The sequence below is a fragment of the Marmota flaviventris genome, chromosome 9 (genome assembly GCF_047511675.1).
Source record: "Marmota flaviventris isolate mMarFla1 chromosome 9, mMarFla1.hap1, whole genome shotgun sequence".
Taxonomy (NCBI): domain Eukaryota; kingdom Metazoa; phylum Chordata; class Mammalia; order Rodentia; family Sciuridae; genus Marmota; species Marmota flaviventris.
In genome coordinates, this window is record NC_092506.1 from 15470089 (window position 1) to 15542177 (window position 72089).

Genomic DNA, 72089 nt, shown 5'->3' on the forward strand with positions numbered 1-72089 from the left:
TTTTTTTTTTTTTTTTTTTTTTTTTGGAGACTGTGCTTATGCTGTGTTATGTGTCGTGGGATCTACCACTATCCAACCATCAACCCCAACGCCCATCTTCCTCATTCTAGGATTTCAGGAACCATCATTGTACTCAGGCATTAAGAAATGCATTGTTAAGAACATCATCTGGGGGCTGGGGCTCAGTGGTAATGCACTTGCCTGGCATGTGTAAGGCACTGGGTTCGATTCTCAGCACCATATATAATTAAGTAAAATAAAGGTCTATCAACTATATATAGAACATCCTCAGCATCCTTGTAAAGCTCTGCAGAGGCTGCTATCAATGGGCTAGGGAGGGAGGTGAAAGAAACAGCAAAGCAATCAGATTCCCAGAACTACAGAATCCAAGTTGTCTTTACATAACTGTATGCATATATATAGTATATATATATATATATATATATATATATATATATATATATATATATATATATATATATATAAACTAGGTGTCAATAAATACTTTGTTGGGCAAACATCTGTGGCAATATTTATAGAATCTTATGGAATGAAGAAGATGGGAAGCAGCCAAAGCTCTGCTTTTCTCAAAAAGAAGACACATTTATTTGTGCTTGAAGGAAAATCGACTGAAATTGTCCCAGTATAGAAATATAATCTCACACAATTCTTTAATCTAAGCTGGTTTAGGGTGAAGCTGGTCTCCCTTTAATCTTGAAGACAAAGACACTTCATCTAATGAAGTCTTTACCTGTTTAATTCTACCTGGGTGTCTTCTTGGAGGAGCCAGAGTAACACAACATCCTTTACGTGATAGGCCAGTAGAATTTAACTCACCTACCTGTGAAATGCAGAAGGTAATCCACTTGGTCTCAGCAATCCCTAAGTCTTCCTTTTAGTCAGATATTCATGATCCATGATGCTTATGATTTTTGCTCTTGACCCACAAGGTTTTAGATCATGGTTAGGAGTTTGGAAGTCTCTCATGATTTTAATTCATAAGTCAGATCAAGTACAAAATATGACTTATGACTTAAAATCATAAGAGACTGGCTCTCATGAGGAAAGTATATTTTAGGGAACAAAAACAAATAAACAAACAACAACAACAACAACAACAAAACCAGGGCACTATACCAGTTAGGTGAGAAGAGTCATGGTAGTGGCTCTGTTTGAAATTGTTTGGATGCTTACAAGTGGAGGAAAAAAAAGAGAGACACTGTTTTTTTTTTTTTTCACCCATATATGGTTTCCATTCTTGCTGCCATGGCTCATTGTAATGGGCACACTATTGAAGCTCAGCAATTTAGGTAAGCAAAGAGTGAGTCTCATTTTGTACACTTCATTACTAATTAGAAAAGATTAATGTTTATGAAAGATTACGGAACTAGCTATTTTGAATCTTGGAGTACTAGAATGAAGTGTTTCCTGCAACTTTGGTAAGTCATGTGATGCAGATATTATTAGTGGCATAGAATTTTTATTTTTTTGGCCCATGAATGTCTTCTCTGTAATTGATGCTCACTAGTGGACATTAGTGATGGAGCCTAAGTGTCTTCACACTATCCTTTCCTAAAGATCCATCAATGTACCTCTCCAAGATTAATTTTCCAATGTTCTGCTAACTTCTTGATCCATCAGTTTCTGCTCATGAAACTGTGTAGACTTGCATTTGAGATCACCAGCCATCTAAGCCCAAGGAACATATCAGCATTCCCCTTGATAGTCTTCATCTGCACACTTTGGTCCTAAATATGTATCTCTAATCCTACTACCCAGCCCAAACTTCAGGAATTATCTTAAGATAGCTGTGGCCATATTTTAGTATGATATGGCTTGGATCTGAAGTGTCTCCCCAAAGTCCATGTGTTGAAGGCTTAGTTCCAGTGCAGCTGTGTTCATAGGTGATGACTTTGGAAGGTGATTGGGTTATGAGGGCTCTAACCCCATCATTGGAGTAGTCCTGAACAACTGTAGGAGATCAGAAACTCTTTTGAAGGTGTACTTGGGTTTTTCTAAATGCTCTTTCATGTAAGATGTTCATAGATTTCAGAACAAAGTGCCCCGCTTTTTTTCTCTCGTTCTAGAGATGGATCCCAGGAGTGCTCAAACAGTGAGCCACATTTTAGCCATTTAAAAAAAGTATTTTTGAGACAGGGTCTCAGTAAGTCTTTAGGCCCTCACTAAGTTGTTGGGGCTGGCTTTGAACTTGCAATCCTCCTGCCTCAGCCTCTCAAGCTGAGGGATTATAGGTATGCACCACTGTGACTGGTTTCATGTTTTTTTTTTCTTTAAATAATCATTATTATCATGGTTTGTATCAATGCTTCAACCAACTTATCTTTCAGTGCCTTTATCTCCACTTGCACTCCATGCCATGACATCACTGGTGACAATTCAAGTAACCATGTTACCACATTCCCTAGTTACCAGTGTCCCATTTCCCTAGCAACAGGCATAACTGAATATGCTTGACCTATGTGAGCCAACTAACCATTTTCTTTTTTGTTGTTGTTGTTTACTCTTAAATTCTATAATGGAGATACGTGGATCTGAATAAATGAAGAGACCCTAATACTCCCATATTTTTATGGCACCACATAGAGGGCCTGGGGTTTAGCTTCACACAACCCTGAGTGCAAAGCCCATTTCTGTTCTTCACTATCGGTTTAAGTTGTTTGAGTCTCTGTTTTTATAATTGTCATCTATAATCAAATTGTGTTGTCTGGATGTTCTAGGGCTACCATAATAAAATGCCATGTACTGGTCTCTCCATCCACATAAATTTATTTTCTCATACTTCTGCAGTCTGGAAGTCCAAGATCAGGTACCAGAATGGTTAGGTTTTTATGGGGACTGTCTTCCTTGATTGCAAACAGCCATTCTTCCATTGTTTGTGTGTGTCTGTGTGTAATAGGTAGATTTCTCTTCCTCTTCATAAAAAAAAGCATTCCTATCAGATTATGAACTAATTCTTATTTTCTTCAAAAAGCCCTATCTACAAATAATCTCATTGGTTCAGAGATTCTTGGTATGAATTGGTAGGATCACAGTTCAATCCATATAATGTATCTATCTGATAATTGTTATGATGTGTGGAAATAATGCCTCCTCACTATTTAGTAGTGTACATGGTTTAGGACACATATTTCTCCTCCTTCTGCCTCTTTTTCTACTTTCAATTCATTATTAGCAATTTTACAATTATGAATTAAGCCTAACCAGATCCAATTGATCTCTTCCAGGAATAATTTCACTTCCCAGAATGGTCCAGGCCATGAAAACCCTCATTTATTACAGAAATGTGATCTAGAGGATGAGCTTAGTGATGACATCAAAGCTCCCAAGATCTGCAGTGTAGAATTCCTCTGTAAAATACAAACGTTAGAGGCAAGTGTTCTGATCCTAGAGAAGGGGTGAAGTGAAGCTCTTGTGGGTTCTTTATTGGGGCTTTCATTTGGGCTGTTCTGTTGTCTCCTTAGTCACACTACACTTTTTGCCACATTACCTGAAGCATTAAACATTAAAATATTAGTTAATAGCAAGTCATTATCTCTGATATGATATATACTGATATTTATTTTAGCATAATTTGGTTAGGTGACAGATATTGAAGTACTGTCTTTAAAATAAGTATTAATTACATTTCCATCCAAAAGGGGGCTATAAAACCAGTTTTGGTGAGAAGGCAGATGAATAAAAGAGCCCAGTGTCTGATTGTGCCTTTTGTGTGAAAAAATGAACTAGGCAGCATAGGTAAGATCCAGCAAGTTTTAATGAATTGGATAGCATAGATTCTTTTTATAGACTCTGGGCTCAGGAGGAAGCCTTGGGTATCTATCCCTATAGTGATTAGTGAGATATATATATATATATATATATATATATATATATATATATATATATATATATATAAACCTACTGCTAGCAAAATAACTTCTAATGAATTATACAACAACTCTATTAAGTTTATATTGCAGTTCTAGGTAGAGTGTAGAAAATAGACCCAGAGCAATTGATTAATTTTGATTAATTTTCCCAAAGTAAATTCAGAAGTAAGTACAGGTAAGAACTGAATGTGCAGCAATTGGATAAAAAAGTTTGGGGTTTTCCTCTATACTGTGGTACCTCATGGTCTTTGAGTGTCTATTCTACATCACTTCAGAGGTTGCCTATCTTTAGTTCTGGAAATATAACATTTTACAGCAAGAAAATATTCACATTTCTCATTGATTCGTTAACCAATTTTGAAGTAATAAGAAATGTATCGTGTTGACAGTTTTATCTAATAAGACAATTTAAACAAGATATCATACTGGTTAAAAGTAACTTGTCAACTTTCTCTACTGTATATTATAAAATATTTAATGAGCAATTAGTTTGTTAGGCAATCTACTTGGTGTGTTAAACTCTCCAAGTACAGCTGTAAAGGACTCTTCTCTTTGAGTCTTCAAAACAATCTTGTTGAAGTATCTATGATGATTCCAATTTTACAAATGAATTTTCTGAGACACAGCAATGGTTGTGCATAGCCTGTTCAAGTTTCCAGAGTTGGAGCCTGGCAGACACACAGTTCAAAGCCAGTTCTCCCAATGGTTCTCATCTGTCCCCAGACCTGCATATCTATCTGGAATTACCATTTCCTCAATACTCTTATAGGACCTGATGTAAAGAAGAGTATATTGGGGCTGGGATTGTGGCTTCGCTGTAGAGTGCTTACCTTTCATACATGAAGCACTGGGTTTGATCTTCAGCATCACATAGAAATAAATAAAAGTATTGTGTCTATCTCAACTAAAATTATATTTTAAAAAAGAAGAAGCAATATATACCTAGGTACTGTGGCTTTAGCTATCCTAGGTGCATGCTAATTTTATGTATAGGAGAGTTAAGTCAAGATTGGGGTTTAAATAATATCACCAAGACCCTAGTGAAAATGTGAGTGTAGCTAGTGACAAACATTGGAAGACAAATACAAATAAGAATATAATACAAAATAAATGAAGCATGTGGTGTTTTACAACATGTTTATATATTGAGCAGCAAATTTTCCACTAAAGGCTATAATTTTTCACTTAAAAACTATAATCTTTCAATAACAAAGTTCTTATCTCAGAGCAATAATAAGCTTCTCATTTTTAAGTATCATTTATAATCCTTAAATTACATTTTTTGAAAAGTATTAATAAAATATCATCTAAACTCCTGCCATGAGAGCTGTTAGTTTCAGCATAAAACCTTCTGTTGGAAGAAAATGATCACTGGGTCTTGAATTTTGTTCCACTTGAGGCAGTTACTTTCCCCCAGTGGGGTTGACATTGTGTGGCCACAGGAGAGCATCATGGAGTCCTTGCTCCATGAGATACACTCTAGTATATGATCCCCTGAATACATCTTTCACTGTGGATTTACCAAGTGTTTTTTCATTAAATCTAAACACTCTGACAGCTATTACATTAACGTAGGAGGTAAAAGGTTTATTTATACAAATATGTTCTATATGTCCAATGAGAGATTTTGGAAGAAATGTTGAGAGAACAACTGAATAAATATAAATATTTGTAAAGTCTTCAGCAAATTTCTAGCAATCCAACCATTTCACATCATTTGCTAATCCAGTGATATTTCCTCACCAAACTTCAAACTCAGACTATATGCAAGAAAAACATTTGATTCCTTTTCCCACTTTCCAAAATGTCCCAAAGGAAACCAAGAGAATTTTATGAAAAATGTGATATGCAAAGAGGCAAAGCATTCTATTACAGGACTCTACCCAATAATACAGACTTTAGAATGCATGTCACAAAAAATGTCACTAAAGAGTGACATTATTATATTATTTCATTATTATAACTTCTCTGTTTAAATTAAATACAGAAATTCATACAAGCGTATTTATAAGTCTATGATATGTGGTGGCACATATCTTCATCTTAGCTATTCAGGAAACTGACACAGGAGCATGATGCCAAGTTCCAGGCTATCCAGGGCAACTTTGTATAACCTTGTTAAAAAAAAAATGTTGGTGGAGGATGGTAGTAGAGCAATTGCCCATCATGTGTGAGGCCTTGGATTCAATACCTGTTACCAAAGAACAAGACATAACAAAATAAATCAAATAAACAAACCATCTCTATAAGTCAACAACTTGTCAACTGAAATAAACGCATAAAAGATGACCTTCAAGCTTGTGGTTGTGTTGTCAGTATTGCTTTCCTGAAGGCCTCTTTGACATCTTTGTTTCTGAAGCTATAGATGATAGGGTTGAGCAATGGGTTGATGATGGTGTAGAAGAGGGCAGCCACTTTGTCGCTCTCCAGGGAGTAGCTGGCACTGGTTCTTGTGTATACGAAGAGCAGAGATCCATAGAAGAGCATGACGGAGACCAGGTGGGAAGCACAGGTGGAGAATGCCTTGTGCCTACCTGAGGCTGAGTGCATCTTCAGGATGGCCAGGAGGATGTGGGCATAGGAGATGAGGATGGCCAGAAGGCAGGAGAGAAACGCAAAGCCAACCATACTGGAAAGGATTATGACATAGATCCGAGTGTCTGTGCAGGACATTTTTACCAATGGTAGAACATCACATAAAAAGTGGTCGATGACATTGTTACCACAGAAACTCAGGCGGAAGGTGTTAGCAGTGTGGGCTATGGCATTCAGAAAGCCTCCTATGTAGGATCCAGCAACAAGCCGATTACAAACAGAAGAAGACATGGTGCCTGAATAAAGCAATGGGTGACAGATTGCCACATAGCGGTCATATGCCATAGATGCGAGGAGATAGCTCTCGGTATAGACTGCTACACAAGAAAAGAAAAACTGAGCCCCACATCCAGCCAAGGAAATTCGTCTATCTTCTGAGAAACAGTTGGCCAAGATTTTAGGGGTATATACAGAGGTGTACCAGAAATCCAAAAAAGACAGATTGCCAAGCAAATGGTACATATCAGCTGGGCATCAATCTTGATTAAGATGACCAGGGTCATATTCCCTGCCATGGTTAGCAAATAGAGCATCAGAAATGTTACAAACAGAATCAGCTGCCACCGGGGATCTGCTGAGATGCCCACCAAGATGAATTCAGTCAGGATGGTGCGATTTCCCACTTCCATGTCCACAAAGGGAAAAGCCTGAATATCATACTGAAGTGAAATGTAACTTAGTGATAATTTGAGATAGTTAGAGAAATAAACAGAATATCAACTAAGTCAATAACTCTTAAGGGGATTGAGAAAATTGATTTCTCTCTCTATAGAATCATAAGACTTCAGACTGCGTCTTTGGAAAACTACTGGTGTTGGAGTCAAAAATACTGTTTTAAAATTAGAGCTTCTATTTATTACCTGTTTAATGCAGGGCCATTCCCTTATCAAACAATGGAGAAGAAATCAGCTCATGAAGATGACTAATAGCTTCTTGGCAGGCTGTCTGATGATGTGAAGATTCGCATGAGAACACTCAGCTGAATGTTTGGTACATAGGCTGCAATTGAAAAAAAATTAGCTTTTGTCCATAACTTAAGAAAACATCTTATGTATCAAGTATTGTGATGGTATTTACAGGAATACTGATATACTGCACTCTTCCTGCTGCTATCAAGTGCAATTGGAAGTCTCATATTAGGAACTCTCTGCCAGTTACCTCTCAGGTCCTATACTTAACTGATTGAATTCTCACCTGTTTTATAAAGCAGGTGGTTTTATTATGATATTGTTTTAGTTGAAGAAACTGAAGCATAGAGTTTTAAGTAGCAAGTCCAAAGTCACAAAGCAAAACAATAAAAAAATAAGGGATAAAGAAAAATATACCATAGCTCTCTATTGATTACAGGGCGAAATCTGTTATTTAACTCTTGAGTTTTACATGTCCTGGTAAATCATTTGCTTATAACCCCAGATATCAATAGGCTTTCTGTGATTCTTTTTTAGTTGTGGAAACTTGTCAATACCAGGTAAATAAGCCTTAGCTAACTTGCTGGATATTGAGGCATGTGGTCAAATTCTGTTATTCAACTTGATGTGAAGTTGGGTCACCAGCATGGGCATGAGGCCATTCTATATGATATAGTGACCAACTGAGTAAAGAGCTAACTAAAAACTTATGAAGAAGTCCAGTTGCAGGCAGACAGGTCTGGGACAGGCAGAATTGAATAAATGTAGTTCTATCTGTGTACCTCTTTTAGTCAGCTTTTTTACTGCTATGACTAAAGGACCTGACCAGAAAAATTGTAGAGGAGGAAAAATTTATTTGAGGGCTCAAGGATTTTGAGATCTTAGTCCATAGAAGGCCGGCTGAAGATGAGGCAGAACATCATGGTGGAAGAATGTGGCAGAGGGAAGAAGCTCCCATGGTGGTCAGGAAGCAGAGAGAGCTCTCCACTTACCAGATACAAATATATACCCCCAAAGCCATGCCCTGAATTCCCATGTCCTGTAGCCATACCCTCCCACCTCAGTTACCACTCAGTTAATCACTATTAGGGGATTAATTCACTGATTGGGTGAAGTCTCTCACAACCCAATCATTTCTTCTATGAACCTTCTTGCATTGTGTCACACATGAGCTTCTGGGGGACACCTCACATCCAAACCCTAACCGTATCAATTCAAATTCCAGTACTTAGCAGCTTTAATCTCAGGAAAGTCTTTTAACAAGCCCTCAACCCACAATATTCACCTCGGAACATGCCAAGAATTTTCAATGCTATATAGATCAGATGCATAGTGCAGAGCTGGAAAGAAAAAAACAATACTTATCAAAATAATGGCTGCTATCTTCAAAGGGAAAGGAGTAATGATTGATTGATTTATGAGAACTGAGATCCCAGGGGGCAAAACAATAAAAAAACAAAAAACAAACAAACAAACAAAAAAACAATCAAGTTTTTACAAAGAAGCAAAAAATTAAGCCAGGTGGTGGTGTCACTCAGAATTTTGCTACATTCTAGAAATTTATTATTTTTGTTATGTAATCTTATGTAATTTTTTAAGGTTCACATATTTTTGCTAACTTTTTCTGTAATGAGAACAAGTAAAATCAAATGTTAATACACTTCAATTATGCAATTTGGTATTGTCAACTGTAAGCATCATGTTGTCTATTGGAGCCCTAAACTTACTCTGCTTCAACAGAGAGGCTATGCCCTCTGTCTCCTCAATTCCCTATTCCCCAGCTTCTGGCAGCAACCACCCTGGTCTCCTTTCTATGATTTCACAGTTAGGTAATAATGGCTGTGTTTGTCTTCTTCAGTCTGCTCAGCTTCACTAAAATGATGTTCTACATGTTCACCCATGTTGCAATAAGATTTTTAACAGAAATGGGAAAAAATAACCTTAGAGTTCACTTGGAGCTACAAAAGCTCCAGTGTATCTAGGGTCATCACAACAACAACAACAAAAAGCTAATATAGAGGCTTCACACTTCCTGATATTAAATTATTTTCCAAAGCCATAGTAATTAAAAGAGCATATGACTGGCATAGAATCCCACATGTAGACTTATGGAACATGATGGAGAGCCCAGAAATCAATCTGTGCAACTGATCCTTGAAAATCTCACCAAAAAATACACAATGGGGGAAGGAGAATTTCTTTGTTGTTGGGCATTGGAAAAACTAAGTATCCACTTGCAAAAGAATGACATTGGTCCCATGTTTCACACCACTCATAAAAATTAACCTGAAATGGATTAATGACATAAATAAAAGATATTAAACTATGCACATCTAGAAGAAAACACAGGTCAAATGCTTGATATTTGTCTTAGCAGTGACTCTTTTGGATATGATAGAAACACAGACAAGAGCTACAAAAATAGAAAGAGAGGTGATTACATCCAACCTTAATATAATTTGACAAAGGAGTGATATTATTGGAAGTACAAAGTTTATTGGCCTTGGACTGAGGAATCCTAATAGGGATATAGCTCTAATACTGATTATGTGGGTGATTTTAGGAGAGTACAGTCATCTCCTTCCAGCAACATATTTTATGCATCTAAATATTTTTTGATACTTTTGCAAGCATCAACATTCTATTATTCAGATTTCTTAACATCTCTTATAGAATCCATTATAAAAAAGTAGCCTCCCATTGCAATACTATGTAGAGGAACAGATTAGGAATCTTCATATACATATTTATCCTTGCATACATAGGACAGTACAATCATTTTGGTTCAACTTGTTTATCTTATTAAAAAATGACTAAAATTTTTGGAGTGATGTCCTTCTTTGAGGGCATGACAAACATAATTGTAATATTATAAGTAGATATACAGATATGTATGTATATGCACATATATACAGATAATACTACAGTGTCCACAAACTTTCTAATACATGTATCTGAATTTTCTGCACTTGATTCTCGGGTTAAGATTTCTAGCAATTGAAAATGCCTAGGTTTCTGTCCAGTGCTGATGTTTCCATAAGAAGAGTTAATTAGTTGAGCATGTTGAATTCTGAATTCCCAATCTGTTTCTAAAAAGTGGCGCGTCTATTCATTTTCTGAATTAATATTTTGATATTTTAATTTTTCGGATTGTCAAGCCAAAAATTAGGAATCAACCACAGCTTTAGTCTTCTCTGTGCTCTTTAATAATACAGAAAATCCTTGCATCCTTATCTATCTTGAGTTGTGTCTTTCTAGCCACTTGTGCTGCTACCAGTCTGGTGTAAATGACCATCATTTTTTTTCAGAGTATTGAAGTAGCTTCTCACTGGTCTGATCACCTGTTCCTGCCATATTCTATTTCAACATAGCATCCAGTATGATACTTGAAACTCAAGAAAGGGAGTAAGTGGAATTTAAAATACCATAATCTCTCAATTTATACCAAGTTAAAATTAAATTTCTTACAATGGCTAGGAATTGATTCATGGCTTAGTGTTCAAATTCTAATATCCTAACATTCATTTCTCCTTAATTCTGTTGCAGCCTTGCTGACTTTACCATAGTTCTACCAACATGACATCTCTGCCTCAATCTCAATGATTATTGACTATTTTTTTCTGCCTGAAAAATTATTCTTCGTGTATTTGCAGGATTTATCTCCTTGTTTACAATGCTTCAAATGGCATTTTATGACCACACCCCTTCCTATTAACTATTTTTCCCCCATAATCTCTTTCAACCATCAAATCTCCATCCTTTTGGTTTTTGTCTGTTCATGGTGTTTTGCTTCCCTCAAGTCTTGTTTATTGAATTCACTGTTTCTTTTGAACACAGGCAACATCCCTAAGTCCAAAAGATTGCTCCATTAACTTCTCTGCTTTAATCCAGCAACTAAGTAACTAAGTAACTAAGAGACTCTTAGTAAATGAGTAAATGAAGAATTTCCCTTATGTCTTGAAGTTATTTGTCTAATGCATTTTCTGATTCTAATGTAGTTCAAGGTTATAAGTCAGGTTGTAAATCAACCAACCGGTGGACTTCCCCAACATAGTGTACAGTATTACTACTAAGAAAGAGATTAAATTAAAAAGATTCATTCTCATGTCCTCAAATCCATCTGGACTTTGAAAAAAATTTCCAATTGATGTGGGAATGTAAAATAATAGGTCTACACTGTGCCAGAGCTTAGTATGTTAAAGCCTCCCCTACAGAATGCCTTATTGTGTGGGATCTGCTCACACAGCTATCCCCTCCTGTTTTCTTCAGGGGAGCTGTAAAAGTTCTGTAGGAATAATGTGACCTCTAGATTCTGACAATGAGAACTAAGAAATGAAACACCATTCCCTAGAAGTTTGGGAAACACAAGGCCAACTTCTTCAAAAGCAAGGCAATTTATTGTCCTCTTGAGTGTTCTCTATTGCTTATGTGACTATTCATGGTATAACAAAACTACCGACCCAATTTTAAAATTGCAGATGAGCACATATCATTGTTTAGAATATGATTAAGCTCTCTCTCTGTGTGTTTGTGTGTGTGTGTGTGTGTGTGTGTGTGTGTGTGTGTGTCTGTGTGTATCAAAGCAGTGATCCATTTAGAGACAAATTAGACCCTATCCTCTTTGAATTGTAGCTTTTAGTTGTAATCACAGAGAGGCCCAACTGCTTTGCTGCACTTGACCTGAGGTGCTTACCTTTGGTCAGAAAGGACAGATCCTGGGAGTGACAAACTCTGTTCTCAGATGTCTAGGCATGCCTTTTTGTTGGACTCAATATATGCATTTTCTCAAAACTCCTCTGAGATTTCTCCCACATAGCAGTATGGAATATGTACTAAAGTCTCCAAAGAATCAATTAATGTCCTTCTGGAATTTGAGGATGATTTTAATTAGGATATGATGAAATGAGTAACTTGTTATTTAAAGTCAATGTGAAGCATCTAAATCATAGCATAATTGTTAAGTGTGTCTGATAATAGAAATTCTACAAATTAAACTTTTTGAACTTGTTGTCAGTGTTTCTTGTGGTCCATGTTTTCCTTTCTCATATCCTCTTTTCTGTCTCCAGGCTACAACTCCTTGTCTCATTCATGAAACTCCTATTTATACCTGGTTTTATTTCTCCTTCCAAATTCATATTAGGTCTAGATCCTCAAAACGTGGCTGTTCTTAAAGGCAGAACCTTTGAAGAGGCAAGCTCAAATGAAGTGGTTAGGATGTTTCCAAGTCAACTATTTTGGTGTGTTCTTATCAGAGGAGAACATTTCGGCACAAGGGGACAACAGGTCTGTGTTCACACAGTGAAAAGGACCACGTCAGGCTGCTGCAGGTAACTGGCATTTGCAAGCCAAGGAGAGAGGCTTCCAGAGTAACCAACCCTGTTGCATCTTGCATGTGGATGTCCAACATACAGAATAATGAAAACAAATTTCTCTTGTTTGCCTCCCAGTGTATGGTGTTTTGCCATAGCAGCTTTAGTAAACAAGTACGCTTGGTTACCAATATTAAGGTCCTAGGTATTGATTTGTATAACTTCATGTTGTATTTGTAAAAGACTGCTAAATGAAGACATGTGCTGTATCACAAAGTAACTTCCTCTAGTTTTAATTAATTCATGCATAAAACTAAATAAGTGCAGAAATACATTCTTAGAACCTTAACTCTTAGGAATCATTATTTTGCTCATTAAAGATTTTCACAATAAATATTCTTTTAGATAATAGGCATTTTTGAAATCTCTAAGTTCCTTTGTCTATTTTTCAATCTAAATCTTCACTACTGTCTACTTCATGTAACTATTGCTATTTCCCTTGTTAAATTGTTGGGAGAAATATTATTTTCCTGGAATTTCACAGTGATTATGAGCACAACATTTTTTTTACTCTGCATCTATTTTCATGGAAATCTGTTATTTTTGAGTCACAGCAAATAAAGAAATCAGGACCAGAAATGAAAAAAAAATACACTTTTTTCTAGGGGCACTCTTGTGAAGTATATTCACATGTTCTTGTTGCCAAATTGTCTTGAGTTCAGTGAGACAGAACATACCCACACACTCACACACACACCCTGCAGGTTACATGAAATGGTTTCTTTCTTACAGATAGTCAAAAGGGGACAAGAAAATCCAAGGGTTCCTTGCAAGCCAATTCCCCAAGGATCTGGAAATCTGCAGAGTGTCCCAGAGATTATACTTCAAGTACCCCCTACATAGCAGATGAGAAAATGCTCCAAATTAGCCAGTCTTGGGTTTTATATGTCATCCCTACATGACTCACTGGGCTAAAGCGGGGAGGGGGTGCATCTTGATATCAAGAGACATTTTTCTATTTGGAAGAGCCTGGGCTATTTTGTACTGTACTTCTTTGCTTTTTTTATTTGTTGGGTCGTTACCAGTGATTGAACTCAGGGACACTTGGCCTCTGAGCCACATCCCCAGCCCTATTTGGTATTTTATCTAGAGATTCACTCAGTTCCTTAGTGCCTCTCTTGTGCAGAGGCTGGCTTTGAACTTGAGATCCTCCTGCTCAGGCTCCCGAGCTGCCTGGATTACAGGCGTACACCACTGCACTCAGCTTTACAGCCTTCTTATGTCAGCATGTTATATCACACCATTGTCTAAAGTCATCCTCAAGAACAATAAACAAGTCAAGAGAGGAACTTGGGAGGCTAAGGAGGCCCATTACCACCCTCAGAACTGGCTTGTAATGTTATAATACATATGTGGATGTGCGTGTGTGTTGTGTGTGTGTGTGTGTGTGTGTTTGTGTGTGTGTGGTGCTGGGATTGAGCTCAGGGCTTTGTGCAATATAATACCTATTTTTCTTGTGACTTTATAATTCTTTCTTTTCTAACAAGTGAGATAATCACTTTGTAAAAAATCCTATTATCACTTGTGATTTACCTCTGAGCTCTGAATGTATCTTTCAATAAGTGCTCTTGGATAAGTGACAGAATTCCTTTAAATATTTCTCCTTTGAAATTCATTATTAAATTTTCTTAGCAGAGGGCTTAAAAAAACCCTCTTAAGAAAATAAACATCTGCTAATTGTGGTTTGAGCAGAGTAGGCCTGGTGGAATTTTCTTTTTTATTAGTGTTATAGTTATACATAATAATGGGGTTCATTTAGACACATTCACAAATATATACATGTTTATTTATTATATATATCATTAATATATATAATTATTTACTCCATTTCAATCTCCTTCCTCTACTTTACTGATCTGTCACTTATATTTTTTATTGATGCCTAATAGTTATACATAAAAGTGGAATTCATTGTGGTACATTCATATATGCACATAGCCGAATTTGGCTAGTTTTTTTTTTTTTAACTATGGAATGAGATAAATACTTTTAAAGTTGAAATTTCTGGGCTTACATTCCTCATCTATAAACTAAACAATTTGATCAAATTTTTTAATCCACTGAATCTTGAAAATGATTCTCATTTGTAGGTTAAAATATTATCGACACCTGAAACATATGCACAATGAAGTGAAAATTATAACTATGTATATCTTTTAAGTTTCAAAAAATACCAGGATTGTTATAGTCTGTGCCCTTCTAAGATAGTGCACATCTAGTGAATAGAAAAGGAATGAGAGAAAATATTTTAAAACATACTTGTGCTAAGATGGTAACATCCAAAATGTAAAGAATGCAAACAACTCAATAGCATATCAAAATGCCAAGAGTAAAACAAAATACTCATTAGTAATAAATCATCTAGTTGGGGTTGGGACATACAGAATGGGCCTGTGTCTTTGAGTCAGCCTATTACCAGCTGAGCAACAGAGAATCCACCCAGCTTTCTCATTATTGAGCCAGCTTCCCAGGCTCATTTACAGCATGATGACAGGATTACAAAGTATGAGAAGGGTAGTGTGAAAAGCCTCTTGAGACTCAGGCTGGCAATCCGCCTGGGGCTGCCTCTGCTGCACCTCTTCATTAAGGTGAATCCCAGGCTATGCTACACCAATGGGTGGAAAAAACAGAATTCATTCTCGAAATGAGGAAATCAGTAAAGAATTGTGGCTGTTTCATTTTCTTGTACTATATCACATATAACATTTGAAGTTTAATTTCCTGCTTCCTATTTTAAATGTAAGAATTTTGGTACTAAATATAAGGGGACCAATTTTTAATTTACAAGAAATGTTTATTTCAGGTCAAATCTCTGAGGGTGTTGTTTTTTCCCAAGGTTACAGAGTACACACTCCAAAGAACATGCCGAAGAGGATCAGTGAGCTGCATGACAGGGTCTCCTGTGATGCCCAGAAAGGTGAACTCAGTCACTGTGTGATTGCCCTCTGCGTGGCTGAGAGAGCTTTTACCAGGAATGGAGAAGATTTAACTGCCACAACCAACACCAAATAAGGGTGTTCTCCATGCTAAACCCCCAGGATTTGATCAACACTCAGCAGGAAACTTGCATCCCTTTTGCAAATGATAGGAGTTTTCTGAGCTCAAAATGCTTATTTTATGAAATCTATCTAATAATTGAAATTATGATGCTGTGAGAATGTTTATTCATGTTTTATTAAATATTCTCAGAACCCCAAGCCTATTTTAGATTTATTAGTAAGAGTGATAAGGATGACCATAATATTACAAAAGTTTATTCTAGAAGGGAGAAATACATAAAAATGCAGCTAGATATTTACACAGTTGTAGAATCTATTAACACTAAAATGGGATATTGAGATAAAAGTCAAATTGTGTAGAGGAGATAACTAAATTTAAACACAGGGAATAAAAGCTCTTTTCCATTTTTAAGGTAGGAAAGGTCACTTTCAGAACTCGTGAGAAAAGGTAAGGTCTCCATGGGTTAAAAGGTTATGATATTTCTTCTTCCACAATCATAGAAGGTGTCCCTCAGGAGCTCTTGAGGGTCATCTGTCACCTGTCATAATACCAGGGGAGAAGCAAGTCTGAGTCATTGAGAACCTGGATGGAGAACAGCAAATAATCCATAATATTAAACCAAGCAGAGCAAAAGTGGAGTTCACCATGTCAGAGTATTCACATTGTTGACCTCACAAAAGAAATTTTGATTATAAAGCAGGATAGGTTTCCAAGAAATAATTTAGAATGCATAAATTCATATTTATATGATATATGATAGTTATGATATATAATTACAAATATTTGAAGCATATAGGGCATATAATTTCACATTTAGAAATATGAAATAAAAATTAGTATTATGACTGATGTAATTTTAAGAACTTTTTTCATTGCACAATGGCTATGAAGACCCTGCACATAGGCCTTGCTTTGAATCTTAGTGACAGAGTATTAGGCTAACACATAGGAAGCCTTGTGTTTGATCCCCAACACTGCAGACCAACAATAACAAGAAAAACAACAACAGAACCAAACCAAAAAAACCCTTTCTCAATATAGGGGATATTTTAGGGCAGGATATTTTTCTTTAGAAAAATTGTCCCATGGATGCAGAAAACTTTTATCCTGTTTTACTACATATGAAATAGCAGGTAATCCAGGACCTCCATTACAATAATAACACAACCACGCAGTTTAAAGTGATACCAATGCTTAAGGTTGTTGCCCTGTGTTAAGGAACTTTACCTAACGGTCTACATTTTATTGTATAACTCTTTATAGGATTGTTCCAGGGATCATGTGAATAAATAGAAAAAACTGGAGAATAATCCCACTGGCCATACTATCTGTACTGATAAACTACTCCATCCAGCTTTCCGTGGCTCCACTAGACACTAGGGTCAAACAGCGATAGTAACCCACAAAAACACAAATGCCAAGAGGCCAGGGGGTTTGTCTGTTTTTCTCATTGCTATCTCCAGTGCTAAGGACAGTTCTTGGAGTTTAAGAGACACACAGTAAATCTTTGCTAATATATGAATGAATGGGCAGCCTAGATCAGAAAAGAAAGGAGTCAATAGGACAGATTGTCTGGATGGACTCCAGTGGCAGTGTTTTACCCTAAAACCACTATAACATTTCATTTAATATTCTATATACATTTCCTGATACAAGTAACCAGTGGCCATTTGTATTCTTTTCAGACAGGTATAGGAAAAAACTAAGGAACCAGTGTGCAAAATACCCTGACCAACTAGTTGTTTCCAGAATATCCTGTGTCTATCAAGGTTTCTGCATCAGGTTGTCCTCATGTGCTGCAATGGATAGGAAATAGTCCTTAGGAAACAGAGCTGATTTCTTAAAGCATAAACAGATGGAAAATCATTTAACTTTTAAGCAGTTAACAAAGATGAAAGTTTTCTCTCAGTGCTCAACAGTGTAAAGCCTCAACTTCCTCATATATAAAATAAGGATGATTTTTCTCTTCTTAGGGTTATTGTAGAGAAGTTAATTCAAATTAAGACTGAGGAATAGTGTCAGGCTTTTGATTATCACTCAGTTAACTAGTGGCTCTCAAATTCTTTGCATGAGAGTCATTTGGTTCCACCCCAGTGGAACAAACTTGGCAGGTTGTGATTGGGGATCAGGAACCTGCTTTTCTTAAGGAACACCAAGTTCTTGTAAGGCAAGTTTTCTGTAGGTCACACTTTAAAATACTAAAATAAGTATCAGTTTTATTAGTAGCACTATTGCATATTGTAAGAGTCTTGTCTGCATTCCAATGCTGTGAAGAATGAACAATTCTACAAGTGCACAGCTATGTTGCAAAATGTTGTACACATTAAAAGACAATGTAAAAACAGATCTATGTCTCAATTCTATTGCTAAAATTTCTATAATTGAGCCCTTGGTAATTTTATTCAAATTTATCTAATCTCATTTTACTCATTCATACAAGGAGATAGCAATACTCTCCTCATACATTTGTCAGAAGATTTAAAGAGATAGTTTATGTAAATTTCTTAATTCTTTTTTATGTAAAATATTTCACATGTAATTGGCAATGTTGCTCAATTGGAAATTAGTGGTATTCCATGTTTTGGTAAAATATTGCAATAATCAAACTTTTGTCTGTAGTACTGGGCTACTAACCCTTTGATACACCCCTCTTTCTCATCAGCATTCTCTTTCCCATCCCACCACCTTTGCAAAATAGTCCCCTCAATGATCTCCCCACCCATCATGGAGCCCAGGGTGATGTTTCTTCACTCCATCAAACATCCACCCAAGGTTTTTGCTCTTAGGTCTCTGATGTTAGCATAGACAATTAACTTTTATGGGTTCCAGAAACATGGAGACTTTTATAAAAATACATTTTTCTTTTTGATAGAAAAAATGGTAAGGATGTAGAAGAAAAAGGAACTTATACTATGTTTGCGAGAATATATCTGGCCCTGGGATGATCAGTGCCGGGTGAAATATCCTCTTGATATGAATGAGAGATAAAGGAGGTGGTTGGGATGTGGGCATTGGTTTAGATGATGTGCATAAGAAAGGTGTTCACATGCTCTCTGGCAATATGATTTTTATATTTTGGAGTTAACTAGCCCTGAGAAGGATTGTCTTGAGGATTAGAATGGAGTCTAAGGTGTTAAAGGATCATAACATAAAGAAAATTACTAAAAAGTCAAACGTCCTACATGTGACCTAAAAAGTCTATTGTGATCTTATGATTTTAACTGTATCATGTTAAGTAATTGTCACATTTTTTATTACTTCATTTCTATTATTCCTCAAACACAGCAGGAAGATCTACCAAACTGCTCACATTCCATTTTCCATTTCTGTACTTGATAATTTTCCTTGGCGGACATGTCCTCTGACACAAAGTAACTGTTGTGCATTCTTCAAGTATAGAGGCACACTTCCTCCTCCTCCTCATGGAACACATAATATTGTCTTACTGCTCTGAGCAGGGTCTCTATAATTTAGGCCCCCCTCTCCTACTATCAGATAATAGTAACTGATTCCGTCATTATCTGTCGCATTTACTTACTTACAAAGATTTGTTTTCTCCCATAAAATACTCTCCTTTTGCCAGGCTTGATGGTGCACAACTATAATCCCAGCGATTTGGGAGCCTGAGGCAAGAGGATCATGTGTTCAAAGTCAGCCTCAGCAAGGGTGAAGCACTAAGGAGGAAATGCTAAGCAACTCAGTGAGGCCCTGTCTCTAAATAAAATACAAAATAGGGCTGGAGATGTGGCTCAGTGGTTGCGTGCCCCGAGTTCAATCCTTAGTACCAAAACAACTAGTGTATATATATATATTCTTTCTTCTTTACATCAGGCCACATGTCTTAGTTCTTTTTTAATAAAACATTTTTTTGTTTATTTTATTGGTTGTTTTTAGTTATACATGACAATAGAATTCATTTTGACATAATTATAAAAGCACAGAAAATAATTTGTTCTAATTCAGTACCCAGTGTTTTCCCTTCCCCTTTCATCCTCCCATCTCTATTCCCTTTCCTCTACTCTACTGATCTTCTATTTACTTATGAGTTTTTAAAATTAGTGTCTTGTGGAGGTACATGATGGTGAGATTCACTGTGGGGTATTCATAGAGGTACACAGGAATTTAAAGTCAGATTCATTTCACTGGCTTTCCCTATCCCATCCCTGCTCCCTTCCTTTCATTCCCCTTTGTCTACCTCACTGATCTTTATTCTATTCTTTTTTTAAAAAATTTCTCCCATCCTTATTTTGGATCCATTTCCAAGTATCAGAGAAAACATTCAACCTTGACTTTTTGAGACTCGCTAATTTCATTTAGTATGATAGTCCCCAGTTCCATCCATTTATTGGCAAATGCCATGAAATTGTTCTTCTTTATGGCTTAGTAATACTCTGTTGTGTATATATATGCACCAAATTTTTTCTTTATCCATTCATCTATTGAAGGGCACCTAGGTTGGTTCCATAGCTTGGCTATTGTGAATTGGGCTGCTATAAATATTGATGTGGCTGTGTCACTGTAATTTGCTGATTTTAACTCTTTTGGACATATATGGATGAGTGGGCTAGCTGGGTCATATGGTGGTTCTATTTCTAGTTTCCACATGCCTTAGTGCTAACAGAGTGTCTAAAAATAGTAATTCTAGGCAGATATGCAGGTCTGGGTACAGATGAGGACCACAGGGAGAACTGGTTTTGAATCATGCCTTTGCCAACTGCTAACTGTCACTTTGAACAAGGTATGCACAATCACTTCTGTGTCTCAAAAAATTCATTTGTAAAATTAGAACAAACACAGTTACTCTACAAGATTACTTATTTACAGCAATAAGTAGAGTGCCTGACATGTATTAAATGCTCATTAAGTATTATTGTGATACATAATGTAGAAAGTTGACAATATACTTTTAACCAGTATTATGCCTTATTTAAATTATCTCATTAGACAAAATTTTCACATTAGTTAACATGAAATTTTTTATTACTTCAAAATTAGGTGATGAGTCATTGATACATGTAAATATAATCTTGTTGAAAAATTTATATTTAGAGAACTAAGGATAAGTGATGCATGTATAAAGTGATAATAGTATAGAAGAACAGGTACACAAAGGTTTTGAGGTTCCCATGGTGGGAAGGAAAATCACAAACTTTTTGATCCAATAGCTGTCAGTTCAATTCCTACCTGTATTTATTTCTGACTTTACTTTGGGGAAAATAATTAACTGCTCCATACCTATTTTCTACTCTATAATGAGAACTGTGATACTTAATTTATAGAGTCAGTTGATAATTAAATAAAACCTATTTTGTGAAAGGTAGGTTACATCTACATATATTTATAAAATAGTCATATGTGACAGTGTATGGTTTGGATATGTGGTTTGGATATCCTGTATCAAACAGGGATGCCACAATGATTGGATTACGAGAGTTGTGATCTAATCAGTCCCTCCTAGTTAGAATGAACAACCTAGGTCATAATGTATGTAGGTGGAGTGTGGCTGGAGAAGATGGATCAATGGAGTCAATTTCCAGATGGGTTCTTCTCCCCTGTGGTCCCTTTCTCTCTTGGGGTCCAGGTCACCATAAGCTGAGTAGTGATCCTGTATCATGCCTGGATGCCATGATGCTGTGCCTCACATCCATCCCAGAACAATGGAGCTGGCCAGCCATGGACTGAACCACTGAAACTATGAGCTAAAATAAATGTTTCCTCCTCTAAGTTGTTCTTATCAGGTATTTTGTTCACAGCAATGCAAAGCGGACACTGACATAATGTAATAAACTATAATCACTATATTTGAAATACTATCAATTCTTTTAATTATTACCTTTTTCTTGCATTCAGTTAGATTTTCCTAAATAAATACACATTTTTGTTCATCACCCTTTCTGAGACTTTATTTAATGAGGATACTTTTCGTTTATTTAGCAACGTGATTCAACCTGAACCCTTGTTTTTTCCTCTTAGGTGACTTTCCTTGTAGTCATGGAGAGAGGGTATCACACAGGACTGAATTCATCCTGCTGAGATTTCATGATGGATCCTGTGAGGTGGCTGGTCCTCTTTGTGATGTGTTTTGCCATGTACATTTTGACTGTAACAAGAAACACCTCCCTTGTGGTGCTGAGGTGCTGATCTGTAATGACTCCCAGCTCCACCTATGAATTTTTTTGTTTTTTACTGGAAATCTGCTTCTTTTTGATCTCTTATTATCCTATCCAAAGATCTCAGTGGCCTGCATCCCTAAAGCATCTTCTTTGCTGGCTGCCATAGCTTAGGAAGACTATGGAGCCATCTCAAAGCTATTGTGTTATTCTCAGGTTATGTCTATAAAGCTATGGTGCATTTTTATAGCTGCCTGGTTTCTTGGCTTTATCAAAGCCTTCATCATCAGCGAAGACAGTTTTGCCCTGGATTTTTTTCTATAGGGACAATGCCACTGTTGACTTCTTCTGTAATATCCCACCATGGCACAGCTGGCCTATGGTAGGAAAGATGGCTCTCAGTCTGTGTTGGTCCTGTTCCTGGCCTCCAGGTCATGACTCCCAGTGAATTCATCCTGGCTTCCTATCTCTTCTTCATCATCACCACCATCTGTGAATCCGCTGCTCTCAGGGCCAGCCATCTTAGGGCCTTCTCCACCTGCTCCTCCCTCCTAGTCTGAGTGAACTTGTACTATGGCTCCACCCTCTATGTCTACACTCACCCCCTATCTAGGTATTCTTTGGATATGGACACCATCATTCTGTACTTTACACAATTGTTCTGTAGTGTTTCCCATATTGAATCCTGAAGAATAAGGATGTGAAAGAGGCTCTGAATAAACTACATAAATAAAAGCCAAATCATTTCTTTCTGAGGATAAGCAAAGACAAAATTTTCATGATCTAGAATTCTTTACAAGTTATCATGCTTCCACATGACTTAAAATAGGAAGAGTAGGACAATTTAGGAGATAAAATTTGAATATGGGATATAGCATTTGAATTGAATATTATGTTACTTGAGACTTAAAGCAGTTGAAACATCAAACAAACAAACAAACAAACAAGAAAAGTACTTATAAGCCCCAAATACTTATCTGCTTTTGTAAAAATATAGAAGAGCCCACTTTGATTGACATAAAAGATTTGTTTGACTGATACACATACAATATTCCCTATATAATTATTTCCGAGAATTAAGTACAAATACATTCAACTAATTGCTACTATTTTGCTATGATGAATAATTACATGATATTTATTACTTTCCACTCTGTTAACATAATATCTTAATCATTTTTATATGTGCATTTCTCCCCCAGAAGCATTAACACACAGGTACACAGGCACTCACCATTAGGTCCATGCAAACTAGACGGAGCAGGTATGATCCTTCTAATGTATATCTCTTTCATATATTTCTTCATAGAGGAATAAGTAAGTCACAATAATGATTTTTAAAGTATCTATTTTTTAATTGTAGATGGACACAATATCTTTATTTTGTTTATTTTTATGTAGTTCTGAGGATGAATCAGAGTTTCGGACATGCTAGGCGAGCACTCTACCCCTGAGCCTCAACCCCAGCCCCTCACAATAATGATTTTTTTTAGATATGGCATAACTCTGAGGAAGGCTCTTTATTTTGTAATGGTTAAGTTACAAGGACTTCTACATCCAAGTTGTGACATTTCAAGCATGAAAACACAGTTATTATAACAAAAAACATTTATGGGGCAGTACAACAACTTGAACAATATGAATACACATTAATGGGAAGGTACAATTTTATTAGAGAATAAACACAATTAGTGACAAAATGGAAAGGGAAATATGAATGTTTCATTTAATTTTGTTTAATATTTTAAAATAAGAGAATATTAATCAATACATGTTTATAAAGCATAAATATGTTCTTGTATATATCCATTTCAGCAGTAGGGAAAGAATTTTGTAGAAACAGGAACTTATTCAAGTAGACCTAGAGCATGCAGAAGCTCCACACAGAGTAGGAAGGCCTGATACACACTGGTTGTCATGCATGTTAACATATAACTTGGAAAAAAGGTGCATTAGTACTTGTTGTAATGCACAGTAATCAGTAGAGAGGAGGTCCAATGGCATAATTCCAAGATTTTTGATTTAGATAGTATCCCAAAAAAGAAAGAATTTATGTGAACTCTGCCTGTACTGTGTAAGCTATTTTGAACTAATAAGAAAATTGCTACTTAGTGCATTTCTAGTAATGTTAACCTGTGCCAATGCTGTATATATGCATGCACATATGTGTACAGACACACACTTATATACTCCTATGAAAATACCTACCTCAATCCTTTTGTGAGAAGCAACTCACATCTATAATTCAAACAAGAATCAAGATATATATATATATATATATATATATATATATATATATATATATATATATATATATAAAGAGAGAGAGAGAGAGAGAGAGAGAGAGAGAGAGACTGTATCCTGGTCTGGCATAAGAGTATATTAAGTTTATTTTATGTCTGTAAAAGTTTTCTAAACTCAAGATTTGTGTTTAAATAATATTACCAAGACCCTAGTAATAACATGAATGCAAATATGATAAACATTGGAAGATAAGAAATAAATAAAAATTTAATAAGTAATTAAACATGTTTCACTGATGTTCTAGAACCTGTTTTAAAACATTTCTAATACTTAGCAGCATGCTTTTTACTTAAGACTATAATTTTTACTCAATAGCTATAAATTTCTAACCTCTAAACTGTAAACTGCTCATATAAAATATAATTGATAATCCCTAAATTGCAATGGTATTAAAACCATTTGTTCAACATTTCATTGTTACAAGTATATTGAAAAAAACATCAACTGAACACCTGCCATGTGATTAATATGGAAATGTCACTTTCTACACAAAATTTTCAGTTGGAGGAAAATGATCATTGTTTCCAGGACTAGTGGGGTGCTTGCTAATCTGATGGTTTGATTTTGTTTCAGTCAATAATTGATGTTATTTTCCCCTCTTTGGCTTACATTTTGTGACCCCAGGGAGAGAGTACTATGGAATATTCACTTCCTTTGCAGAGATACTATTCTCTTAAATTGATACCAGATCCCCAAAATACATGTTTCATTGTGAATTTTTATTAAATTTAAATAACACTAAACACTTTGACAAGTATTATGTTAATGTTGGAAGTAAGAAGTTTACACAAATATATTCTATGTATTCAATGAGGTCCTTTGGAGGAAATTTGGAGGGGACAACTTAAAAAATTAATATTTGTAAATCTGAAATAAAGTTCCAGAAATCTCAGCATTTTGTATCATTTGCTTATCAATAATATCTGCTTGCCTACTTAAAACTCAGACTACATGCAAAAACAAACAAACAAACAAACAAAAAACCATTAAATCCTTTTCTACTCTTTCCAAAATGTCCCAAAGAAAATCAAGAGCAAAAATTTTATAAAAAATATAATGGACAAAGATACAGAAGTTTGAACTATTCAGTATTATAGACTTAGAAAATGTACATCACAAAAAGTAATGATAATCATAAAAGAGGGCTTTGTTCAATGTTTCATTGTTACAAGTATAAATTGTCAATTATGAAGGAAATATAGAAATCTGTATTAACGTATTTCTAAGTCTATTGGCTGCAGTGGCACATGACTTGCCATGTCAGTTACTTGGAAGATTGATGCAAAATACAAAATGAACTTAATGCACAAGTTCAGGGTCATCCCAGGCAATTTACTGAGGCGAACTTATCTCAAAAAAAAAAAAAAAAAAGAGGGGGTTTATTTATGTAGCACAGCTACATCATAAATAGCACAGTTCAGTGGCATAGCACTTGCCTGTCATTTATGTATGAGTTCTTGGATTCAATACCCAGTACCACAGAACAAAACAAAGAAAAAAAATCAATCAAACAAACAAATACCTACAGTCAATAAATTGTAAACTATAATAAAATAGTCAAAAATAACCTTCATGCCTGTGATGGAATGGACACTATTGCTTTCTTGAAGGCCTCTTTGACATCTTTATTCCTCAGGCTGTAGATGAGAGGGTTGAGCAATGGGTTGATGATGGTGTAGAACAGGGCAGCCACTTTGTCTCCTGGGAGTTGCTGGAAGTAGGCCTTGAATAAACAAAGAGCAAGGAACCGTAGAAGGGCATGATCGAGACCAGGTGGGAACCACAGGTAGAAAATGCTTTAAATCTTCCTGAGGCTGAGCGGATCCTCAGGATGGCCAGGAGAATGTTGAAATATGAAATGAGGATGGCAAGAAGGCAGGAGAGGACAGTGAAGCCAACCATACTGGACAGGATTATCACAGCTGCTCGAGTATCTGAACAGGAAATTTTTATCAATGGTAGAACATCACAGAAAATGTGATCAATGATATTTTTGCCACAGAAACTCAGCCGGAAAGTATTGGCAGTATGGGCTGCAGCATTTAAAACTCCTCCTATGTAAGAGCCAGCAACAAGACCCATGCAGAGAGAAGAGGACATGATACCCGAATAAAGCAATGGATTGCAAATTGCTACATGGCGGTCATACGCCATGGCTGCGAGGAGATAGCACTCAGTATAGGCTGCAAAACAGGAAAAGAAAAACTGAGCCCCACATCCAGCCAAGGAAATGCGCCTGTCTTCTGAGATACAGTTGGCCAAGAGTTTAGGAGTATATACAAAGGTGTACCAGAAATCCCAAAGAGACAGACTGCCAATGAAAAAATACATAGGTGTATGTAGCTTGGAATCTATCCTGATTAAGATGACCAGGCTCATGTTCCCTGACAAGGTTAGCAAATAGAGCGTCAGAAATATTGCAAATAGAATCAGCTGCCACCGGGGGTCTGCAGAGAGGCCCAGCAAGATGAATTCAGTCAGGATGGTGCGGTTTCCCACTTCCATGTCCACAAAGGGGAAAACCTGAATATCAGAATATGGGAAGAACAGAAAACAGTGCATCAATTAATCAATTAAGCCATCAATTATTAGGGAGTAGACATTGATCTTTTTTTGTTGTTCTGTTTAGAATTATATGACTTCGATCTGTGACTTTGGAAAGCAATTGGGATTATAGTCAGATCCTATTTTAAAATTAGTGCTTCCATTTATTATGGGTTTGATGCAGGACCATTCCCTTATTAAACAAGTGAGAAGAAATAAGCTCACAAAGATTACTAATAGCTTTCTGGCAAGCTGTCTGATTGTGCAAAGATTCGTAAGAGACCACCCAGCTGAATGTTTGGTGCACAGTATATATTTGGCAAATTTCAGCTTTTACTCACAACTCAACAAAAAGATCTTATGTACCAAGTAGTGTGATGGTATTTATAGGAATACTGATATATTGTACTCTTCCTGCTGCTACACTGCAATTAGAAATTCATATTAGGAACTCTGTGCAAGTTACTACTCAGGTCCTACTCTTAACCAGTTTTTCTCCCCTTAACACTATAAGGAAAGTGATTTTATGATGATCTTTTTACAGATGAAGTATTTAAGTATTTAAGTATTTAAGTAGCAAGTCTGAGTCACAGAGCTGATGAGTAGCAAGCTCATAATTACCCAGAAATTTCTTAATTGAGAAATGTGCTCCTAACATTAAGCCATTGACCACTCAGAATTGCACAATTCTTTTCTCCTATTTTCTTCTACCCAAGGCAATGCTATGGGTCTCTTAATATACATCCCTTTACTTATTAAAAAGTTTAGAAAGATATCTTACTTGGGAGATCTTTGTTTTTAATTTTCTTCCAAGTGATATAAAATTATATAAAACATTTTATAAAATTATAAAAACATTTAAGAACTCTGTGTAGAGTTAGGAAAGAATGTACCAAATGTAACCTTTCCTTGAAGAGAGGAATTAAGGTCAGTAGTCTAAAACTCTCCCTAAAGGGGAAATTCTATTTGCATACATTTTATCTTCAAAACACTAGGGAAGGCCACAGATAAGAATATTTCAAAATATATATTTGGTAATGAATGTTTTATATCTTCTTTTTTACACCAAAGCAATTAGGTCTTAGAGTGTATAAACAAAATTAGGTGAAAACTTGAGAACACTCCATTAGAAGACTTGATATTTTATTCATGGCTCTGACTTCTGTGTACATGATAAAGAGATCACATAATATTTTTAAAATAACTAACTTATGTACCTCTGTGGTACAAAACAAACAAACAAACAAACAAACAAAACAGAGTTCTTTGATTTCCAGGGTGAATCTGTTTTTCTTTTTTTTCTTTTTTTTTTTTTTTCACTTCTTGAATTTTCTGTTGCCTATTCTCATCAATAGTTTGCTGTGGGCAGATCCACAGAGATTACAAACCTAGGTCTCAAGAGGCTATTCGTGACTGTCACTTTTGGAATCCAGCCACCACCATGTAAAAACAATTCAGGGTTAGCTCGCTGGGTAAAAAGACATCTGGTCATGTTCTCTGTTTTATCCAAGCTACATGAGTTTAGGCCGTAGAAATGGGAGTGGGGCCATTCTATATGATCCAGCACCCATTTGAGCTAAGAGCTCACCACAGCCATGAGGAAGACCAGCTGAAGACATACAGGTCTGGTGCAGGCAGAATTGAATAAATACAGTTCTATATGGGTTTCAGTTCTGATTCCAATACATGATAACTTTATAATATTTAGATATTGTTAATAAGTTCTGAACTTACAATTTTTACCTCTTAAAATGTTAGAAATTTTCAAGTATTGTATGGATAAGATGCATAAAGTCCAGAAGCTTGAAAAAAAATACAATAGGAGCTCTTTTATTCCAAGGGAAAGGATAATAATTGCAAAATTTTTGCAAGTTAATTATCTGGGGAAAGGAAATAAGGTCAGGCTTCTACAAAGAGGCAATATAAACCTGGTCTTGGTGTCATTCAGAGAGTCCTGCTGAATTTTACAAATTTATTAATTTTGTTTTCTACTCTCCTGAAATTTTTTTTTGGTTCACACAGCTTGCCTACTTTTGTTGTGATGAAGACCTTTAAAATCCATATTAGCACATTACAAGTACACAATTCAGTATAAGTATAGCCAGTGTGCTGTGCATTTAATCCCCAGCACTTATTTATTTATTTGTAGCTGAAAGGCTGTGCTCTTTGACCACCTTACCACCTTGATACTTCCCAGCTTCTGGCAGCCACCTGTCTACTCTCTGTCTCTATGATTCCACAGTTAAGGTTAAACTTGTTTTTCTCCATCAGACTTATTTCACTTAGATAATATTCTATATGTTCATCCATGTTACAATGCCATGTTTAATGGAAATAGGAAAAAAAATCTCATGGTTTATGTAACTAAAAATCTCATAAAGCTAGAACCAATTTAAGAAAGAAATAAGCTAGAGGTATCCTGCTTCCTGATTTCAAACTCTTCCAAAGCTATAGTCATTAAAACAGTACATGACTTGTATAAAAGCAGACCCATTAAGAGCCCAGAAATGCCATTAATCCTTGATAATGTGACCAAGAATACACAGCACGAAAAGAAGAGTTTCTTTGATATGTATATATGTATAACTCCTGCAAAAGAATGAAATTGGACCCATATTTCTTACTACTTGAAATGGACTGAAAACATAAATATAAAAACTTTAATTATAGCCACTTAGAATAAACATAGTTGGGAGGTCCTTGGTATTTGTCCTTGATATTTGTCTTTGGATACGATGCTAGAGGCAAAGAGAGCAGGTGCAAAAATGAACAGATGGGACTGCACACATTTTTGTAATTTGACAAAGAAGTGACATTCTGAGAAGTACAAAGTCCATTGACTGGGGACAGTTTATTTAGAGTGCTAACATTCTATGAGAAGAGTTGATTAGCATGTTTAAATGGAATTTGGATGTAGTTCTAGTGGTAATTACATGGGTAATTTTGTAACAGTCGATCTCCTTCAGGGAACACATATAAGTTTTGTTGTTGTTGTTCCTTTTGGAAGCACAGACTTTCTATGATTCCAATTTGTTAACAACTGTTATAGACTCTGTAAGAAAAGAATAGACCATCTCATGTTGCAATATTGTGTGGCAGAGCAGATTAAGAAAATTCATATGCACATATATCTTCTCTTACATGGGATAATATAATCATTTTTGTTGAAGTGAGAGTATCAAGATGACTGCATTCTTTTCATTTTGATATTTTAATTCTCATTCTTGTTCACCTAAAATAATAAACTTTAAGCTTGTGCACATTCTCTAGCAACTGTATCCCATAAGTTCTTTATCTGCAAGTAATAAATAGATTTGAAGTTTTTGGAATCATGCATCTCTTTGAGGATATGATAAAAATAATAATAATTCTCTATATACACATAAACACATATGTATAACACTTATATATAGGTCTGCATGTATACACAAATATGAAAATATTCACAAACCCAATATTTTTGTGGATTTTGTGCACATGATTCCCAGGTTAAAAATTCTAAGATTCAAAGATAGCCATGTTTATGTACAGTGCTAACAATCTATAAAAAGAGCTGATTAATTTAGCATGCTTAAAGATGGACTTCCAATCTTCACTTCCAAAACAGATCTGTTTATTTCTTGAATTGGGAATCAACCTATTTCCTTTGTTTCCTATTAGCTCTGAATAACCCAGCAAATACCTATGTCCCTATCTTCGAGTCCTATCCTAATTTGTTCTCTTTTAACCACCTGCACTGCTGCCACCCTGGTCTAAACCAACATCATCTTTTCAAGGAGGAGTCAATAGCTTCTAACTTGTCTACACCCTTATTTCCCTATAGTCTATTTCAATAGAGCATCCAGAAGGATACTTAAAAGTACAAGGGAGGGAACAGGTAATATGACTCTTGGATTTAAAACATGTGAAACTCCCAATTTATTTTAAGTGCAAATCAATTTTTTTTTACAATGGCCATGAAATCATTCATGGCTTTACTCTGCAAGTTGCAATATTCTGACCCTCATTCCTCTGTTGCTCTGTTCCAGCCTTATTGACTTTCTCAAAATTTCACCAACATGACATCCTGCTGTAGTATCAAAGATTACTGACCATCTGTTTCTTCTGCCTGAAGATACATGCGTGGCTCATCCCCTCACTTCAAGTGTTTTTCATGTCATTTTCTAACCAAAGCCCATTCTGACAACTATTTATGTGCCTCAATCACTTTCAACCAACAGTCTCCATCTTATTTTCTTTGTTCATATTTCTCTATCACCGCCACCCCACTGATGATATAGTCATCTCCCAAGTAACTGAATTGATTTTTTTTCTCCTGACCACAATGCAATATCCTAAAAAGAGTTTTATTTTGCATTCTGCTATAACCCAGCATATAGAACTGTTTCAAGTGAAAAGAGACCCTTAGTAAATCCTTCTACAATGAATAAATGGGGGAATTTTACTTATATCTTGAATTTTTTTTTGTCTAACATATTGTCTACTTTTATCCTAGTTCAAAGCATTCAGGTTATAAAACTACCAGTCATTTGAGTTTACTAGCACAGTGTACTGTTATCACTACTAAGAAGGAAGAGTAAAGGAAAGAGAAGGTGCATTCTTAAGACCTCAAATCCATACGGAATTTGAGAGAAGTTGCCAATTAAAATGGAAATGTGAAATGATAGGCGTAAGATACATCAGAGCTTTTCATGTTAAAGCCTCCTACATAGAATGGCTCATTGAGCAGCATCTTACCACATAGCAGTTCTCTCAGGAGAATTAAAAATTTTATGGAAATAATGTGACCTCTGGAACCTGGAAATGAGAAGTAAGAAATGAAACTTTATACACTAGAAGTCTGGAAGACGGAGCAGAACATCAATGAGAGTCGAAAGTATGGCCGGTTTTGTCCTCTAAATTTCTCCACTACCTAAGTAAAAAATGCATGGTCTGACAAAACTACCCAGATTGAATTTTATATTTACATGAACGTAGAATAGCACGGGGTAGAATCTGACTAGAGAGAGAGAGAGAGAGAGAGAGAGAGAGAGAGAGAGAGAGAAAGCAATGATCCATTTAGAGTCAAGCAAGACTGCATTGCCTTATAGTGGCCGCTAAAGTTAACAGAGGCCAAACTGGTTCTGAACCTCACCCAAGTTGCTTACTTTGGTCAGTTCCTAAAAGTGACGCTCCTTTCCATGTCCTCTGGTGGCTAGTCATGGCCTGGTCGGAGCCTATACATGCCTTTCCTCAACAGCCCTTTGAGAATCCTCCTACATAGAGGTAGGGAACCTGTCCTCAGTCTCCAAAGACTCAATTCGAGTCCATCTGGAATTTGCTGACGACATTTTAATTAGGATCTGATGAATTGGGTAACCTTTTATTAAAAGTTGACACCACGGATCTAAATCACAATATAATCATTAAGTGACCTGATGATAGAAATTCTACAATTATACTAATTAGACTACCTTGAATTTATTCTATGGTACATAATTTTTCCCTCCTCCTGTGATCTTCTCTTCCTCCGTGCTACCTTTCCTTGTCTCTACCGTGAGAAACTCTTGTCATCTTTGGAATTATGGGCTGAATCATTCCTCCTTAATATCATATTAATATTCTAATATCTAGATCCTCAGAATGTGGCAGTGTTTGAAGACACAATTTTTTAAAATAAAGCATTTTTAGTCCATTCTAGTTATACATAATATTTGGGTTATTCTGGCATAAATATACAAGCTTGTAATAAAATTCTTCCAATGAAGTCCCCCGGACTTTCCCTTTTCCTCTCTTCCTCCCTCCCCATGTTCCCTTTTCTCTCTTCTACAGTTCTTTTTCTCCTTATTTTTATTTTTTAATTAGTGCACTTTATATATGTATATATATATATGTGTATGTGTGTGTGTGTGTGTGTGTGTGTGTGTATATATATATATATATATATATATATATATATAGGCAGACAGGTTAAATAAAGAGATATCTAAGTTCAAATAGTAATTAAATAGTATTATCAATATGATATATATATATATTATATTTTAATATTAAATTATCAGGTGAAAATTAGAAATTCTCACATAACTGGGATTTATACACACACGCACACACACACACACACACACACACACACATATCTCCATCTCACACCTAACTACATAGATAACCTAAGGAATGAAAGAAACACATCTGATAAGATGTTAATATGAAAATGTGAAAGAATGCAAACGTTTCAATAGCATACACACACAGGGAGAACAAAGAAAATTAACAATTGGAATCAATAATGTGAGTAAAATATAAACAAAGAATCTTGTTGTGCTTAAGATGTGGAATGTTCCCCAAAGGCTCAGATTGAACCTTTGAAACACTTGGTCCCCAGTGTTTCAAAGTTTTGAGGTCAGACATTTAGGAAATACTAAATCATGAAGGCTGTAATGTAGTGGATTAACCAATTTTTTTTTTAAATTTAGAAATCTGAATGTTATTGGGAGGTAAGACATAGTAAGAGGAAGTAGATCATTAGGGGTGTTCCTTTGGGGGCTATATCTTCTCCTCGACCCTTTCTTTCTCCCTGTTGGCTCCCTGGCTGTCATGACCTGGCCATCTTGTCTTTCTAAGTACTTCTGTTATCACCTTCATCTGCACCTCAGGCCTAGAGCAATGGAGCCCCCCGACCATGGACTTAAAAGTCAGAAATTGTGAGCCAAAATAAACCTTTCCATCTTCAAGTTGTTTGTGTCAGTATTTGGTCACAGGAACAAAAAATTACTAAAACAGACCTAAATTGGCACTTTTTCAAAATAAGATATATAAATGGGAAACACAGGAAAAAATGCTCAACATTACTAAAAATAGGGAAATGCAAATTAAAATCACAGTCAGGTATCATATCATGCTGTTAAATTGGTTACTGCCATATACCAAAACAATAATAAGCATTGGCAAAATTGTGGAGAAGAGGGAAGGCTTACACAGTGTTCATAGAAGTGTAAAATAGTATAGCCATTATGAAATAAGTTACAAATTCTCCTTAAAGTAGTAAAGATCAAATGAGGTATGATGACACTTCCTGTAATCCCAGTGACTTGAGAGGCTGAGGTAGAAGGATTACAAGTTCAAGGCCAGCCTGGAAACTTAGACAGAACATGACTCAAAATAAAATTTAAAATGGTCTAGAGGTTCAGCTCAGTGGAGAGCACTTCTGATTTAATTCCCGGTGCCATAACTAACTAAATAAATAACTAAATGTAAAAATAGAACTACCATCCAGCAATCCCTTTCTAAGTATTGTGTATGTATACACACACACACACACACACTACTATATATTATATAAAATACATGCATATGAAATATGTAGATATATATTTGTGTGTGTGTATATATATATATATATATATATATATATATATATATATAAAATTCAGACTTCTAAAATGTAAATCATACCATTTGCCACTACATGGATTGTCCTAGAGGTATGTAAAATAACCCAGTCTTAAAACTTGAATCAAAGTGTGAAATATGATATATCAAGAAATTTGTAATGTTTTGAACAACCAACAATAAAAAATTAAAAAAAAAGACAAATACAGCATTCTCTTAACTATAGGTGAAATATAAGAGTCAATATCACAAAAAACAAAGTTTATAATGGTGGTAACAGGGGCTAGGAAAAGATGGGGAGAATTATGAGATGTTATTCAAAGAGTACGAAATTTAAGTTACACAAGATGAATAAGTTCTCAGAATCTAATGTACAGCATGATGACTATTACTAAATATACTGCGTTATATTTTTGAAATTTGCTAACAGAGTAGATTTTAAAAGTTTTCACAACACAGACACTCACACAAAAATGGTACTGAGGTGAAGGGTAGTTAATTAACTTGATGATGGTCATAACCTCACTGTGTATACATGTATCAAAACATGTTCTTCATCTTAAATGTACATAATTTTTATTTGTTAAATATATTAAATATATTTTGATAAAGCTTAAAAAGTAAAAGATACACACTGGCATACATATCCTTTTTTATTAATGTCACAGTATCATTAATTTTAAAATATATTCAAATTCTTTGAAACCAACTTAAAAAAAGAAAAACAGACTGGGGTTCTCACCTTAAACAATGATTATTTCTTGTTATCTGATTTTATCAATTTCTGAGACTACAGGTTAATAACAGTGACAATTGATAATGTTTTTTAAAATCATTTCCCCAAATATTTTTATTAAAGGAAACTTTGTTCTATCTAACATTTCCTCAGGCCATCTTTGACGTCTTTATTTCCTCCCTTCCTCTCTTCCTCCCTTCCTCCCTCCCTTCTTCTCTCCCTTCTTCCTCTCTCTCTCTTTCTTTCTCCTGGGATTGAACGTAGGGGTGCTTTACCACTTAGCTATATCCTCAGTCTCAGTCCTTTTTATTTTCTATTTTGAGACGATGTCTCCCTAAGTTGCTGTGGTTCTCACCAAGTTGCTGAGGCTGGTCTCAAAATTTTGATTCTCCTATTTGATCCATCCAGTCACTGGGATTATAGGCATAAGGCACCATACCCAGCACGATCTTTAGTTCTTTTTTTTAATATTTATTTTTTAGTTGTAATTGGACACAATACCTTTATTTTATTCATTTATTTTTTATGTGGTGCTGAGGACCGAACCCAGGGTCCCACACGTGCGAGGCGAGCACTCTACCGCTGAGCCACAACCCCAGCCCATCTTTATTTCTTACTCAAGGGGTTCAACACTGGGATCACCACAGCACAGAACACCAACACCACTTTGTCTGGGGCACTGCTAGTGTGCATTTGGACGTAAGAAAAGAAATAAATCATAGTACAAGGTCACAGATTTTAGATGAGATGTACGGGTGGAGAAGGGCTTCAGGTGGCCCTTGGTGGAACCCATGTTCTAGATGGATGCAGTGATGGATGAGTAAGGGATGGAGTCAGTATGGTGGGAGTGATATGTTGGAGATGAGTCTAAAATTCAGCACAGATTAGTACTCTCCTTCATATCATAGGCCAATTTTACAAATGGGCGAAGATAACCCAAGAAATCAATGATATTTTTACCATGGTAATTCAGAGTCAATGTCTCACTGATGATGATAGTAGAGTGTGCAAAGTCATCAAAGTATGAAGCTGCAACAATACTGGTTTATAACTTTGGGAACATAGTGGAGGAATAAATAAGAGATTCAAAATGGTCACATAGTGGTAATAATTCATGGTGGTTAACAGGTAACATTCCCTGTGGACCGGTCTAGCAGAGAAGAAGAACTGAGCCAGGCAGTCAGCACAGGAAACACTTTTGTCTTCAGAGATGCAGGTTTTCAGGATTAAGGGATCAAAATAGAGGAATACTAGAGATCCAGGAATAGCAGAACTCCAGGGAAAAGCTACATGGGTATGTGGACCTTAGAATATGCACAGAACAGAGAAATGAGGGTTAATTTTCCCTCATGACATTGCTGACATGTATGATGAGGAAGATAAAAAAAGAGTATGCTTCCTAACACCACATCTGTTGTGAACCCTAAGTACGATCTCCTTCACTACCCTGAAACTTTTCTCATGTATTGAATTTTGGATTTCTATGGTGGCTTTTGTAAAAATAGTAATAAATGCATCATGGCTTCAGATATTATTCTATGCTTTAGATAATTATCATATGTTTTAGATAATCAAAAACTCATTGGATTCATGTTTTTCTTTGTGAGATGTGCCTACGATAAACTGGGTATTGTCCTTTGGGATGGTGGGAAGTCATTTCTATGCTTCCTTGGAAGTTAGTAAGCATATAAAGTAGTATATGTCACCTTATATTTTCAGTCTAAATCTTCATCCTATAGGGAGAGGGAAACTTGTGTATACTCTCCTTATGATGCACTCAGGGAGCTGGGGAACCATATGGAATATATGGAAAAGGGTTTCTGAAGGAATGCTCTGATGTTTCTTCAGGTCTTTGAATTCTTTACATTTTCCCAGATAATTACTATGCTTCCTTTGAAGTTAGTAAGCATGTAAAGTAGTATATGTCACCTTATATTTTCAGTCTAAATCTTCATCTTATAGGGAGAGGGAAACTTGTGTATACTCTCCTTATAATTACTTGAAGAAAAACTTATTATTTTAATTTTAATTTGGACTATCACTGGAAGTACATTATACTGTAATATTCTCAAAGTTAATATTTTCTCCAAAATTGTATTCACAAAACCAAGTATACAGGTTTACATTGAAGTAAAAAAGAACAGATAGGCTTACATGATAGGTATGTGAGTTCACATTCTTTGAATAAAAGACTTGTTACTTTCCCTGTTCTTGAGCTATAAAATATCAGGTGATGATTAATACTTGATGTTTAATACTTGATGAAAAATATGGGATATATATAATATATCCCATACACATTATATATATATGTACACATTATATATATATGTGTGTGTGTGTGTGTGTGTGTGTGTGTGTGTGTATCTGATCTCATAGAATTTATGTTTGTAGGGAGATAAGATAAAAGAAATTACCTTGCGTCACAGGAAAAATACAATGTGTTAAAAGAGAATCATATATCTTCATGCCTGTTCTCTACCTAGTTCATTTCACTTCAGCTTTGAAAAGTGATTTTACTACCTGAAGTTACCCAGTGACCCAGCTCTTATTGTGAAATTAAAGGTTAACAAAGTTTGTATACCTTACAAGACACTCATTTGTTAAAGCTCATATTTAATGTAGTTTTAGAAATAAAAATCAGACAAGTTTTTTAAAAAGATATCATTTTTACCCATATTATTAACTATTTAAAACCATAACATATATGAAAAGATATAATAATCATAAAGAATGCCCAGAAATATTTCTGTCTATTGGCACATGTTTAAATGAGGAAATCAAGCAGGAATGATCCTCCTCCTTTCACTTACATTTCCTGTTATTCTCATATTTTACTTAGTTCGTTTTAAGAGTAAATAATGAAAAACTCATTATTCTCATATTTTACTCAGTTCATTTTAAGAGAAAATTGCTAAACCATATACTTGTGTTTTAGCAAAGTTTTATTTTGGCAAGATGAGTAAAATCTCAAAGCAATAAGATATGTAATACAATATTATTTAAAAGATTTATATTTTAGGCATTACTGTTAGATTATATTGCCCAGGTATGATTATTTTTTTAAAAATTTTGTACATTTATGTAAATTTATAAAATATGCAGCTATAAAATGGCAAGGTATTTAGGATTAGCCTAAAAGTGGGGATTATTATAGATTTCAAAAAATATATTTAGCAAACCTGCAGCCTAATTCTTTAGACTGGCACTTGGCAGCATTTTCTTTTCACACTGTTAATAAGTTGAACTCAGATATAAGTCACAACAAAATTCTCTAAATCCAAGCAGAATATACTTTGAATTAGTTAATTTTATCTATCATATATACTAAAAGTCTGTGCATTAGCATGATATTCTAGTACACACAGCATTAGACAAAATGGTGGCAGCTCAGGGTAAGCTTTTCTGTTACTTATTCCTATACTTCATTTTTTAAAATTATTTTTTATTCTAACTTGTTAAATATGACAGCAGAATGCATTATAATTCATATTATACATATAGATTACTAATTTTCATATCTCTGTACACAAAGTAGTCACAATATTCGTGTCTTCATACATGTACTTAGGGTAATGATATCCATCTCATTCCACCATCTTTACTACCACAATTCTCCCTCCTTTCCCCTCCCTCCCCTTTGCTCTATCTAGAGTTTGTCTAATCCTCCCATGCTCCCCCTCAACCCCATTATGAATCAGTATCCTTATATTAGAGAAAACATTTGGCATTTTTTTTTGGATAGGCTAACTTGACTTAGCATTATATTTTCCAACTCCATCTATTTACCTGCAAATGCCATGATTTTATTCTCTTTTAATGCTGAATAGTATTCCATTATGTTATATACTACATTTTTTTAATCCTTTCACCAACTGAAGGGCATCTAGTTTCTTCTCATAAGATGATATATAATCAATCAACAGATATATGAAAAAATATTCAACATCTCTAGCAACTAGAGAAATGGAAATCAAACTACTCAAGATTTCATCTCACTCCAGTTAGAATGGCAGCTATTAAGAATAAAAACAGCAATAAATGTTGGCAAAGATATGGGGAGAAAGGCACACTCATACATTGCTGATGGGACTGCAAATTGGTGCAGCCAATCTGGAAAGTAGTATGGCAATTCTTTGGAAAACTGGGAATGGAACCACCATTTGACCCAGCTATCCCACTCTTTGATTTATAATCAAAGGACTTAAAGCAGCATACTAAGGGACACAGCCATATCAATGTTTATAGCAGCACAATTCACAATAGCTAAACTGTGGACCAACCTAGATGCTCTTATTCCTATACTTTTAAGGACATTTTTCAACCTGTAACTCCCTCAGACTGGTTAATTTCATTACTGAGTTGTTGACAGTTGATGGATCATGATGAAAATGCAATGATGAATATTCCAGATCTTTTATCCCTTGACCACATGGTCTGACTGGTAACTGCATGTTTTAAATGCTGTTACATGAATACCAGAATGATGTGTCAGAAACAATATACAGGTGGGCATTTGAAAACTGTTTAGTCTTAATGTGAATGATATACTCTAAAACTAAATGTGCAATTTCTCTAGCACCACATTCGGTGATTAGCATTAGGTATGTATCCTTTGCATACCATAGCCATGCCCCGTTTCCTGTAAGTGCAATCCTTTATGTTCACATGCTGTCTCACCCCACTGCACCTGACTTCATTTGGGAGGCTCTTGCATGTATTTTTACCTTTGCAGTGAATTGCCTATGCTAATTCAAATGAGAGCTATCGTTTTTATGTTGACATAACTCTAAATATTACAAATGTTTTACCATATACTAGCTGTAGTCTTTTAAGTAAATTTAAGGAATATATTCTTGTTTAAGTTTAAAAAAAGAGAGAGAGAGAATCATAGGCAAAGTATTAAGGTAGCTCACTAGAAGGATAGCACTTTCTCTTGGGAGATGAAAAATGGTCTGTGGAGTATGGAGACCTGAACTGTCTTTGAAACATGGACCAAAAATTAAAAAGGGAAGCAGGCGAGATAGGGCATACAAAAAAAAAGAGAAAAGAAGTATAGTGGATAGACACAAAAACTAAAGTGCATATCTAGGCCATTTGCGTAGGGTACCCAGTGGGAGGGTTCAGTGGTGAAACTGGAGTGCAGCTAAATCATCAGGCACCAAAGTGAAATCGTGGAATATATACCTTGGAGAGCAGAGTGTCATCTCTTCTAGATTCCAGGGAACATCCCTGCTGGGGCCCTGGAATGCTGTCACATATCCATCAGCATAGCAACATAGCTGCTCTGCTGGTAAATCTGTGAAGCCTCTGGCTATGGAATCAGGTTTAATGGCATAGATCGGGTGCTTTTCTTAATGGGGCTGCATAAAGCTCTTGCACTTGGCTCAGGGTCTGGTCTCCTCCCAAAGGAAGAATTTAGGGTAACTTTCTTGCATGTATGCCTTATAGAGGATTCCTGGAATCATTAAAGTCTAAGAATCCTGATGTGTCCCACAGTTACCCCTAGAAGCTAACAATTACCAAAGTCCTTTGCTTGTCCCTCAAGTTTATATTCCATAAGCCATCTCTCTGTGTTTCTCCTCCCTGCTCCCAATCACCCTCCAGACTCTCCTGTAAAGCTATTTCTTAAATGACCTCTACCTCTTCCTGCCTCTCTATCCCTATCAATTCTCTTCCTTCTGCCCTCCATGCTTCCTTGATGGTCTCAGCTCCTTGACTCAGGTTGTCCAAACTCTTTCTTTATGGACCAGCTTAAATAACACTCCTTAGAATCCCGGTCTCCAATATCTTGAGCTGGTAAGAAAACGTTCTCTTTTGCATAGCAATTCATTTAATTTACCGCCATCTTATCTCATGTGTGTGAGATACATATGAATAAGTGGCTAAATATTATATAAGGTGAATCTAGTTTCCCCATCTCAAAAGCTAGGTCATAATAGATACTTAGGAGTGCCTGTGAAGAATACAGTGAGAAGAAATGTTTGTTGGTGACACTTCTTTAAACAGCTACACTTACTCCAGAACTGTGCAGTCCAGGGAGAAGCTTCAGAAGGAGTATTTTGATCTGCATATTTAACTCTGTTAGATGGAGGGTTTGTGTGCACAGCAATTATTCACCAGAACTGGCTTTAGGGGACTGGACCATAGACCACAGTGAAATTAACACTATGAATGGTATCCACATATGACATCTCAATTTTCAGTCTTGTCCTAGTCATTCCCTTCCGTATACTTATTCAAAGTCAAGCCACACTGAACTCAATGCTTTTTCTTATTTGTATTCGCCTCTATGTCCCCCAATTCACTAATCCACTTATGAAATACAAACTTACGTTTTATAAGGGTCTGGTCTCCTCCCAAAGGAATCATCACATATATAAATAATACCTGGAGTAACCCAACATGATTTTCTGGCCTGTAAATGGGAATCAGCGATGTCTGCATCACAGGGTTGCTAGGAGGGCTACCCATGGTCATTTGACTGAGGCCAATTGTCCCTCTTGCTCAAGGTAGCTTTTGGTTTTGCCAGTTGTCCTGGAATAAATGCCATCTTTCACTCTCAAAAGTGCTCTTCCTCAGATATTAAAATAGATAAAAGCTGAAGTGCCCTGTATTTAAGTGCTTCCAAGCTTAATAAGTGGTTGACCTCCAATGTTCTGAGAAGTGCTATGCATATAATTCTGCTATAACTACAAAGCATACACACTTTAAAGTGATGGCCTACTTTGGGGACTGAGAGAATTTAAAGAAGATTCAGTTTATTTTATCCTCAAGTTCTGGGATATATTAGGTAAGAAACAGATGCCAGTTGAACAAGTGAATGACCAGATCTGGCTGAGAAACAGGAGAACTGATGATGCCTAGACACAATTCTGAGCCTCAGGAAATCTACTGGACATATGTATGAGCTCCCTAAAATGCATGAGAAGACATGTTTGCTGGTGGCACTTCTTTAAACAGCTACACTTACTCCAGAACTGTGCAGTTCCAGGGAGAAGAAGTATTTTGATCTGCGTATTTAATTCTGTTAGATGGAGGGTTTATGTGCGCATTATTATGTATTATGAGAGAGTATTAATACTCCTATATCTTACTATCATGAAACTGAAGTTGTAGAATTAGAACAAATGTTTCCTGATTCTTTTTCCGATATTTTTTTACAAAATAGAGAGATGGAGAGCATTGTAAAGAGTGATAGCCATAATCAGAGTGTGGGAAGACGTTTGGGGCACCTCTATAAAGGGCTGGATACATGGCCATGTTCAGTCTGGTGGCATGACTAGATTCATAAGTCAGTATTTGCACAGGGATACGCTGTGAAACACTTGTTGAAAAACACTCATTAGCCTATGATTTCAATGAGCTGAAACTTTGCAAAGTCAAGCAAGCTAGAGAAGTCAGTGTACTCTGAAGGTATAGAAAGAGGAAGAGAGGAGATGGTGTCCAAGGAGCATTTCAGATTATGATGAAAGGTGATGAATTCCTTTCATTATGAAACTGGTTTCCCTTTGCCATTTTATAATCCTCATGCTTTCTAACTGGGCTATGAAAGTTAAAGGGAAACATGCCCCCTTGGGAAAATGGTAACATGACAGAAGATAGTGTTTATTACATCATTTAAACCTACAGGGATATGATAACATTTTTCAAAATTGCATTATTGTCCTTAAGATTAACCATATAAATCCAAACAGTAAAAATAAAGATCATTTCAGGATAAAGTTTACAGATTTATAGCAAATTTATTTTCAGAAATTAAAGAGATGATGGTATATAATACTGATAGATAGATGACAGTCTTATCCAACAAATATCCTTATTTTATAAATGAAGGAATTGAGGTCCACTTCCTGGACATTCAGGAATGATACCCCATATTAATAAACATTGCTAACTGAGAATCTTGTGTTTATAATTTTATTCTCTAAATATAATTGCTTAAAGCACATGGTGATACTGACCAATCAATCACTGAGAAATATAGTTTATGGCAATAGAGTATTCTTGATTATTTTCTAGAATTTTATTTTAAAATGTTAAGATATTTCCCAGCTGTGTGATACCTATGAGTCTATAGTCCCAAACAAACCTTGAGACATAATTGGACAAATACAATTGGATATTTGAAGCTGTGTGGGACCAATAATTCACCAGTATTTGTGTTAGTCTTAAAAATCAATTATTCTTTGCTCTAACAATGATTGTAATGTACAGCAAATGGAATATCCCATTAAATGTCTTTGAAACATTGTATTTTCCTTTTATGTCAAAAGAAGCAAACAGAAAAAAAAGAAAAATTACTTGAAGAGGTTTAGGTGAGACCTAGTTTAGGGCAAGGGCTGTCTCCATTAAGATTTTTTTTACTCACAAAACTTTCTGATTGTATTTATCATTTGAAATTTTGTGTTTCTTTTTAAAAATTAATATGAGGTTTCTAAATTATAAATAGTAAACTTATTATGTGTGCCTTATTTGAAGATATTTGGGAAAATTTAAAATGTTGCTTTTTGATCTAAGTAAGTTATTCAGAAAAAAAATCTATTAAAAGTTGTTGTGGGGCAGGTCACTCAGAAAACACACCAAGTCCCAGTTTTGTCCAAATTGAAGAGTTTTTACTTAGCTGGTGGGCCGGCAACTGCTCCCCACAGGACCCATAACTGCAAGGAACAGCCCTGAGCCTGAGCATTTTAGGATTTAAAGGCAAAAACCACCTCTGGGTTGAGATAGCTGCAAGCAAGCAAGTACAGAAGCTGAACTGGGCAATTAGCAAGACAATGCAGTGGGTACATTAATATTTCCCAGGGGAATTTCCAGGTTGGCATAGCAGCAAGCAAGCAGAAGGGAAGTGGGTAAAAATGACCCTAATTGAGTACAAGTTAGATAATGGTTACTAATGTCTAGCCTATCAATCTCTGACAGGGTATATTCCCCAAGAAAAATGGAAACCAAAGAGAACAATTTTACAATGTGTAAGAATTGCTATTTTGTGTTTCTAAGTATGTTATGCTAGGTAAATGTTAATGGGTACAGATGTGGGGCTTTCCCACGGGAGGATCATTTCCTACATGATATGAAGTCTCAGGGTAAAATGGAGTTTGGTCATTGCCCATATAGCCTGGCCCATAACAAAGTGTTTGCAATTAACTTTTATATACAAAGTAAACATATAGCATATCTAGTCATTTGTATACCACAATATTAAAATACAGCAACTACTGTATAATGAATTTGATCCATTGGTTAGTGATTTTGCTTTTTTACTTTTTACTTCAAATTATTATTATTTTTTTTTTGGCCAATGCTGTCTTCTTTACCTATACTACCAGTACTGGGTTATTTATTGACTATATATGACTTTTATATTTGGATAGAAGAAGTGGTTGTTTTTTAGGAGATGGGTATCTTTGAAGAATGAATCACATACTTTTGCTGGTTTTACTCACAATTGTAAATAAACAAGAAATAAGAAGATAAGATACAGCTTATCTCTAATGGAGCAGTGTGTCAGTTGCAGATGTCATTAAAGTTAATGATTATTATTAATATGATTAATAGTATTATTATTAAAGTCATTTTTGACTACTCTTAATTCAAGAATAGCTCAATTTAAAGATACCACTGACTGAAAAGCTTTAAAACCCTGAACACATTCCTGTTTACAAATTCATAACATGTATATGTGCGTGTGTGTGTGTATATAAACATATACACATACATATGTATGTGTGTGTGTGTTTGTGTGTGTGTGTGTGTGTGTGTGTGTGATGGTTTGTACTTCAGTTATTAGAAAACATTTGCAAAAACAGCATGTGTCATCTCACCCTTCTTCAGATACCTATGCGTTACCACAAATGCATCCCTGGTGCTTACCACAGTCAGTTCAGCCTTGTGTGGCCTGGCAGCTGCCAGGCCTCCCTAGCCACACCTCCTGATACTCTATCCTCAGTGGATTCTTCTCTTCCCACTCTTTACTCTTTCATTTCTCCACAGTACTTCCATAACCACCTCTACTAAGAAATCTCGTCTGTCCCACCCTCCACTTACCCTCCTTCTGGTCTCTGTGTGCAGCCTCCTTAGAGAGGGATGCTCTACCTGCTACTCTGTGGTTATGCCTGTGATGATCACTCCCTTTGAAATACAGGCATCCCAGTCTGTCCATCTGTCAGTATGTGTGTGCCTCATATGTGTGTATAAACATTCATAAACACAGAGGAATTGGATATATATGTGTCCATGAGGTCAGGAGTCATTTTTATTTTGTTTAACATTATATTACATTGTCATTCAGAAATAGGTTATGAAAAAATAGGTTATGTCTATTAATTTATATTTCGCCAAATTTGCTTATAATTACTGTTATGTTTTTGTCCATCCAATTAACCTAAGTTCAGCACAAACCTACTGATGAATAAAATAAGATTTCTTGATCCATTGCAAACAGGGGAATGAATATATGCCAGAGGGAACCATGGAGTGTCTCATCTAAACATGAAGATGTGGATCTAGCTTAGGATTTGTGGGGAGGATAGAGTCTAAATTGAATTTAAGTGAAGCAATGTTTTAATATACTTATTGCAAAGTAGGGCTACATGTGGAGGATCCATATCAAGTCTAAACCAGAAAGTACACACAGAGTCCTGCTTTCCAAGAAACTACAAAACAAACAGATGTGAAATGTTGAAACTGAAAATACTCAATCTGAGGTTCTACATTTGCAAAGAAAATTGAGATTTCCCTGGTTCAAAATGACTCGGAACCTTTGAGCAGAGTTCAGATGTTTCATCTTGCTGATGTGATTTCAAGTAACTAATTTTAGGGAATCTATGGTTTTATAGAAACAGGTTTTTAGTGAGTAACAAAATAGGACTCACTCAACAAAGGCAGTAGTGCTGAATCATTAGAGCATTTGTGAGTCCTGGGAGAAAACGTTATTTTCCTATTGCATTTACAACTGAATTTATGTGACTTTTCTGCAGGACAGAGCACAGGTTAACAGAGCAAGTCATTTTTATTCTCCCACTTCATACTCAGAGGGCAATTATTTTACAGTACAGTTGAACTTGGGGTCTTGTTAATGCCTCTTACGTCCTCTGTTTTGCAACTGCTCTTCTCAAAGCTCCTTTCACATCCTGGTTCCTCAGGCTGTAGATCAAGGGGTTGAGCATGGGTGTGACCACTGTGTAGAAGACTGCGATGACCTTGCCCCCAGCCCTGGAGGACTTAGACTGGGGTCTCATGTACATGAAGATGGCGGTTCCATAGAATAAGGCCACCACTGTCAGGTGGGAGGCGCAGGTGGACAGTGCCTTGTACCTCCCAGAGGCTGAGCGCATTCTGAGAACAGAGAGAAGGATCCGGGCATAGGAAACAACAATGAGGAGGAAAGGGATGAAGACAATGACAATACTGAAGATGAAAACAACCAGCTCTGTGAGTGAGGTGTCCGTGCAAGCCAGCCTCAGGACAGAAGGCACCTCGCAGAAAAAGTGATTCAGGACATTGGGCCCACAGTAGGGCAAACTTAAGGTGAGGACATTGATTACCATGGAACTCAGGAAGCTACTGGACCAAGAAATGGCTGCCAGTTGGACACAGGTGTTCCGGTCCATAATGACAGTATAGTGAAGCGGATGACAAATGGCTACATATCTGTCATAAGCCATGACACCAAGGAGAACACATTCAATCATTCCAAAGGAGAGAGAGAAGTACATCTGCGTAGCACAGCTGGAGAAAGGGATGGTCCTCCTTCTCCCCACCATGTTGGACAGCATTTGTGGGACATTGGTGGATGTGTAGCAAATGTCTAGAAAGGACAGATTTGTGAGGAAGAAGTACATGGGTGTCTGGAGACGAGGTTCTATCTGGATAATGGTGATGATGATAATATTCCCAACAACTGTTAATAAATAGAAGAACAAGAATACAACAAAAAGAATGAGCTGTATCTTTGGCTCAGATGAAAGTCCTAGGAACACAAATTCAGTCACAGTAAAGTTTATTTTCATTTTATCCATTTTTTTTTTCAGGCCACCTTGCTTTCAAAGAATCATGAACGTGACTGAAGACAAAATTAAATGCCCCATATATCAGAGATTAAAAATGAAAGGTTTGAGAAAGTAAGGAGAACTCTTAGTCTGGGATTTAACCTTGAGGACCTGAGGTTTATTACAAATGGAAAGTTTTTCTTCGGGTTTTGGAAGCCATATTCTGGTGAGATGAGAGTATCAAATCCAAGTCTCATGGATGTTGGCAGATATTCTTGCCATTCTAGAAAAAATAGTTTTGTTTGTTCATAATCATTCCAGGCACTAATCAGTCTTCAAAGCCTTACTCACACCTCACACCCTTCAAAACTTTCTCATTCCCTTTTCTATTTGCACCTAGAAATAGAGAAGCAACGTGCAACATTCAAGGAAACAGCAATTAAAGCATGGCCTCATGTGCTGTCCCAGTGATTGACAATTAAAGGCAGGACAGCAGCCTGAGCTGCGTCTGTGTGGCCCTGAGGCACCTTCTTGGACTCAGGCAAACTGACCACCAGAAAACAAAGACTGCACACGAGCAAAACCAGACACGATATGCACTCAGTGCCATTTCTCATCTTCCCCACGTTCATGCTATGTGATCTGAGACAGTACCTTCGTAATTAAAATCCGAATAATAACGACCAATTTTGTGACAATTTTAAAGATTAAATGACATCAAATGTTTAAAGAATTTTAAACAATGTCTACATGAAGGAAGCATTCAGAAATAGCATCTGTAATTAATAATCCTAATAACAAAATCTGATGGCACAGTTATGTGAAATTCAATTATCTAATAGTAGTCGTGTCAGAAAAATAAACATTAGCGAGAAGGATCCAGACAAGTTAAAGTTACTAAGTCTATTTACAGAGAGCCTCTTAGGTCCTTCCTGTATATATTTGCTCTTAGTTCATGCACAGCATTAATAAGTTTGATCAACTTTTTTCTAGTTCCCAGCAGCTGAAATAGGAGCAACTTAGAAAGATAGGGAATAATGAAGAAACCTAAATGTGGGCTCAACCACAAGAGAAAGAAGTAGCTGTCAATCATTCATTGATCCATTGGTTCATTTCCTTTTTTTCTTTCTTTATTTTTAGTTTTGTTTCCTTCCTTTCAAAACTACATTTTTGATGTTCTAGCATGTACCAGATGCTGGGTGTACACAGTGAACACAGCAGACGTTCTTGATGCTCTCATAGGTCTTACTGCCCACGGAGAGTTGCAGTGAAGAAAACCAACTGGTAACTGAGGGATTTGGGGCAATTTGCTCAGGAAGAAATAATAAGTAGTTGCAGGTCAGGAAAAGAATATATCATGATCAATGTCCTTTTCCAAATGATATCAACTCAGATTATTTCAGAAAGTTTTTAAGTAATTTGATTTAAATCAAGATTTTCACATTAAATAATTTTGTGTATGGATGCACTAAATTATCTAAAGCATGCAGTCCAGGAATTAAAAAAAAAAATGGATGTACCTGGAAAGAGAAGAGAGAAGTCAATCATAGTCTTGTTTTCATCAAAAGAGCAGAAGAAGTTCTGCTGCTAATAATTTATATTTATGAGCTTTTAAGGGATGATTAGAATAACAATAAATAATATCCACAGAGTGTTTCTGCATTGATGGCATGATGGCATGCAAAGAGGAGAACATGACTAGTGATGAAGCAGGACCTTTTCTGCCACTGGACAGTTTAGATTACATTCCTGGCTCTACAACTGAGAGGTACAATTCTCACTACCAGTCTGTGCCTCATTCTCCTCATCTATAGAATGGGAGCAAAAGCAGCACCCACCTCACAGACTTGATGGAGGAATTAAATGAGATAATGCATGCAGAATACCTAAAATAGTTAGCATAGATAATCATAATACCATATGATGCTCATTAGATGATTCTTGTTAAGTGTACAGAGCAAGGATTATTGCCAATTCTCCTCCAATGGCAGACACTAAGTCTTCAATACTTTAAATGCTCTGAGTTGAGTTCATTAAGTACTAAATGTATGCACATGAACTTGCAACCCACCTGTAATAGTATATCTGTATTATATATATGTATATATATGTGTATATATATATAAATAGGACTCTGTATCATATATATGGCTATATATATATATATATATATATATATATATATATATATAATTACATCATAAATAATAATCTTGTTTCTGTAGGCAAGCATATAGAAGAAACACTGCAAATAAAAAGGAACATATATATTTTGGTCAACTTCTGAACACTGTCTATATTTTGAAGATTCAAAATAGTATTGTCTCTTAATGCCTCTGAATTCACAGTTGCCTCAGGAACATCTTTAGTTTCCTTATAGCTATAATCCAGTAGAGTGTATTCAATTGTCTAGATTTTCAGGGCACGATCTAATCCATTCCTATCAGCACACACAGAGTTGCATATTCTTCATGAGGAAGGAGAAATAAACACAGTTCATGAAACCAATTTTAACACCCATTAATTTTAACATTTGGTGAATTTGGAGCAAACTTACCAAATTAAACATGGAGTTTCAGAAACCTGGATGGTTTGTAATTACCTGCAAATTCTGTCCAGGCATCTCAATCAAGTAAGCATTCACCTAGCTCACTGCACACCCTCTATTTACCTCACGGGGCAAAGGCACTGATTGTCAAATGCCGTCTTCATATTTGTCTGCCTGGAAAATTCCTAATTCTTTTATAAACTAATCCTGCATGACAGCCTCTTAGGAACTCACACTAATCTCATTTACCTGCCTAAAAGTCTGTCTTTCCAGTTGACTTTGAGTATTTAGGAATGCTGTCATTTTTGTTTATGTTTCCCACCCTGAAGCACACTGTAAGCACTATCAAGCCTGCTAAAACTCGCATGAACCCCTATTTCTTATTTTTGAGTCTTGAGCTCAGATAAATGATTTCGTTCTTACAGTAGCTAGGATTTAGTCAAAATATACAAGTATGCTTGTCAAGCAAAGCCTTTTACTCCCTAATAGTCTCCCCACCACTCCAAACAACAATGCCTCATGCTTAAAAGTCATCTAATTCAGCTTGAAAAGAAAAAAAGAAAAACATTTGATGTGGCTTCATATCAAGCAGGTACAATGTGTGGCTAACTTCCATGTTACATCAGATTATTTAGCAATATGTAGATGCAGCACCTTAAACATATTGTTACATAAATTTGACTATTTTACATAAATTCGACTGTGTAACATAAATTTGACTAATTATTAAAATTACAGAAAAACACCCCAGATATCTTTTCAATTAAATGAGAAAAATCTGATGTTTCTTCATATGTTCAGAATTTGAAAAAAACCCAACTCTTTAAATATTTCTAATATAAACCACGTGTACTGAAAGTATGATTTTCTCTAATGTGTAATCAAATTGTTTATTGCTTTATTTGTTGAAGCTCTGTGACTGACATTTTTATTTTATCAAATCTTTATTCCTCTATACTATTATAGCAGTGAAGTTTCGGGTATTTAGTAATGATTTATTTTCCAGAAATAATCTGGTAAAGCAATTCAGTGTAGGAGTTAAGGTCATGATCTATGTCCAAGAACAGCAGGAATATGAGTTATAACCCCTATAATGCTGTGCTGGATTATTTGCACAAGTTTGTAAACTTTTCCAAGCCCACATTTGCCTTATGTTAAATCAACAGTTAATTCCTGGGATTATTGCAGAAATAGTGCCCGACACATAGTAAACACTTTATAAGTCATAATTAATAATAATACAGGGACTCCAGGTTAATTCAATTTGCTACAAATTTACCTATGTTGTAAGGGTATAAGGATTCTTAGATTTAATGATACTAGTGGTACTTGACAAATCACAATAGAGGCATTGAGAGCTGCTTAATTCACAAAAGCCCTATTGCAAAATTTATGATGTTCCTTCAAGGATCATCAATTCATCAACAAACAAAATTTTTTTAAGAGAGAGAGAGAGAGAGAGAGAGAGAGAGAGAGAGAATTTTTCAATATTTATTTTTTAGTTCTTGGCGGACACAACATCTTTATTTTATTTTTATGTGATGCTGAGGATTTAACCCAGCGCCCTGCGCATGCCAGGTGAGCGCGCTACCACTTGAGCCACATCCCCAGCCCACAAAATTTAATATTAAAATAAAATTCAAGAAGGGAAAGGTTTAAGGACTAATAACACTAAAGATTTAATCATCATCATATTATCCTAAATAAGCAAGACTATTACAAGGATTTACCAGGTAGTCTAAGAACAACTTTCTAAAGATTTCATCACAAAATTATGAAAAGTATACTGAAAAAAGAATTATTACTTGATAAAATGAAAATATCAGTCATAGAGCTTAAAAATCAAACTGTAGATAATAATTTACCACTTAGCATGAAGTTAGTTTTACATATCCTCTTGAATAAATAACTGAGATTCTAGTTGTGTAATATCTTTAAGAAAGAGGAAAATATGAGAGTAGAGACTTCTTGAAGGCGATTCCTAGCAGAGAGACAAACCTTGGGTCATCAAGAATGTCCAGCTGGGAGATATCATAATCTACATCAACATTTGACTTCAGTGGGAGCAAATAATCAGCTTTTCCTCAGCAAAAACTTTCTCTATGGACATAAAATAAATCACCCCAAATGTTTGACATTAATTGCTACCTACAATAATTTTCTAATACAAGGACGGCGTTTTGCTAGTTATTTTGTACATAGCAAATTTCATCTTCATGGGTACTCTGAGATATGTTTATTTCCATTTTCTGCAGGAAACTATTAAAGATCAGAAAGGCTATACAAACTTCTCAAAGCCAGAGCACTTAGTAGAGTCTTAATTTGCACCCAAGTCTGAGTAATCCCAGTACGTCTATTAGTTGAATGACAGTTGATTTGTATTATTTTTTTAATATTTTGCATTTCAATAAACTAATTCAAATATAGGCACACAGATAAAACATACCCTAGAAAAGTCATACGCAGCACATGGAAATAATCTGCTTCATATCTGTCCTCTAGACAAATCAGGTGACATTTGTGCACACAAAATACAATTCCACGGTCAAAAATTAATCTCCTTTACCATAATTACATATGGGATATTGCTATAAACACTACACTTTTATAGACTTTTAAAAAGAGATGATTTTGTACTATCCCTAAATCATCTAAATGTTTTAATTTACTTTTGAGCCTTAGGCTGAATTTTAAATTCTTGAGGGACTATGTCCCAGAACAATAATTAAAATTTAAGCATTTTTTTCTGAAGGACTCTTGGCTGAAGTGTTGGTTCCTCTCCCCATCTAATCCCCTTTCCTGAATGTGAATGTTTTCAATAATTGAAACATGGAATATTTTACAAATAACAGAATATTCTCATCCTTCTGCATTGCTTAACACTCTTAATCACGAAAATGGGTGCATTTACCACAGAAATAGCCATACCAAAGTGTAGGCATCAGGGAAAGAAGAGTTCACAGGAATTAAAAGTGGCTATAATCCTAGTATACTTTTAAAAGAAATTTTAAATTTCTGTTGATCTCTTCCTGATCATAGCAAACTCTGGATTCATTTCTTCCTGCATATCAGCTAAATAGCTTTTAAGGGAACAAGGCTGGCACTGCATCTTACTAGCCATGTGACCTCAAGCATACCATTACACTTTAATGATCTTCAGTTTATTCTTTTCTATATGTTGTTTCTCATTCTTACATAATTATTGCATTTGTTTGAGGTATAATGGATATTTTGATCTATGTATACATTCTAGAAGTGTTTAATCAAACCAATTAACATTCATTAGCTCACTTATTTCTGTAATACAAGCAATAATATGGGTTATTTGAGCAATATTGAAATAGATAGCACAGTATTATTATGAACCATGAAGTGCATCAGATCACTAAAACTTATTCTTCCAGTTAAACTAAAATTTGGTACCCTTGCAATTCCCCTTCTCTGATTTTTTCTCTTTCCCCTGCTGCAGGTCATCACCTTTCGCTCTGTTTTTGAGACCTGCTTTGTAAGATTTGATCTATCAGTGCATTTGCATTTTTGTACTGCAAATCATGGAATATTTGCATTTATGTGCCAGGCTTATTTTACTTAGCATAGTGTCCCCCAGTTTCATCCACACTGTTGTACATGACAGTTTACCTTTCTCAGAATGGGCAGTATTCCATTGTTTCTATATGTCCCATTCCATTCATTCATAGATAGATATGTAGGTTGCTTTCATATCTAGACAATTATGAATAACGCTCAAATAAACATGGGATGAATAAATCTCTTCCATATACTGACCTCAAATTTTTGGATTTATAGCAAGAAGTGGGATTTCTGGATCATATGATACTTTTATATTTTAAAAGAACTTTTAATTTATATTTCAAAATGGCTGTTATAATTTATGATCCAACTAATAATATATAAGAGATTGCCTTTCCCTTTCTGTTCACTGACACTTATCATTTTTCTTTATGAAAATGACCATTCTAACAGGTTTGACATGGCCGTCCATTGTGGTTTTAAATAACATTTCCATGTTGAGCATTTTTCATGTGTCTGTTGATTATTTTCAAAATAAATTGAGATGGTGAGTACTTTCAAACTCTTTTCATAAAGCCAGAATTACAATGGAAACAAAGTTGGTGAGGGTGTCTAGAAGAAAACTACAGGTCCATATTCCTTATGAACTTTATTATAAATATCCTCAACATGAAATTCATATCAAAACTACTCTAAGATTTCATCTCACTCCAGTTAGAATGACAGTTATCAAGAATACAAACCATAATTGTTTGTGAGGATGTGGGAGAAAAGGCACATTCATACATTATAGGTGGGACTGCAAATTGGTGCAGCCAATCTGGAAAGCATTATGGAGATTCCTTAGAAAACTTGGAATGGAACCATTTTTTGACCCAGCTATCCCACTCCTTGGTCTATACCCGAAGGACATAAAAACAGCATACTACAGTGATGCAGCCACGTCAATGTTCATAGCAGTGCAATTCACAATAGCCAAACTGTGAAACCAATCTAGATGCCCTTCAATAGGTAAATGGATAAAGAAAGTGTGGTACATATATATATATATATATATATATATATATATATATATATACACACACACAATATTACTCAGCAATAAAAGTGAATAAAATTTTGGCATTTGGAAGTAAATGGATGGAGTCAGAGAATATCATGTTAAGCAAAATAAGCCAATCCCCAAATCCAAAGGCTGAATGTTTTCTTTGATAAGTGGATGCTAATCCATAATGGGGGGGATGGGGTTAGTGGAGGAACTTTGGAGGGGCAAAGGTAGGGAAGAGAGTATAGTCGTAGGAAAAATGGTGGAATAAGACAGACGTCATTACCCTAGGTACATGTATGATTGCATGAATGGTGTGACCCTACTTTGGGTACAACCAGAGAAGTCAAAAATTGTTCTATATTTGTGTACAATGAATCAAAGTGCATTCTGGTGCATGTATAACTGATTAGAACAAATAAATAAATTAAAGAAAAAGGAAGTCAACAGCACACTGGAAAGATAATTTAGTACAATCAAGAGGGATTTATCCCAAGGATGCAAGGATGCTTAAAAATGTAAATCAGTGACTATGATACGTGATTTTATGAAGTGACAAAAATGTAACACTTATTCATGATAAAACTCTGTGTTAAAAATATTTCTATTGCACATTATAATTTTACATAATGGTGGGCTCATTTTGACACAATCATGAATATATGGGATATAATTTGCTCCCCTTTGGTTCCCAGTACTTCCTCTTTTCCACCCCTCCCATCTCCCCCTGTTACCCTTCCTCTACTCTACTGGTCTTCTATATAGTTATTGTTTTGAATTGGTGCTTTATAATTATACAAAAATGGGAAATTCACTGTGACATATTCCTATATGCACACAGCATAATTTGGTCAATTTAATTCCAGAGTTTTCCTCTTTTTTCTGTCCCTCCTCCCTCTCCCTTAATCCCCTTTCTCTGCTCCACTGATCTCCCTTCTATTTTCATGGGATCCACACTTTTTTCCATTATTTTTCTCTAGCTTCAACATATGAGCAAGAACATTTGACTCAACTTTCTGAGTCTTCACTTAGCATTATGTTTTCTTATTTCATCCATTTACCAGCAAATGCCATAATTTATTCTTTTCTGGCTGGGTAAAACTCCATTGTGTATATATACATATTTTATTTATCCATTCTTCTACTGATGGGTACCTGGGCTGGTACCATAACTTGGTTATTGTGAATGATTAAAACTCTTCACAGAATAGGTATAAAAGGCATCTACCTATGCACAATAAAGGCTTCACAAGATTAGCTGCAGCTAACATCATATTAAATGGTGAAAAGATTAAAGCTTTTCCTCTAAAATCAGGAACAAGACAAAAACCCAACTCTCATTACTCTATTCAACATAAGACAGGAAGTTCTCTCCAGAACAACAAGAAAAAGTAAGTAAATAAACAAATATGAGGGGGGGGGGAACCCTATAGAGGAAATAAAGTCAAGTTGTCCTTTTTCTGATGGTAGGATCTTATATATAGAAAACCCTAAAGACTTTAGCAAGTCCTTAAAACAGACTTTAAAAATCAGTAAAGTTGCAGGTTACACAATCAATGGAAAAAGTGGTAGCATTTTTACATACTAATAATGAACTATCCAAAAATGAAATGAAGAAAACAATTTCATTTATGCTAGCATCAAAAAGTACTTAGAAATAAATTTAATCAAGAACCTTAAATAAATACATACATTAAAAATTATAAAATATTGATGAAATAGTTATCCCATGTTCATGAATTGGAAAAAATAATATTATTAAAATGTCCATAGCACCCCAAATTTTGTAAAGATAGAATGTGTATAAAAATTCCAATGTTACTTTACAAATAAATAGAAAATTCATATGGAGCCAGAAATTTCCTATAGCCAAAGTAATTGTAAGCAAAAGTTACAAATTTTGGAGTATCATATTCCGTGATTTCAAATACATTATAAATATTTTAATTGAAGCAACATAATAGTTTTATAAGACTAGACACTGGAATGGGATAGAAATCCCAAATACAAGTCCAAATATTTATAATGCATTTGATTGCCACAAAGGTGCCAGGAATTCACAATGTAGAATAGACAGTCTCTTCAAAATGGTATAAAGAAAACTGAATATCCACGTGAAGAAGAATGAAATTTGGCCTTTTAAATTACAGGGTTTGCTGGAAAACAGATGGAACTGGGGGACATCATGCTAAGTAAAATAAGTCAGACTCAGTAAAACAAGGGTGAAATGTTTTCTCCCAGGTCAACGTTCCATACAAAAAGCAACTCAAAAAATGAATAGAAGACTTAAAGATAGCACTTGACACTGTAAATATACTAGAAGAAAAATAAGGGGAAATATTCACATTTGTCTGAGCAATGATTTCTTGGGTAAGGTTCCAATGGCCAATAAAAGCCCAAATAGACAAATGAGATTGCATCAAACTAAAAAGTTTCATCCTGATAATGGAATAGAGTAAGAGATAATACATACACTAAAAATAAATAAATAAATAAATAAATAGAATCAACCAACTAACCAAACAAAAAAAAGATTTGCAAACCATACATCATACATCTGATAAAGCTCTAACATCCATAATCCATGAGGAACTCAAATAGATCTTTTATTACACTGTGTCATTAAGCCAAATCTTAGATTTCTTCATCTGGAGTAGTGACATTTAACTTTCACCATGGAGGCAATGTGGAATGCTGAGGAAATTCACTTGAGCTTATGAGTTAGCTCCCTACCTAATATGATCATTAAAAACTTTTCTCGAAAGAAAAGCTAGGTTCCTCTGGAGGGGCAGGAGTGGGTGGGAATCAGGTCCTACTTCTATAGGCAAGGGTTTTTCTTGGATACCCAATAACTGCACACCCAAATCTTCCCTTCATCAATTCTTTAAGGTCACCACAGAATCTTTGGCAAGGTTTAGCACTTTATTGATACTGCTTTTTCTGTAATCCTTGTAATAAAACACTGGCTTTCTTTACTTCCTAAAGAAATACAAGAAATAAGAAACTTCTTTGAAACTGTAATCCGATTTTTCCAAGTGGTATTTTATCAATTGAAATCATTAATAATTTTACATAACTCTATAACCAATATTAGAATGATCTAAAGATAATCCAATATTTTAGAATCAATATTGTACTGATCATAATCAATGCTACAATCGATTGATATTTCACAGCCTTGCTCTCTACCCATACTTCATGCCAAGACATGGCATGTGAATGATAGCACTTGAATGATCCTGGAATGATCCTGGAATGATCCTGTGAATGATCATGGAACTTGATCCAGAATGAAAGTGAGTATCAGTGACCCTGAAAGAAAGAGCTTTTGGGGGATGAGGATTCTCACTGCATTCTTTTTTCTCTTGTAGATTTTTCCATGATTTGTTCAAGTTGGTTGGGTAGAGTTTGTAGAGGTTGGTTTATAGATAAGAGACCAGAATAAAAAAGCATGGCATTGATCTGTAGGTGAAAAAGGAAGAAATCTAGTAGCCTTACAGCAGTCTGAGAAACCTTGCACTTATACATATGCAAATATGCATGCATAGATACATATACTTTATATACATACATACACATATGCATTTCAGTTCAGTAAAACCCAGTACAGAAAGCAAAAGAAAATTATGTCTGACTATACCCATCACTGGGGATTATAATCTCTAAACCTAACCTGAGTCTTATAAATTGAGGTTGAACTAATTTTTTTCTAAGTACATTTTTTCTAAGCAATTTTTAAAATTGCTTCATCTACCATTTCCCCAAGCTACAAAGCCATGAGGAATTCCATGCATATAAAGCACTGGGGATCTAATAATTTTTGTAAATAATTTTGGAAATAGCTGATTTGGACATTGGAACGTTAGAATAAGTTCTTGCTGAAATTTTGGTAAGTTGCATGATTTGGATATAATCAATGACAGAGAAACTCTGCTTTTTAGTCTTACAGTAATTCAGTGTTCTTTTACATTCTGTTATAGGACAGGAGCTAAAAAAAAAAAAACAAACAAAGAACAACAACGAAAAAAAACACCACCAACAAAAATCCCACCTCATTTTCATTCACCATCACTCTATGTGAGTTCCTGAAATTACTAAAAGTAAAAATGGAGACTAAGCTTTTATATCATTGAAAGACAGCCATTTAAATGAAAGATAAGGATGGGAAATAAAATTATACAACTGACAAAACTGAAAAAACAGCCAAAGAGAAGCATTTACTAGAGAGATAAACTTTTATGAACATATCAAAAGCTCCCACAGTTTCTATGCTCATGCTCAAAATAAACTATGAAAAGTTTAAATGATTTTAGTTTATTTTCCTCCAGAGGACAGATGGACACAGGGGCTTGCCAGAGGTGTCAGGTAGCCAGTGGGTAAGGTCAACCAGAAGAGAACTCCTTTCTTAAAGCACAATTTTAACTTGGAACCTAGAGTTTATGTTTAAAGCTCAAGAGAAACATCATGAAAAAATGTGCACTATCGTTTTTGGCTGTATTTGTGTTGTGGATTTCAGCATTTTCTACGGAGGAGATTCACGGATGTGACTCAAGACACAAAAACCCTCCTACAAAGGAGGATTCACGTCATGGCAGGAGGTGGCTAAGGAGGCATTGGTGTGGGACAAAGAATCCAGTGCAGGGTTAGAAGCACTCAGTTTTAGCCTCAGCTCCACCCACTGATTGTTTTGTGATGAGAGTCATTTCCTTTTCCAAGAGTTCTCAGGTTCCTTGTGTTTGTGATATTAACAACAGGGGCGTGTGATAGGCTGCACTCATCATGCAGGCCTGCAGCGCGGGACTTCCCTTGGACAGTGATGGTTATTTCCCTAACACCAGCAATCCGTTGGCCACAGACCCTGGAGTTCCAAGTGTTTGACTATTGGTTCAGGTTAAGCCAGTATCACCCAGAATGCTCTGACTATGACATTAGAAAGCCTCTGCTATCTCCTCTCACATCATTCATACTGTTCCCATAAGAATGTTGTCTTCTACAGACAGATCTGCCAAACATGACATTTCCTACACCCCCTTCTCTTTCTTTCTTCTGTGGCTTTGTAGGAGTAGCTTATTTTTCTTCAGAAGTAATGTCTTCCTACCTCATGGTTATTGTCTTCTTATTCTTCAAGCACAGCACAAACTTCTTTCTTGTATATTCATTCTTCCCATCACACAAAATCCCTTCCTAGAGAGTGGAGAATATTCTATAGGAGGTGTGAGGCAGAGTCTATATCCTGACCAGCCTCCCATAATCAGGAATGAAAATTTTATCACAGTATATTTATTTATTTATTTAAAATTTTTTGATTTTTGTATTAAACTACAGCTTTCCTACAGTCAGGCCCCAGGTCTCATACCTCTTGATCTTAGTGCCTGACAGAGAATCTAGAACACAATAAGTGCTAGACAGATATACAGACTGCGGACAGATGAGAAGCACTGGGAGAAATGGTTGTAAATCATGGCTTTGCCAGTGTCCACACTGTGTGAACTAGAACAGTGTGTATAGACCCTTCTTGTATCTTAGAAACCTTTTGTAAAATAGAAATGGTCACCACTTTCACTTCACAAGGTTATGACTGTTAAAATGAGATGATTGTTTTAAAGCATTCAGCAGGCTACCTGGCACATAGTATATGCTCAACAAATATTATTATGCTAAATAATGGAGAAAGTTGACAAGTTACTTTTAGCAAGTGATATCTTGGTTAAAATTGCCACATATGCCAACAACTGTTACAGAAACTAATGATACAATTTTATGCCTCAATAAGAAGTAATGATTTTTAGAAGTGAGGATGAATAATTGTTGCAAAAAAACTACCTTTATAGACATTAGGATAAGCCAAGTTCACCACTGAAGCAATGTAGTCATGAATGTACAGATATTCAGAGATTACCCTTATCTGATCTTCCCTCACTGCTGGCTAACAACCATGCATGTTATGGTTAAATTGCCCTAGGCTCAAATCCTATTTGCACATACTTCTAAATTTTCATGGGAGGCTAATTAATTGTTCTGTATATATTTGATAGACTACAATGTGATTTACTTTACATACTAGAAGAGTTACTTCATTATTTACTGAAACTTTTATTCATTTAAAACTTCCTTGGTATAGATTTTACCAAAATCAGATTTTCGATATCATCATCAACATCATTATCTTCATCATTTTAAAAATCATTTTCTTCTTTTCCACTGATCAAGCTAATGTCAATTCACTCTTCAGTTAATTGCTTTTTCAGAGACGTTCTAAACTATGAACCCCTGAGGTGCTTGAGACATCAAATACACTGGGGAGACTGAGCAGGAATAAGTCACCTGGATCTGCAGTGTGGTCCTATGTTGGTTGTGACTGTGAATGTCAGGTAAGTGTGCTTGTCCGAGTGGGGAAATTAGAATGTTTATGGACTCATAATCAGGCTTAGAGCTAAGACAAAGACATAGAGATCTTCCAGCAGATGATTTGGGCAGAGCCTGGAAACTTTCATTAATCACATGTGTGAGGAATTTGCCTGTGAACTTCTGAACCTCTCAGCTTTATGCTCTTGGTTTTAGTTAAGGTGTCAAATCCTACATGAGAGAGACCCTGGAGCCCACTCATAAGTGTTCAGCTGATATCAAAAGGAAAGAGAGTGGGTTACTAATGAAGTGTCAGATCTCCAGAGAAAGAAACAGCACTTAGTAATTGTATAACTTTTGGCTACTTACTTAAATCTCAATCTGATGATCTGTAAAATAATTGTCATTTATGTTTGAACATAGAGAGGTGTTCTGTGAGGAATAAATGAAATATCACATGTAAAGCACCAAGGATAAGGCTTGACCCAAGAGTAAAGAGTTCAAAATTTGGAGGCTAGTATTTTTTATAAATGATCAGATTTCTAAGATTGTGAGACTAAAAGCATATTCAAATCAAAACATGCTAAAAGTCAGGTTGAATTCTGGAGTCTTCAACTTTTCTACTGCAAACCCTTTGAGTTTTCATGGATCAATGATTTGTAATATTTTGTGTCACCCTGAAATTATTCTTCTTTTGTATTAAAATTAAAATAAGTCACCCATATAATCTCATAATAAAAGTAAAACTTAACATGAGATATGTATTAAAGTAACATATTCTTTCTCTCAACTGCAAACGGAGAAAGCATTTTCTACTGGAGAGGAGGGAAAGTAGTTACATTAGTGAGATGTATGGAATATTGGGTAATGGGCAGTGGAGTGGTGAGAATCAGGTAGGAAAGAGATAAAAGATATGAGAGGGGAGTGCATTGACTTGGGAGATCCTTGAAAGTACTAGTAGAGACAGGTAAGGACTGAGAGGTGAGAGTTCCAGCTATGAGGACACAACGGGGAAAGCATCCCAACCAAGGAAGAGCTCCAGGAAGGCAGTGAACGCATCCTGACTGTTCTGGGCACAGACGTGGGGATAGCATGGCTGCAGTGCAGTGAGCAGTGAAGGGGAGAACAGTGGCCCAGGGAGCAGAGAGGACAGGCCCAGAGCACATGGACCATAGATGGATTTGCAAGGATTTTTGCTTTTGCTCTGAATAAATGGAGAAGTTTAGAATGGAAAAGTGACAAGATCACATTCTGATGGGACCTCTGGCCACCAAGTTGAGAGACACAGGTGGGGTAAGAATAGAAGCAGAGAGATGGCCAGGAGGCTTCTGCAGTAATGTCCGTGGGAGTGGTGGTGGCTTCCTCTGGGGTAGAAAGGTTGGAACTGTGAAAAGCTGGCCAGATTCTGTATATATTTAAAGGTAGGCACTAGAGGATGTTCTACTCAATAAGAGAGATTTAAAGCTAGCTACAACCAACAATGATACTAAATCACTTTCCCTGGGTTGGAATAAAGCCATTTTCTATGGTGGAGACTGAAAGAGAAGGAAGGTTATGAAGAATTTTCAATCATATTTTTTTCTGTGATGCCCAGTAAACATACTGTAATAGACACTAAATAGTTATTTGAATCAAAATGTCTGGAGAATATGGAAAAGACACATGGCAAAGACATAGGACACTCGGACACATTCACATATTAGGGACATTTAAAACCATTGGACTGGGTGAGATCAGTAAGGGCTGAATATAGTGGTAAAAATAAGAAGGGCCAAGCATTGGTTCTAGAAGCATTGTAAAATTCAAAATCTATCATAATAACACCAAGAAATGCCCCAAGAGAAGGACCATTTTTCCACCAAGAAGAGTATGGCAAAGTGCAGATTGATCAAATCAGATGATGACTTAAACATGATTATTGGATTTAGTCATGCGAGGTCATCGAGTCTGTAATGCAGAAAGAGTAGCAAAATGCAAAGTGGAGCAACCATATGTTGTTTTAAATTTTTTTTTCTCATAAATAAGTCCATTTATTAATATTGATACTTATTTAAAAAACAACATTAAGAGTTAAACATGAACTGAGTGTTTTCCTAGGGGTCAGGAAAAAGGGCAGAGTACAAACAAATATCCTCATTACTAGAATTTTGGTTTAAATGGCTACAAAATATAAACTATTTCTAAACAGGCACTTAGATTATTGCTTCCTAGATTTGAATTACCAGAAATGTACTGTTACATGTTTAGCTTATTTGTTGTATTATTTTTTTAGCAATATGACTCAGGTGGGACTCTCATTTTCACTCTTGTAAAGTGAAATATTCTAAGCCATGCAGAGGGGAAATCACACAGTGACAGAGTTCATCCTGCTGGGCTTCACACGAGACCCTGTGATGCAGCTGGTCCTCTTTGTGGTCTTCCTTATCATGTACGTTTTGACTGTGGCAGGAAACACCTCCCTCATAGTGCTCATCTGTAATGACTCCAGGCTCCACACACCCATGTATTTTTTCATTGGAAATCTGTCTTTTCTGGATCTCTGGTTGTCTTGTGTCTACACCCCAAAGATCCTAGTGACCTGCATCTCTGATGATAAAAGCATCTCCTTTGCTGGCTGCCTGGCTCAGTTCTTCTTCTCAGCGGGGCTGGACTATACCGAGTGTTACCTGCTGGCTGCCATGGCTTATGACCGCTATGTGGCCATCTCAAAGCCACTGCTTTATTCTCAGGCCATGCCCATGAAACTATGTGTATTTTTGGTAGTAGCCTCATGTCTTGGTGGCTTTATTAACTCTTCTGTCATCACCAAGAAAACATTTTCTTTTGACTTTTGCAAAGAAAACATCATTGATGACTTTTTCTGTGACTTGCTTCCCCTGGTGAAGCTGGCCTGCGGCAGGAAGGAGGGCTACCAGGCTCTGATGTACTTTCTCCTGAGTTCCAATGTCATTACCCCCATAGCGCTCATCCTGGCCTCCTACCTCTTCATCATTGCCACCATCTTGAGGATCCGCTCCACCCAGGGCCGCCTCAAGGCCTTCTCTACCTGCTCCTCCCACCTGGTCTCTGTCACCCTCTACTATGGCTCCATCCTCTACATCTACTCTCGCCCCCAAACTAGCTACTCCTTTGATACGGACAAAATTGTCTCTACCTTTTACACTGTGGTGTTTCCCATGTTGAACCCCTTGATCTATAGCCTGCGGAATAAGGATGTGAAAGAGGCACTGAATAAACTGCTCAAGTGATCATGACTTTCTTTGTGATGAAGGAGCAGATTCAATTGATGATAAGGTTATTTGTATATCAAGCAGAGCTGCCCTTGTGCTCCCTTTATGATATAATATAATGCAAATAATGGGATTTTCACCCTTGGCATATGGTAGGTCAAAGATCCAATATGAGATATGGTAGTACAGGAGATGAAATTAACCATGAAATGTAAGTATTTGGATTGAATTTCATGCTACTATATTTTAAACACAAAGAACCTAAGCCAAAAAAGTTCTCCTCTAACTTGAAAATGTAACACTCTACCTTACTTTTCTTAAGATACCTTTAGTACCTACAAAATGTTTTATTTTCTTTGTTATTTCATTGTTATACATAATATTTGGTTTCATTTTGACATAATTAAGTAAGCATAATTATAATTTGCTCCTATTCATTCCCTGGTTAGAATCTTATCTATACAGTTATATCTTTCTAAGAGGAATAAATATATTGAGTGAATAATTCATATTTTCCTGATAACTAGATGACATCCATCTCTTTACTTTTCCTTAATAGATTCTTAAGCATTTTTAGAGGTACTTTCTTTCACTCAGAAACTTTAATACAATGATCCAGAGGTACCTAATAAATAGCTTAGTGGACATTATTCCCAGCAGGTGTGATCCTTCTCATCTAGATGTTTCTTATAAGGAAAAGCAGTCAAGGTTCCATAGATGATTTCTGAGGTCCATTTCAGAACTCTCTCAACCTCACTTTCTTATATATGGGTGAACATCTGAAGACAAATAATGTTTTCTGATCATCAGAAGACAGTTATTATAATAAAAAATAAATATGATTACATAAAACAATATGAGGAATAGAAGTCTAAAAGCCTCCATTACTCAATAGAGAAAAATTTTCAGAAAAAAATGAAGACTTAATGATTAAATAATAGGATAAACATTATAATAATGCATTTAATTTAGATTGTATTTTCGAAGTAAAATAATATTAATGTGTTATTTTAAATTTTTAAATTTATTTTTCATACCTAGAATTTAACCGAGAGTCACTTTGTGACTGAGCCACATTCCCACCCCTTTTTATTTTGTATTTTGAGACAGGCTTTCGCAAAGTTGCTTAGGTCCCCAGTAGCCCAGGCTGGACTTGAACTTGTTTATGATCCTCTTGCCTTCGCCTCTGACATTGGGTTTGCAGATGTGTGCCACTGTCCCTGCCTATAAATTAAGTTTTTAAACCACAAATGTGTCTTGTTTGAATTGGTTTTTAAATTAAAAAAAATATATGAGGAATCATGAAATAGTCAAATGGCGCTGGAAAACACACGTGCTCATCACAGATAGACAGGAATGTTCTACCCTGCCTGTCATGCATGTGCATATGGAATGTGAGGTCCAGAGAGACTATGGGTGCTGGTAGTAATTCACAGTAACCAACAGAAACAGTGACTGATGGTGGAATTCCAGGATGCTTGTTTTAGAAAGCTACTCCTGCTCAGTCTCCGGTTTTTCCAAAGGTATCTTTTATTTCCAACTAATGATAATAAAATTCCTATAACCTTCCTTCTTTTTGAGGAATATCAACAGACCCAGTTGGCTTATTTCAGTGGCCAAACATCACTTATTTTATGCCAATTGTGTGAATGTGGAAAAGCAAGGGGAACATTGGCTACCAAAAGCACAATATATGTGACAAGTATCTTGTCAAGACTTTCCAGTCTCCTAAATAGCAACACCTAACTACAGAGTGGCTGCTCCAACCACTGTCCAGGCCTCCATTGTATCCCTTTTGGAGAACCAATCTAGTGTCCTTCTTCAAAGAAGAATCAATAGAGTTACTGTAAACTTGACTGACCTAAGTGTATTTTTAACTTGTTTCTCAATTATAAAAGTTATGTTGACTCCAGAATTATGTATAAACAATATCCTCAAGATCCTATAAAAAAGATAAAGTTCTGGTAATAATGATCCTAGGAAAATAGAAAAAATAATGATAAAAATGTAGCATTAAGGCATTCATATTTTACAAGATGTTTTAGATTTTATCAATATATAGTTAGTAGTAAGATTTCTTACTCACTAAATGGAATTGATTCCTCTGAAATTATGTTTTAGAATTGTTAAAGAGTTTTGCAAAATAACTTGAAGTTGCAGTATAAACATTGAAGAAATTTGCTTATTCAAATAATAAAGAAGTTTAGATTCTTAATCTTCTCATGGTTTTCAAGATATGTCTTTTAGATGTATAGGTTTTAATAAACTAATTTTTTTAAAATTTATTTTACATTTTTATTGAGACATTGTATTTGTACATCTTTATGAGTTACATTATGATATTTGATGCATGTATACAATGTCAATGAAATTAATCATTTGAAAAAATAGAAATGTTTAAAGGAAGGTTCCTCTATACAATAAAAATTCATGGACTTAAATATTCTATTAAAAAATAAGAAACTCAATAATTGTATTTGCCTGGGTTCCTCAGAGAAACAAACTCATTGGTACATCTGTGTATTCATGTGTATGAAAAGGTGAGTTCTGGACCCATCTTGGTGGCATAAGTCTCTAATCCTTGTGGCTTGGGTGATTGAGGCAAGAAGGTCATGAGTTCAAAACCAGCCTCAGCAAATTAACAGAGGCCTAAGGAACAGCATGACCCTGTCTCTAAATAAAATATTAAAAAGGGCTGGAAATGTGGCTCAGTGGTTAAGCAACTCTGGGTTCAGTCCTTGGTACAGAAAAACAACAACAAAACAACGAAAGAGGAATGATGAATTATGGAGCTGCAATTCCAACTCTGCCATGTGGCCCAGCAGATCCAGAAACACACAGGGACTGGGGAGAATCCACTGTGTCTATGAAGTCCAGATAATTAGATAATTTCCTATTACATGGGTGAAGAGGAGAGGTTCTTTCCTCCTCTTTTCTCTCTAGCAGTGATCATGATTAATGGTTCCTTCTATATATTTGCAATGATACCTTTGAATATATCTGTTACATGCACATATGGGCCTAGGAAGATCTTGTTCACTATGCTTTGTGCTTTGCTCTCCTGATTAAAAAGCACCTTGGAGATAATTATGTATCTGCATATTGATTAATTAATTACCTAACTCAAAATAACCTATCAAGTGTTCCTTTACTACTTGCTGTATTGGAGCCTCTGCCAGAGCAGAGATATATACACTGGGGAACTAGAGCAGGCACTGACTCAGCCTTCTTAGGACTTGGTGTAAAGCTAGATAGGAGAACTTACACTCACAGATACATGTAAATTTTATACCATAATCGGCTTTTTAATTACACTATGTATGGGCTTCTTGTCTAGCCCAGAATGGATACACTGAATCTGCTATATTGCTTTCACTCAGAAGATGATAAGAATTAACCAAGAGAGATTTTCCCTGCTAAGTTGAAATTGGAATGCATTCTCTGGCTATCAGTTTAGGGATACAAAATTGAAAAAAAAGGCAGAGGTTTTAAGTGTATTATTCTTAGGACAATGATATTGCTTAAATCTAATACTGATAAAAACAATTTTATGCTTTTTTATTTGTACTACATAAATAACACATAATTTCAAGCTAGTTCCTGATAAAAAACATTGTTACTAAAAAACAAACAAATAAAAAATCAGTGTTACATAAACAAAGAGCACTGAAGAATTATAAAGGATAATAATAAAGCCCTTCAATCTTCCTTTTATATCCAACCCCCTTCAAATTCAGTTTTCCCCTCCTGAGACTACTAAACTCTCTCCTTTTTTTTTTTTTTGAAAAGACTTAAATCATTTTAGAGGAGTTTAAAATTCACAGAAATATTAATTTGAAAGTACAACAGATAGCTTCTTTTGACAGGTGTACTTTCCCTTTACATTTACCTGGAAGGCAAATTTTACTATATTTTCATTGAAGTTATATTTTTCAAACACTGAATTAATTCTCTGAATACAAGGATCACATTTTGTTTGTTTTTGATTTTTAACAGTTGCAATGCTTGTTTGATTGTTGGGTTTTTTTTTTTTTTTTTTTTTTTGGTGTATCCCATTGGACAGAATATAATTACATAATCTTGACTTAACCATAAAATTGTCTGCAATATAGCTTTGCTTGCGCCCAGATACAGCAGAGGGGATTGGTGAGCACCTGTCCTGTCTGTACCATTCAGTGAAGCATAAGCTCTAGACTGTACAGATAAATGTTGGGTGTTTTCAAATTGTATTTTATTTAGCAAAGGGATGCACGATTGCTTTGCAAACATTTGCTTCTGTTAATGCTGTGATTCAGAGAGTTTGAGAACTATCATATGAAAACCGATGATTCTTCATTTAGGATGTCTCCTCTTATTTTTCCCACAATGTGTACAAGGAGTATCAACATATCCTTACTTCTTTACTCCATTTGACAATGTTACATGCTGTTTTCCCCCCAATTTTCCTTTTCTGATTATGTTCAAAATGAAAAAACTGAAAAAAAAAAAAACCAAAAAAACATTTAATGGTTAATATTTGACTGACAACTATTTTTAAGAGTCAATCCAGAGCCTAAGTTTTAAGCCACTCTAAAGGAAATTTCACTCACTCCATCCTTGTCCCCCAAATTTCTCTGATAAAAGCTTTTTTTCAGAAAATGTTAATATCTAATTCTAGAAGTCCTTCCTTTTGAGCATTGCAAATCTAAAGCCTGTAGAGCAACAAGTCTGAAACAAGGACCTTAATAAGAATCTAACAGGCTCTTTTCAAAAGATAGACACAAACAACATTTCCTAGGCACATTCTCAGGAGGAATCTTGGGATCCTGAAATCCACCTGCTCTACTTAGTGGCAAGTTGCACCCAAATCAAGAACTCCTGCTCTAAAATGTAGCGAAACCATTGAGAGGATTATGTTTTAGAACATCTTAGATGGACAATGGCATGGCAAGGTCTGCCATGAACACTCTTCAAGGTCTTGAGTATACCAGATAAGCTCACCATCGCTCCAAGAAATCGCCTAGCTCTGACAGTCCTCACAATCTGGACCTTAGGCACCAAAGGATGAGAACTATTTCCTTCTCTTCTGAATCCCTTGTGATTAGCACATAACTGTATTGTCCACATTTGTGCTTCAATACATATTTGGCCTATGAGCTAAATGGCACATTTATTTGATTTGATTCTCTATTTGATTCTGTTTCTGATTTTATGCAAATTTTGACATCTTGAAATTGAAAGTAGTAAAGAGGTCATTTCACTAATTAAGTCACTCCTCACTGAACTCTGAGAAAGTCTTACTAACAGAAAGACACTAACAGAGCCTTGCAGCTAAGGAAACAATGAGGGCTCACATATGCAAATATCTAGCAATATGGCCTCTGCACACAGGAACAGGGCTCCTGGCACACTGTAGGGTAAACAGCCATCAGCAATTCAGAATCTCAGGGAGAACAGAAGTCCTATCACTTCTGCTGTATCTCCAGATTTCTGCTCTCCAAGAAGATATTGTCTTTTTTTTTTTCAGTTAAATTTTCTTTATTCTCATTGGGTGAGAGCACCTGGCATTCTTTTTATCTATCTATTTATCTGTCTATCTATTTATTTATTTATTTATGAATGACAGTGGAATGCATTACAATTCTTATTACACATATAGAGAACAATTTTTCATATCTGCGGTTGTATACAAAGTATATTCACACTAATTCATGTCTTTATACCTGTAGTTTGAATAATAATGACCATCACATTCCACCATCATTAATAACTCCATGCCCCCTCCCTTTCCCTCCAACCCCTCTGCCCTATCTAGAGTTGGTCTATTCCTCCCATGCTCCCTCTCCCTACCCTACTATGAATCAGCTCCTATTTTATAGGCAGGAGTCATAGAAAGAGTTTTGACATTTGTAAATACAGAAGTTCTTTGTTATCTATTGAAAAACACATCAAAAATACTCAGAATTTTTTAAAAAATTAACTAGTGGAAAGAAACATTACTTTTAGTATGTCTTTCTGGCTATTCATGTGTCTTTATAAAGGGAATTATTCTCATGAACAAAAGTGAACAATTGTATCAAGCTGTCAAAAGTCATCTAAATTTTTACATCTATTTTCCAAAACAACTATCATAGGAGAATCCTGATTGGTTCTCCTTTATTGAATTACTAAATGACCACATTACAGATTCTAATAGCATAGCAGATGCATCTGAAACATTTATAAACTTGACTTTCCCTGACTTTAAATGTGACCATACCCACATTTTTCATCAACTCCTCCGAGCTTGACTAGGTGAAAATCCATGCTCAATTGAATAGCATTTTCAAATTCCATAAGGAATTACAAGAATAATTTCTTAATGTTTAGTGCCATTCTATAAAACATAGAGATATAAAATACTTTAGTTATGTTTAAATGGTTTCTGTGTATTTTCTTATTTTAAAATTATTTTCCATCTAAAAGGAACGCCACCTCTATACATTTTCATTTTTTTCTCTCAATTTTTGCTTTTTAATAAAGATCCTATAGTTTCCTAGAAGGTGTTTATATCTTTGACCTCATCAAGTCCTGAATGAGATAAAAATCTATAAAATGTGTAACTCTGGGCTTGTGTTGTAAAAGAATTTACAAATTTACCATCACTGTGATCAAGGTTGAGGATGGGGATAGAGTGAAAGAAATCCAGAATTCCAGGTATTCCACAGAGCTCCTTATGAAGATCACACTGGGTCTGGGTATTATTTGGTCCCCATTGCAGGGAGGAATTCACTTTGTATGTATAAGTATGGAGATCATCCAGTGTTCTAGACTGACTCTTTACTTAAAACCTGTGACATCAGTAAGCATGGCAGGTAAAATAGTATGTAAGAATTTTCTCCCATAAACACTGTATGAAAGCAATGAACAAGAAAGCGTAAACGTGCAGACTTTGCAATGTGAATGTATAAGCAGGATAAATCAGTGAACACACTAATAAATCATGCATAAGGTAATATGTAAGTCAATAACTAGACATGTGAAGAGTCCTTTGATTCTACACCATTTCTAAAGGTGAGTAGCTAAAGAAATGTCCAGAGAAGAAGGCTGTAATTTATGATCCTACACAGGAACTTGAACCAAATTGCCACATGGGTCTGAGATAGGGGTAATGGGTGGGTCATTTAAAATACAATCACAATGAAACCACAACAAAATGTATTCTTTCTCTGAGTCAATTTGTACTGACAGAAGTAGGAATAACCCAGCTTTCATCTCTCCAGACTGATTTCATTGGTCTGTCCCATTATGGAGGAATCACTCATAAGTAAAAGAATAGTCAAGATGACAATCCTTGAACCTTGCTTCTGTCTTTCCCAGAAGTGTCTTCTGGCCCTGGTCCCTCACATGCTTTCTCTGAGCATCTCCAAGTTTCCTCTTTTTATGTGTGGTCCTTAGCAATCCTGGAGTGCTCTGTGGGGCTCTTCCTTTATATTAGTTTTCCTCCATTCTAAGCTTGCTTGGGTAGATGAACACTAGATAACTGGAGGTAGGAGGTAGACTTTAATCCTGTATTGACGGTGAAACAATCTAAGTCACCATGCACAGGAGACTTACAGAGTGCATAGAAAGTCAAAGAAACATTTTGTCTGTCACAGTATTTTTCATCCCTTTCTTTCCATACTTGGATATAAATCCTTGAAGATTCCAATTCAAAGCATCCTTAATGACTTAAACATTCTAGAAAACTCCTCTGCATCCATGCTCTTGTGGAAAGTCTACATAATTAAATTCCCTTTTCCCCCAAGTCAAGTGCCGTCCCAGAAGACTCTTGACACTGAGTGTAAATGTATAGTTATGGGAACACACTTGTGACTCTCTTCATATTCCCTATGATAGTTTCAATTAGAACGGCATCTTATATTAAACTTATCTATAGGCATTCCTGTTCTAATCATAAAGACAATAGAGGACCATAATGCATTTAAGAAAGACAAGTGTGATTGCATTAGATAAAATGTTTGGAGGATTATCAGAACGGTTGCATAGAGAATGTATTAAAAGTAGGATAAATCAGTGGACACACTAACAAATGATGCTTAAGGGATTATTTATGTAAGTCAATAACTAGACATGTTGGCAGGAAAAAATGGGCAAACTAAATAAGTCCTATAACAGGTAATTATTTTAGAAAGCAAGGCATTGCCTTGCAAGGTTGAGCAAGAAGTTGTTTAATCTCACCTTGATACTACCTACACAAGTGATCCACAAATCCTCCCAGAAAGTGATGGCATATTACAGACACAGCACTGGTTTCTGCCTTTAGCATTTGAACCTAACCAATAGAAGCAGCTAAATCAGGCCAGATGAGGGAAAGAAAATGGTACAGATACAGATATAGATTTGATGTCAACTGCTATGGTCATGATGTACGAGGGTCCCTCAGTCATCAGCAGGGATGTGTGGGGAAACATGCTGACTTATATTCACAGTGCATGTCAACTCATCTATCTGAGTAGTGGCAACCCCCCAGTAAATGTAAATATAAACAGAAGCATGTGTGTGTGTGTGTGTGTGTGTATGTATGTATGTATGTATGTATATCTATCTGATAT

At 35.7% G+C, this 72089-nt stretch overlaps 2 protein-coding genes and 2 pseudogenes across 2 annotated transcripts; 1 reads left to right on the forward strand and 3 right to left on the reverse strand.

Moving 5' to 3' along the window:
* Positions 1 to 6182: 6182 nt before the first annotated feature.
* LOC114081170 (olfactory receptor 9G4-like) lies at positions 6183 to 7138 on the reverse strand (annotated as a pseudogene).
* An 18608-nt stretch (positions 7139 to 25746) lies between these two features.
* LOC114081169 (olfactory receptor 9G4-like) lies at positions 25747 to 26681 on the reverse strand (annotated as a pseudogene).
* Positions 26682 to 45911: 19230 nt separating this feature from the next.
* Positions 45912 to 46847, reverse strand: LOC114081125 (olfactory receptor 2G3-like). The gene has a single exon (XM_027922707.2). The coding sequence runs from the start codon at positions 46845 to 46847 to the stop codon at positions 45912 to 45914; it is 936 nt and encodes a 311-aa protein (XP_027778508.2).
* A 15769-nt stretch (positions 46848 to 62616) lies between these two features.
* Positions 62617 to 63534, forward strand: LOC114081151 (olfactory receptor 9G19-like). The gene has a single exon (XM_027922730.2). The coding sequence runs from the start codon at positions 62617 to 62619 to the stop codon at positions 63532 to 63534; it is 918 nt and encodes a 305-aa protein (XP_027778531.2).
* Positions 63535 to 72089: the final 8555 nt, after the last annotated feature.

What these genes read in the sequence shown, in the direction of transcription:
- LOC114081125 (XM_027922707.2), bottom strand. Translation starts at nt 46,847, where the DNA reads ATGGATAAAATGAAAATAAACTTTACTGTGACTGAATTTGTGTTCCTA.
- LOC114081151 (XM_027922730.2), top strand. Translation starts at nt 62,617, where the DNA reads ATGCAGAGGGGAAATCACACAGTGACAGAGTTCATCCTGCTGGGCTTC.